General features: G+C 35.7%; 1 protein-coding gene across 1 annotated transcript; it reads left to right on the forward strand.

Annotated features, from left to right (window-relative positions):
* Window positions 1-3,932: 3,932 nt before the first annotated feature.
* Window positions 3,933-58,358, forward strand: LOC149801284 (uncharacterized). Its single transcript, XM_089954290.1, has 3 exons — window positions 3,933-4,397; window positions 25,740-25,847; window positions 55,867-58,358. The coding sequence occupies exons 1-3, from the start codon at window positions 4,304-4,306 to the stop codon at window positions 56,214-56,216; spliced, it is 552 nt and encodes a 183-aa protein (XP_089810416.1). The 5' UTR covers window positions 3,933-4,303; the 3' UTR covers window positions 56,217-58,358.
* The last annotated feature ends 13,731 nt before the right edge of the window (window positions 58,359-72,089 follow it).

A 72,089-nucleotide genomic window follows, 5' to 3' on the forward strand; every position in this document is an offset into this window, starting at 1 on the left:
TTGGGAAAGTAAAAAGAAAAAAAATAATAAAAAAAATAAGTGTGCGACATTTTTTTTATTTTGGAGATAAGTTATATTGTCATGATGCTCTTTGTGACCAATACAACTTCTGCCAAGAAAATTCACAAATTTCACCAAAATACACACACACACACACACACACACACACACTCGAGAGCACGAATATCTTTTCTTAACATCCAGGGTCATAATTTGCCTTTTTCTTTTATTACGATACGTTTAGCTGCACACGTCACATTGTATTATTTACAGTCATGTGATTATTAGAGGCTCATAATTTTTGTTTCAGGAGCTATTGGTTATTTTTGACAGTGACAGCGAAACGGAGAAATGGCTGTAAAATATACCAGATAGACAGTTCTTCTACAGATCTACAAACTTTGAAATCCAGAATTTGTGTTGCCACGCTGAATAAAGAAAATGTATTACAGACGACAATCGGAACCGCTCTAAGGTCAAACAAAAGAAACAGAGCTCCCAGATTGAAATTGGTAATGGTACTTGAAGCAGAATAGGTAAACTTAATAATTATAGAAACTTTGCAGATTTTAATATTGTTTTCTGTGAAGTCGATAACTGAATTGTGAAAATTATGCACTTTAGATACCATTTTTTTCTACACAGGTCTAAGTGATTTCATTTTGTCTCCCTTTGTATGTAAAGTATGTTGAATAAATACAAAGTGTTGCCTGAAGGACGATTTTGTTAGTGTCACGCGGTGTTGTGTGATGTTTCAAAATGATATTATATACAATGTTTGAATGGAGATACATATCAAATCGTACTTTCTTTTACAGTCATGCTGATATATCCATTGATGACTGATACGACCTTGGTTTACAAAATAGTCAAGGTCTTATTTCCTCACATCTTCAGCTATTTGAAACCCCCCTCCCCCCAAATAAAACAATGCAATAACGGCCACAATCACCTCCACTACTATATCCTTGCAAATGTACTACCAAATCCTCCCTTTTCATTCTAATCGTTTAGGTCATCTCTTTCCGTCAGTCTGTATAGGGTCAAGTGGCTCCATTTTAAAAACAATGGGTGTATTCATTTAAATTGTTAAAACGTCTGTGCTAGAGAGTGGGCGGGAAGAGTGTTGGGGGAACTGTACTTACATGTTGTTGGCATAGTTCACACCAAGTACTTGCTTTTGTATTTTGAACAAAGCCTACACCTGTATCAAACATACATCCATCATACAAAAACTGCAACGAAAATGTACATACTTTTATTTACCTATTTTTAATTGGATTCTTCGTAATTACCAAATGTGCGTGTTGTGTTATTAGGATTTTTTAATGTAGCTCTAACAATGTTTCAGTCATATCGCTACGTTGTTTGCATTGCGGCAGTTTATAGAGATGTCTAGCACTGGGACATCAAGCCGCAGACATGTTGCATGATGTCTAACCTAGTCACATTATCCTGACACCAAGCCGACCAGTCCTGACACTAACTTCTTAATGCCGAGCGCCTAGAGAGGCAACTGTTAGTACCATTTTTGTAAGTCTTTGGTATGATTCGGTCGGGGATCGAACCCACGACCTTCCGCTTCCGAGACGGACGTTCTAACCACTAGGCCACCGGAGTGGTCCTAACAAATGTGCCTAAACAACGTTAGTAAACCACGTGACATAATTAATCAGCCATTTCCACAAATTCTGCATTTCGTAAAGCGAATCCTTCTTTCCAGATATGAAAAAGGAAGCACATGGAATCCATGGAATCGGTGTTATTGTATTACAGTTTTACTACAAAAACGTCAAGACTTTTATGTTACGTGTGCAGGCTTGAATAAACAGAGCAAAATAAAAGAGTTAAAACAACAAGCTTTGAAAAAATTAACAAATAATTTATTTCACTGGAAAAACTCTGTAAAATTAAAATAATAAGAACTTACGGTTTTAAGAATCAAATCCAACAATAATCCAAGAATAATACACGACTTAAATTTTAGAAGTCCTAGTAATGTAATGTTCTAATGAATTCAAGTTCGATTCCCGACGAAAATTCCAAGATGGAAGGTGATGACGTATACTGTATCCTTTGTAGTGTTGTGAGGTCTACAGTTCTGTGTTATTCACAAACAGTAAATTCAGTTTTTTTTGTTTTAATGAAATGTTTTTGTCGAAAAATTCTGTATGAGCACTCAAATTTTTACGGTAAAAGTATAGTCCTTTAGATTCCAAATAATTCGAATAAATATTAAAATATAATTCCCCAAACTGGTCACAAACAAACGAACACCTTTACATCAAGTGTTTTAAGCCCAGACTGAGAGGTCTTTCTTTACGCATCACTATTAAAACTAATGCGCAATTTCGGAAAGCCCAGAAATGCGAAATGGAGGTCCTTTACATGTAAAAATTCACGTAGCCCCAATATGACCTTTATAAAAACTTAACATTTTACTCCGAGAATAAAAATTAAAATAATATTTGTTTACTTCTCTCACTGATTTCTAAATAAAGGTCGGGAACTAGGTCAGTATTAGGTGTTTACAACTGAAGAGTCAAGGTAAAACTATTTTTTGGAAAAAAATATTGAGTTCCTAGTAAACAAAGCTAAATTATTTTGACATGTAATGAAATTAAAAATAAAAAGATTTTAAAACTTATCAACAATTAACTTAAATAAAATAAAGTTAAATCAAATATACGTAACAAGACGTTTCGATTGTGATCGAGCAGAGTTGCTCCTACTGGCTACTATGACAGTTGTAAAATGAAGCGTTTTGAGAAATGACATACAAAATAGGGTTCGAAATGTTCACGAACGGTCGGAAAAGGAGAAAAAAATACAAGCCGTCGTCGGAAATATAGATTTAGCAATACTCTGCTGATGATTTTGGAATGAACTGGCATCATGAATTATTTAACAACAACAGTGCTTTGCATCTCCTGAAGATGCGGAGTTAGTATTGAGGAACTGTTTCCCTATTGACCTAAATATGAGTTGCTATTGAGAAACTGTTTCCCTATTGACCTAAATATGAGTTGTTATTGAGAAACTGCCTCCCTATTCACCTAAATATGAGTTGTTATTGAGAAACTGCCTCCCTATTCACCTAAATATGAATTATTATTGAGGAACTGTTTCCCTATTGACCTAAATATGAGTATAAATCACCTACCAAATCACTTAGTGAACCTTAAATGTCATTAAATTTTACAACGTATTTTACCGGCTGTCTAAGAATTTTAGCACAATTGCATGACCATTGTTGATAGCTGCAAAACATTCAAACTACGCTAATATTAAGATTTTTTAATTTTAAAACGTGCATATGATTGTGCATAGCAACATTTTACTTTGGTTTTTCAAGAGAATACAACTGTACCCAACCGCAGTAAACTGTTGCTCTTGTACCCACATGTCACCTTAGTAAGTGCACATTGAGAAAAAAAAAGGCAGGAAATACATTAACCGCAAATTTTCTTTAGAGAATCTATGATTCAATAGGATTTCATTTCTTTCTCAATGTTTTATTCGTATGATTCAAATGGGAAATAAGGCTTGATAAAACCATTTTACGGAAAATCAGCGACACGTATTTAATCTTGTCAGCAAGTGTATAATTCAAGATTTTCTTGTTCATCTAACGTAATGGCAGCTTGTGACAGAAAACCATAGCATGTACTTCTTAAAGTGTTGTTGTCATATTGATACAGCGACTTTAGTTAAAGCGATTTTGAACCCTTTTATTTACACTCGTGTATAGTACTGAAATATTTAACCATACCTTTGATAGCTAAACTCGCCTTATCAGTTCTTTGTATTTGAGGTGAAACAAGAGCGACTCGATTAATCAGAGTGCAAACACAACAATTACTGTTATTTAGTCGATCAGTGAAATTGGCTGGCACAAAAACACTTGACTCAGTTGATCCGGGGATATCGAGGCGGCCAGACCGAAAAGTGGAAAGATAGCAAATAATGTTTGACGCAGGAAGTTATAACTCTACATTTTCAGAACTGCTTTCTTTAAAGGCACTCTAACAATTAGTCAGTAAGCAATTATTCCATATGGATGACTTACGTTGAAGAGTTGACATTGGAAACAATGAACACTGAATGCAGATATTTATTTTTAAATTATTTCTCATGTTCTCGTTGGAGTGTTTTACTGTGACGTCAGAGCTGAGTTTTAATAAACAGTTCTAACGTAAAGATTGTTTGATAGCAAACAAACTGATTGTTTGTTAGATTTACATTTATTCTTCTTTGCTTGAAGAGAGAGTTTGACTAAAGTAAGAACTGTTAATCGGAAAATATGGCTTCGTATTTAGATGTGGAATACAACGCCATGAGACGAAGAATGAGCAGGGTGAGGGTGCAACAAAGCAAAACTTCATTTTCAGATGCAGGTATGATATTTCATTACTAGCTCTATTCAACTTCTGTGTTGGTGTATCGATTATCTTTCAGCATTTGCATCACGAAAATGCAACGCATGTCTGTCATCATCAGATTTGATTTTGTTTTCAAAACTATTACTTAAATGCCTCTAGACTGTCGGAGAAAGCCATACAGTTAAATAGAAACATACTAGTATGTAGGTAGGTAGGTGGGTAGAACGACATACATACATACAGAAGATATACAGATAGACAGACAGTGAGATAGATAGACAGATAGATAGACAGACAGATAGATAGATAGATAGATAGATAGATAGATAGATAGATAGATATAGAGCGATAGATTCTTCTGTCGAAAATATTTGGGACAGTCTTAGGCTGGTAGAAAGTTCGTGCCTAACTAGATATCACAGAAAAAGAAAAAAAAAATAACGTTAGTTTTCGTTTTGTAATTTATTGACATAGGACTATGTGAATTTCCTAAATGAACCATAAATCACAGATTTACCCCAAATTGTGGTAGTACAAACAATAGACGGCATAAATCAAGGCATGGTTTCATATGGTAGGCAACAAGTACGATACGTTAGCAAAAAAACAATGAGTGTTCCTAAGTTATTTATGGTCAACTTACTATATACACCTCATAAGTCTATATTTCTCCTCTTTGAAAGTACAAAGAATAAAAGGCTTTTTGTTTGTCCAGGTATGAGAAATTCAATAGATAATACTGAGCCGTTACGATCAAATGCTTTTGCAGGAAACATCACTACTAGCGTACCGGACTGCCCGTGAATAAAAACACAAAACTCGGGTATTCGAGTTTATAGAGTTAAACACAAATTCTCATGATTTGAATAAGCACTGCTTGCATTATGCCTAATATTCAGAATTAAAGATGGGTAGACTAGAAATAAAGACACATTGCAACGCGTTAACAGGTGGATGTGCGTCATTAAAGTTCATAGTTGCAAGCTACATGCGTTGGCTTACCTTTCCATTTAGAGTACGGTAGCTTTGAGAAACTTTGCTAGAATATTCACCGCTTCTTTCTTATTTATTAAGAGGTTAGATAGATTTGTCAAGCATCCCTGATCGCTCCATTTTAGGTTATGAAATAAGAGAGAGAAAAAATTGAAGACATGCCTTTTGCAGAGGATCTTGATGCTTTTGACACTGATTTTAACAAGCCCTGTAAATCTTATCGTATATCTATTTGAAACAGTCTCTTTGAGAACGTACCACTTCTTGCTTGTTCCAGTTCCTATTCTACATTAATATCGTATACCAAGCATTGAATAACGTGGCATATTTCACTGGGAAATGGAACCTCAATACAAATATTATCAGCTTCCTTTTCGCAGAAGGGAAACTTGTCTTACGACTCTTGACAGGATTTGGTACATTAAATTCTGAACGCGGTGAAAAAGTAATTAAAATGCAAAATCAATTAAAATGCAAAATTAAACATTGGACACACCATGCAAATTCAACTAAAATTATATCACTGATACATTTTTAAATATGTTCATTTGAAAGAATACACGTCTCAAAAGAAAGAGCAATAAATGGTGGAAGGGAAATATTTTAATTACTATTTGGTACGGGTGTTTCATGGTCAATTAAATTCAATAGAAAACACATGCAGTTTCTTAAAAGTTACATGCATAATTTTAAGTTTTAAGTTACTGCATAAAGTAAATGCTTATCGCGAATGGAACGTGGCAACGTTTCTACTGGATTCCCGTTTTGTCTACGTACAGTAGTATGGATACGAAATTAAAACGAAGTAAAGAAATGCGTTACCATGGACGGTCCACATAAACACCCAAATGATTTAGTTCTTTCTGACACAAATAAAATGATAATATTCTATCCAAAAACGAATTTCGGTAAATTTTAAGTTTGTTTGAGTGAGCCAAACAAGTGTCACGGCATGGAAATTGAATCTTTACCGTACTATGGGTGACATTTGAGCTTTAATAAATCCATGAAGAAAATGCTCAAATGATGGTTATCTCCATTTCCATAAATATAACTTGCATGAGAACTTTGGAAATTATACCACTTAAGCCTTTTTTTGGGGGGTGGGGGCGGCTTGGGTACAAATATCGAGTCAAGATAGGGTACGAACGCTAGCGTAAAAGAACCCCATATCCCCAATATTTGAGACTCTACAGTATTTTTTAGATTATTCTCTTGGTCTATACTTGACGCTGATTTATAGTGTTCGGTTTCGCTATACAGGAATTAAATACTGATCAAAGTTAGATCATGCTGAGATATCAAAATGTTTGAACCGACTGCTTTCCCTTGTCTTCTATTAACATCCACGAATTCATTGATGTGATTGTTCAAGCAGTATTTATAACCATTTTATAAATTACTGATTGGCTTAAAGCTCCAGTACCAAAAGTCGTATATGCCATATCGTGTGAATAATACTGAATCTTAAAAGATATTGGTCCTAAACGTCGTTGGATTTTATTAAAACCATATAATATTGACATTTCATCACATTATGAGCCATTTAATTTATCCCCCGAACTGAGATACCCTGCAATTTTCCACATGTTGTACGAATTAATCCGATGTTGATTGCCGACATCAGTGGCTCACCCGATTGCAGTCGATTGCTAGCATACAGAATTTGATTACGTCACCGCCTAAACATAAGAAGCTATCACCAATATCGGATTGTCTTCTGCCTATGTTCGCTCTTAAATGTATATTCCATTGCACCAGCCGATCATCAATATTAATCCAAGTCTAATTTTAATCTAATGCACGCTTTTTCTGTTCAGGTCTAGTTTTAAAAAGCGGGTCTGCATCTCTTCATTATTTCTCGAAACAACTGTGCGCCACGTGCAGATGTTGTTATTATTCGATTAGTCACTAATGAATATGTCGAATATGTCATTTCTTTCCTTCCGAACTTTAGTTGCATTGGAAAATGGTGATATCTATGATAAACGGCGGCATTGGGGCTTTAATGGAATGTAATTCGCTATAGTACTTTGGTTCATTTATCTGACGCTAATATCATATGTAGGAAAAATATTTTAATGAGGCGATTGCAGTATATCTTGGCTATGTCTCCGAGCTATTAAATTATCGGAAACAAGGCTACAGGTGTAAAGCCAATTGCTGACCATTACATTTTGTTCTGATGTAAGTGAGCGCGCTTACTTGAAACTGTCATTAATTTAGTACATTGTTTCCCCTCCCCTTCTCTCTCTCTCTCTATTTGTTTATTTATTTATTTCCAAATTAAATTTAATAATTTAAATTCTGAATATTTTTTTAGCATATAGATTAGTTAGCTAACTTAGTTTATTACCATGTAAATTAGTATACTGTACAGCAGTCAATAAAGCGGGAGAGTGTGTTAGTCCGCGGGTCCATACAAAATGCTGCGTCACAAATACGATGATTGCTCTGTATTCATCATGTTTTCTAAAAACATTCACTTTTCGTTTTAGACAACTTTTTTTTTCTTTACCTCCATTGCTATATAAATTTGATATTTATTCTTCAATAAAGAATTTAATTTCTTTAACCGTATTTCCATGTTCTCGCTTCCAAGACAAGCAGCTGGAGAATAGTATAATGTGAAAATAATTTACGATGATTATCTCATTCGATTATCAATCTTGATAGGTCATTACGGGTAATTTAATTTTGTTAAGTTATCTGTCCTGCCCGTTTGTCTAGATGATGCATGTCGCACGAGTTGCGGGCCTTAGACACTGGATCAATACGTTTATATATAGAATCCATTGATCTTCCTACCTTTATTGTTATTTTATTTCGAATTGGCCTTCATAAGCCTTCTCGCAAACTTAAACCATTTATGTCAATTATCATATCAGCCTGCTGCTCGGCTATTGCCTACCATTGTTTTTCGTATACATATACAAGGTACTCAAGGCCGTACTTTGGATCAGCAAAATGACCGATAACCTGCATGACGTATGTGTATTGACACGTACTGTATCAAGTTACTGTACACACTGTCCACAGGTGTCTATCTCCTCATCTGGTAGTGTATCTATTACACAGACAAGGAAAGTTGAACGAGACATGTTTGCATTAGGAACGTATCCATTCCACGCCTGATTGAGTGGATTATAACGAGGAACGTTACAAAGTCTTCTACATGTGTTCGTATTTATTGCATTATGCCAACTCTCTCTGTCCTCAGATTAAAATTATGCCAACTCTTTCTGTCCTCAGATTAAAATCAGCACGTTCCTCGTTCCCTTTTTTCAGCCGACTGTCAGTGTTTATCATTTGTCCTGATGAAAACGTATATGCATATATAGCTTTGACAAATTATAAAAAATTGAAATTCGAAGTTACGTGTACGGTTAGTAAAATCTTGTATTCTCCAAACTAGAAGCTGGCCGTAGTTTGCATGTCGAGCCGATTTATGAGCTTCAATAATGACGGCAATTATTTAGCTAGATAAAGATGTGTGCACAACGAAACTACATTCCAAATCTAAAGCGGTGGGATAAAATTATTTTAAAATTAATGAAAGTGAATAACTTTAACAATGAGGCTAATCTAATGTGTTGCCAGGCGCCAAAGTAATCGCCATGGTTTAAGGTGGTTGCCATGAGAGGTGCGTCCTTGTTTTACTCTCCTTTTCTCTCGCCACTGTTTGTAGAATTCTGTGTGAAATAATGCTTGTGGGTTCATTTTTGACAGTGCATTATGTTGTGTATTTGTTTTTCAGTGATTGTTCTCAAAGAATTAAGACTATTTTATGGATTAGAATTGTTTATGTTATTGTCCATAATTCAGTAACGGCTGTTGTTACCAATGTCTTCTAAAGCTACAAATAAAATATCGAAATTTAAATAAAAAACTGTTGAAAATGTTTATTTTTATATATATTCTCCTTTACTCCTTTAGCGAAAGTTAGATAAAGTCTCTGTAAAGATTTCGGAGTGATCGACAATGACAGCGAATAGTTTTGAACTTGATACAGATCCAACATGGGAGATAACTAGGATTTTTAGCATTTCAAGTTCATAAGGTCGCGAGTCATTTTAAATTGGAAAGAAAAGCATTATAGCTTCTTTATTTCAACTTTATAAGACCTCTTTTTGAATATGGGGATAAGTGCACACATTATCAAAAAGATTAAATAGAAAAATATTCAACGCTAAAGCAGGTAAAATCGTTTGTGGTGGAACAAATTTACCTCCTATGCTAGACATAAGGAGCAGACAAAAATACGAAAGACTCTCGAAAAGCCTCCACAAACACAGGAACTTAACATTTAAATTTTGTTTACCATGGCGTCACTCGTGGATGCATACCTACCTTGTTTGTGCCAAGTGTCCAGCAGGAAAGTAATAGACAACTTCGTGATAGAACTAACACCCGTAATACATTCGCAAGGACAAATCAATACAAGTTTTTAAAAAAATAAAAGTCATGAAATCTTACTTTAAAATGCCGGAGCAATCACTTCTTAAACTCTTTCAAACCACACTTAAAAGGCATTTATAAACGGTAGAAATCTATTACTATCAAGGTAATGATTAGTACAAATTATGCACACAAGACTTTGACTAGACACGTGGGTTACTCAATGACAATCTTTTCCAAAACTACTTGTCATTTTGCAATAGATGTTAATGTGGTGAACCAGAAACCGCCTAGCATTTTGTCTTAGATTGAACGAAATATATTACTTTCAGAAACAAAACAACATGAACATTTTTTCATAATATAGACTTAACTTTTTTATTAATTGGTATCTATCTGCAACACATTGATGTCGACGAGGAGAGAGAGAGAGAGAGTCAAGATCAGCATTTTCATCTTTTAAGTGTACAATGATATTTTTCTGCTATAAATTCTTATCAGATTCTGTTTGATAGTACTACATGTAATATATCTATAACTAATATAATATCTCATTAGTATTATTCAGACCGCTCCTGTAGCATATTGGTTAGAGCGTTCGCCTCAAATGCGGGACGTGGTGGGTTCGATCCCCGGTTGAGTCGTACCAAACACTTACAAAAATGGTACTAACAGCTGCCTCGCGTGGCGCTCAGCAGTAAGAGGTTGGTGTTAGGACTGGTCGGTCTGGTGTCAGGATAATGTGACTGGGCGGGACATCATGCTACATGTCTGCGGCATGATGCCCCAGTGTTAGATAACACTATAAAATGCCACACTGCGTAACTCGTAGCGATATGACTGAAAAATTGTTGAAGCAACTTTAAAAATCCAAGCCACACACACAGGTATTTATTAAATGTTTGAAATCATTTGCCTTCATTACTCATACCAGTCACGTTATCAAAGTAAATATATTGTTAAGGATTATTGAGCTCGAAATAAGCATTAATTTATTACTAAAAATCCCTTTCCAAAACGGATCTTTTGATTTTTATGTATTTTACCTGATGACCAGGGGCAGCGCGATGAGGAAGAAGCTTTTAGTTGATAGTTTCAAAGAGTTTTACTCCATTTAGTGTAGAGGAGTCGGTTCTTGACAAAATCTTTATTTAGAAAAAGGAAGGAGGGAGGTTAGCATCTGACATAAAAAAATTCTCAAATTGTCAAAATAGAACGCCAATGAAGAACGTTGCCCACGGGCTCCTCGAACCTTCGCGCCGCCGCTGCTGATGACATCTGTTTAAATTGCTGATGACTTCTGAGTAAATCAAATTAATCACTATGCTGAGTTTCCGCTATGCCGTAGTGGAGAACAATTTTATGATATAAGGCAAATTCCAACGTATTTTTGCTGCACAATTATTTTTCACAGGTTTGGAAATTTATTGATTTTTCTTTGATGTTTATGGCACAACAATACAATTTTCTTATTTAGTGTCGGGGTAACTGAGTGTATTGCCCAGGAACACTCCACATTAGCCAGAGTAGGCATGTCTGACAGTAGAATTTGAATCCGTACTCTTTCTGCAGCCGCTGAGCCACCACAGCTCGTGCTTCCATTTTATTGCGTCTTACTATGTGCAGGCGGGCAAATCGAGTCTATTCTGCACCTCTAAACTAGCAGGGTATTTTGTAAGCTGAAATATTTCACTTTGAGTACACTGCATGTTTGTGTCAAAATTTCAAAACTTTGACACGCGTTTCGAAATGTGCACGACGGTTTGAAACTTAGACCCATACAAAATTTACTTGCTTGTATCGGAATGGATAGGGATTTTGTATGTCAGAAGACAAGTGTTTTTTGTATGGTATACCTGAAAGAAATTCAATCTCGGCATGACTTGAGTTCATGTTAATAGGAAACATTATACATTTCTTTGTCTCAAAAGGTTAATACGAAAATTTATTACACGCCAATTTCCCATTCAAGGCGAATATAGGGACGCTTGCTATTGAGATCTATGGCTTCGTGTATTGTTGTAGTTGACAGCAAATACTTCTACATTATCCACTGGTTAAGTTACTTACATTTTCAATGCCGCGTGCAATATCAAGGATCAATTGAAAAGTATAAAATGAAACGAATTTCGTGTAGGGTCCTAATGTAACAATTTGAAAAGAGCATTCAGTGTTGTATCATTCAAAGTAGCACTCCAATTTACATTCCTTATGACTAGCGTTTTAGATCATCTATTCGTTCAAGGATATCAGTCTGGTTAGGGGTTGGCTTTCCGATCACACACTAGTCTCCAACTAATGAATTTACATCGACCTTGAGAATATGTAAAATTTGCTTTATGATAAACGGCACTAATACTAATCTTAATGCTACATGTACAATTAGGTTTAGATTAGATTTAGATGGTGTTGGTCGGATTTCACAGAATTTAAGTCTGGATTTAGGCTTAAGACTGGATTATAGGTTAAGTCTGGATTTAAGTTTAAATCTAGAAATATGTAATCTGAAAGGCTGAAATGACCAATCTGAAGTCCAGATTAAACTCTGAGACTTATATATGAAAATTAAAACCCGTTTTTGTTGTTTTGTTTTTCTTCCAAAGGTGGTACCTATAAGCCTGGAGTATAAACAAATTTGGTTTTTCATATTGCAGAATTCGTTCTAACAAAGTATTTGCTTATTTTAGCAAAGTTAGTTGACATTTGAAAATTGTAATTCGTTTCAGCGGTTCTTTCTAAATTCCGCATATTGATAAGTATGCAATCAATAATTGTATCTAGGTAAGATAAAGATATGATTCATTTCTGGACAATGCTCGAAATTGTCGTAATGTCATAGGATGAAATGCCACAATAATATTGTTCCTGTCAACTACTATGTTGACATACAGCAAAGTTTTAAATACTTCCCATATGTTGTGTCTGTTGCTATCTTATGTTTATTTTCCAGGCAGGACACCTGTATTTTAACTTTTTACCTTTGTACTATTCGATTTGCACCGCAATGGCTTACGATGAATAAGAAAAATGGGGACCTTCTAACGCCTAGTATCTGTTTTTGAACAAAGTTATGTTAAAGAGGAAGATGAATTTTATTATCTGAAATATATTTTCACATTTTCGATGTTCGCTTTTCTATGGTCTCCATCTCTCACCTACGCACAGTTTCATCGTATTTGCTTTTGATGGTGTCTTTGTTAGTAACATTATATAGTAGTAAATACATATTGCATGATTCAGTCAAGCCTACAACAGCGAAAGATAGCAACCATGACCTCTAGGCTACCTCGCTTCCCACCCTGTTTCCACCTGCCTCTGATGTCATGCTGCGATGAAGCACGAAATAATGGTTTGATTTTGTGCTGTCATCTTCCTAAAATATTTTTTCTCAGAAGGTCTCAAAAATATATTCTTGGCAAAGTGGACATTTTTTTTATAACAGATCAAAGAAAGGCAGACTTACGTAAATAACTGTAAGAAGAGAAGAAAAAAACCTCATGGAATTAGTCCGTTTGCTACAAAGAAGAAAAGACACACACACACACACACACACACACAAACAAGAGCTGCGTCTTTGGGACACAATATACACACTGTATCCCTTTGAGTGCCCTAGTATGACAATTACCTTAAATCTGAGACGATCTTCAACTCTTGATATAAAAAGATCCCTTACTCTGTCATTTCTAGATTCAATCTTTTCAGAATGTTTTTTTATTTTTTATTTTTTACCTCTGGACAAATTACCAATATTGCTAACGTTTTGCGATATAAAAGAGAAAGAGTAAATTGTGGGAGGCGAAGTTGAGCTAGTGTTGACCCAAACGTGATGGTACCTTCCACATAATATCACGTTAAGTATGTAATCGAATGATTAGCAAATAGTTCTAGTCGTTTGTGCCATTATAAACTATGTAAAAAAATACCAGTTAATGGAAGTCTTTCACACCAGTTGAACTCACCCCATGATTTGCGATCCTAACAGTGGTTCTTGAACTATCCTGTATAATCACTGGATGTAATCAAATCTTTGATCCATGTAGAGATAAAGAAAATTATAAACCAGTCTGCACCTTTAAACTCTTAACACGTTTTGAGTGGTCATTGACGATAATTGAACAGATACATTAGAAAACGAACTACAAATAAGGGTATATGCAAAGTAGAAAAAGTGGCGAAAGACACGCATGTAAAAAATACAGTTATCCCCTGTTGAAATGCTATCTAGATATTCGATAATATCAATATCACGACTATCCTGAAAAGTAGCGCGTGACACCTTTTTTAACAAGGGTGCTTGAAAACCAGTCAAAGCGCGCATATACTGTCTTTACTCGGTTATAAGAAGAGTCCTTCTGAAAACTGCACAGACCGAGATCTGCCGTCGCATAAAGCCTCGGCAGATCCGGGCCTGTGCAGTTTGTTAGGAGTAATCAGCAGAACAAGAAACATAGACTCTAATATGTAGGCGCATTATGCTACGGTAGAACAGATCTTTGTTGCTTGTAGTTTTGCTCGACCTATACGCGAGTGACCATGGTTCATGCCATATGTTCTTTCTTGTAACTCATTTAGAAAAACACACTAACAATAATATTGGGCTGAAATCTTGAGTTACTAAACGCGTCGACCTCTTAGTTGCTAGACGCTGCGTCTTTCGTTTTTAATGCAGTTTCCGGAATGAGGAGTCTGTTCTGGATAGTGGCGACTTACACCAATTATTCTATACATTATTGCAATGCCGAATCGCTTATTAAGCACACAAAGCAAGTGCTTAGGGCACCAGCCCAACAGGGGCACCAGAAAATAAAATAAAACATTCAAATTAATTGTTGATGATAAAATTGAATTACATATGACCAAATCGATCTGCATGTACAAGTAGGTTGATTTGGAATAATGGCAACATTAGTATTTTCTAACCTTTTTAGCTTTTAATATTGATTTTTTGAGTTTCATATTTTGCAAGGGGGGGGGGGATACCAAAATATTTTTCAATGCTTAGGGCCCTTAAAGGCCTTAATCCGGAACTTCATTAATGGAATGTGAAGAAACGAAATGGGAAGGAGGCGCGCTTATTTCCTTTATTGCCACTTATTGAGTCTTATTTTAAAAATATTTTGAAAGAATTATTCCAGTAAATGTCAATTTACATTATATAAAACGAATGAATTTAATTAGTTTAGATACACATTGTCAATAAAAAGTAATCACCTATCTACATAGCACTTCAAAAATCCATGACAAATAATATGATTACGTAATTACGCATTTTATCTAGGTGTTGCAGGAGGTAGATGGTAAATTCTCATCACTTAACGCAGAAAAGAAGAAAGTATTTAAGAATTAGTTCATAACGTCAGAAAGGAACTACTTTTTGTCTTCCTTTTCAAAGATAAATTTTAAATTTGCCATCTACAATGAATATATATATATATATATATATATATATATATATATATATATATATATATATATATATATATATATATATATATATATATATATATATATATAATCGATAAAATATTAGAGCATGCTAACTTAGTAGTCGTTGAGAAAAACGTTCCATACACTAAACGCAAGGCAACACCAGAAAGGATTTAAAGATTTCTGCCGTATATTTTTTAAATTTGTGATTTTACATCGAATTGATTTCACGAATAAACCATTGTGTAGACATGATTACTTTATAGCAAAATAGCAAAATCACTAATTTCGGGATTTAGCTTTCCAATGTCGAAAATGAATTACTTTTGTAATTAATGCGCTTCTGGTGCATCTCCGCCCAGTTTATTTTGTCAATGACTGAAAGTGTATTATCCAAAGAAAATCACTCTTGAATGAAATCCGACGGAAGATGTATCTGTTTGTTGAAGTTGTTTTCATCTAAACGATTTTTGATTTGTAATGCTTCATCACACCGTTAACACCTGACTAAAGTATTAAAAAATGTAATGACCTCGATAGTGCTTATTAAGTCTTGCATTACTCAGCACGATTATGTACATTGTTTAATGTCATTTTTAATGTCAATTTGTTCGTTCTAAAGTTAGGCAAAATACAATATTTGCAAAAAAGCATAAAAAAACAACTCCGCCACCCCACACACACTTATTTACAATTCAGTTCCTTACGTTATAATCAATTAGCATATACTTGAAAATTTAACTATTTTGGTTCGTTACTCATTTGTAAGCTATACGTAAGGCTAAAATGTCGGCTCCTCCACCCAACGCAATTGTCATAGAACATAAAATGTAACATAATTGGGGTCACATTTACATTGCGAAACACACATGCAGCTCTGACGTTGCAATAGTATTGTGGGTATAAGGTCAACGTGGTCCTATATTTATTAACGTCAGTGAGTACACAGTTATTGATTGATACTCAAATAGTTCTGTCGTACATATTATTATTATTATTCACAAGAAAAGATTGGTAGACTGGTTTACGCGAAACGAAATTAATGAAACATACATTGAATCTTTTGCTCGCCAAAGATAGAATTTGTTCGACTTGTTTGACAAGTTTAATTTTTTAAGTATGCACTAATGTAAAAGTCCTCTGTCTATGCAATGAATTAAACTAGTTTCAACAATATGTTCATACTGTATTTAACACGAATGGTAAATGAAAATAATGTCGAGAATTAAATGTAAAACACTAGATGTTTATGTTTTAGAAGTGATAACTTTCTTTCTTTCTTTTTTCTATGTAACATTAGTAACACGAGGAAGGGTCAAATGAGATTAATTTCTCACCAGCAATCTTGAAAACAAAGGAGAAAGGAAAAAAAACGGAATTGAATTGACTGTAAGATCCGATTAAAGAAATATTATGATCATGTCTCTTTAAGCTGAACTTTTTATTTTGTTTGTTTCCTATAGCACTTCTTTGGCGGTTAATTTTTGTACGTTTTTTTAAAATACGTTCTTCGGTAAAAGACAGGAAGAAATAAAACTCGTTTTTGATTGCACAGTTGAGAAATTCTTCAAATTTAATTAAATTCTAAAATTTTCTCAGACATGAAGCAAGAATATTCACAGTAAGAAATGAAATATGCCATGACTGTGTTTTATCTTTGATGACTCCAAATGTTTAGTAGACATTCATGGTTGCAAAATAAGCAAACACAAGGATGTCCAAAAGTCTAAATTGTAGACAAGAATTGAAATGTTTAGTGAAATGTGGGCCATGAATTTTAAGATTTAACACACGCTCATGACTATATTTAAATTTAAATTAATCACCTTAAGTTGAATGTTTGATTTTCCATTTTAACGAGTCCTCTAAGGAGATCTGATTGAACACCCACCCACATGAATTGTACCATTGATTCTTTGTTTCCTTTTTTGTAATGAGCTAGCTTATAAAACATGCAGGAATTTTTTTTCTTCTTCTGATTCTTCCCAACAACATTGAAAATAAAACCTCGCGCAATCTTCAATAATTCACAAAGTACAAAAATTCGTCAAGTAATTGCCAAAGTCTGGTTTCAAAGTAATTTTACGTAACAAGCGAACATGTACACAACGTTTGATACACTGAAATTCTTTACATGAAGGGGAAAAAAGTAATTAAAAGCCACAGTTTGCAACGCAGTACAATGACTTATGCTTTGTCATTTTTACACATTACAATGCAAGCCAATAAAATATTTTTTTTAAATGCTCAACTTTCTTAAATGGTGACCATAAATACTAGAAAATCATAGAGTGAAATTTGTCATGTAGGTAACTTTGTACGGAACTCAAACTGTCAGTTTGTTTCATACCATCGAAATATAAGATATATGACAAACTATTTTGTAAATAACACATTTATGACTGTTTTTTTCTTGTGGGACAGATTCTCTTATTCCTAAAATACATTCAGTTACCTGTGTTTTGAAACCAAAAATCCGCAAACGGATTATCATCATGTATGAAGTTTTCCAACTGAAGAGGTCATAGAAATAATATCATGTATCTTATATCAATGCTCATTTGTTTTAAAAAAAATTATGAAATGGGTGGAATAATTTCTATATTTTAGGTGCCTGGGTTGAAATTATTCCACGATTTGTATACAATTCAGTTTTAATCAACACCATTGTAAGATAATGTATTCTGTTTATCACATGATGAAATATACTGATTTTACGCAATGAAACCGCAAAGAATATATATATAATTATTTTTAAAATTTAATTTTATAACTTATAGTGATATTTAGTCCGCTTGGGTACTCTTCTTATGAAAATGTAGTGACCATCTTATTTTTAAAACGTATTTCTTTGAAATAATTTGCTCTACAAAATGATTCTTTTTTCCGTTATTGAACATTGAATGTTGCGGATTAATTTATTTCCATTAAAGTTTTTTTAACATTTTGCCCTTTTGCCATATTGTTGTCTGCTACTAGCCTTTTTTTTCTTTTCCCCCATCTGTATTAATCTAATTAACCCCAGTAGTCGGATCATATGGAAGGGCATGAAACAATTAGAAAGAAAAGACCCTATCCAAAACGAGAAATCCATGGTGTGTCAGAACTATCTGTAAAGTGATGCGGCTCGGTCAGAGGCACGACGATTTAAAAAGAAATGGAACTGCAATCAACCCATTATGACACTGTATCAAATAAATATTAATTGCAGTGGATGGGTAGAGTAGAAGATACAAGCATGAATAAAAATTCAAGTAAGCATGTAGAAAATGCAAGTTGCTGAATTTAAATTTCATCTTACCAGACAAACTATTTGACTTATCTGTCTTGTACGTTTAAATTACGATATTGAAAATTGAACATAACATGTTGAAATTTAAATTGTTAATAAATCAAGATAAAATAATAAAGACATATTGTTATTTGTTCACAATGGTAATTTATAACTGTACAAGAGCACGTTTAACGTTTTTCGTTCTAAATTGACTTTTAAAACTTATGAAATGTTTGCTATGCATGGAATTAGTAAAGAGCTCCGCTTTTTCTGGGCATTGATAATTTCCGCAAAATAGCGACGCTATTGAGGTAGTGGCAGAACAACATTAAGATTTCCCTGATCTCAACTGTGATTTGCAATCCATTGTTGTTTCACTAGCCGATCTTGACAATTTTGCTTAAAACCTCTCAAGATATGCAGCATGACGTTACAGTAACATCGGCAGCAGCATCAACCTCAAGAACGACTACAAAATTGACATGCTGAATGTGACATTAGTATAATTGGAACAAAATTTCATAATTATGGCACACAGGAAGCATACACATTTGAGATACATGCTAGCTATTCAACCGTAGAATATAGCGCAATCATTCCATCAATTTAATCTCTTGAAAACTTGATGCAATATCGGACCGTTTTGTTTTATGTAGGATTAAGTGTCTTGTCATTAATTATCAAGGAATGGTTTCTACCCGTGTCTACCACTGGAGTCTCTTTCCACAGAAAAAGACAATTGTGCCATTCCTTCCTGGGTAAGTGGACCTTACGACGGAAGAGATATGATATGATTTTTTATTAGGAGCTTTTTTTTATGAAGCGAAGGCAAATATGGGCAGATCAATGAAACGATATCAGGTCTATTTTTATTCTCATCTGGATCCAATGAAAACGTGTAACTTGTTCAAAAGTAAAATAAGGAACAGCATTGAAAATAGATAATTCACTCGACAATTTACACGTATTTTCATTGAGAAAACGTGTATGCATGTGTATGACAAAGGCAACACAGCTGTATTTGTCATTTCTGATCTAGCATTGTACTTCGTTAAGTACCACTGTGTTCTTTCGCAATAAAAGAGACATTTATAAAATAAACGTAAAAGGGATATTTTGTTTTCATTTTTAGCAAATGCCCAATAAAATTTGCCTTATACTTGATTGAATGAAAATACTTTTGTTGTACATATTTCACAAGTGCTACAAGGTTTCTTCTTTTTCTATGTGATGTGTGTGTATGTGTGTATTTGGATTTTTAACGTAGCTTTAACATGTTAACCCAGTCACATTATCCTGACACCAGGCCGACCAGTCCTAACACTAACCTCTTAATATTGAGCGCCAAGCGAGGCAATTGTTAGTACTATTTTTTTATAAGTTTTTGGTATAACTCGGCCGGGGATCAAACCCACGACCTCCCGCATCCGAGGCGGTTCTATCTGATATAGATTCGCGAGGGAACAGCCATAACAACGGTCTAATCTGCTGAGTGCAAACCGTTTAGTAGATAGGCACTATCCGACAGATTAAAGGAAACTAACCTTCAAGCACGTTGTTGAAAACAGTGAAAAAAATCACTGTATCCGGTTGCCTTTAATGATAAGGAGGGGTCTTTTATCAGTCTATAATCTTCGAATTTGCAATACAGAACCAGTAATTTAAAACTACGTTCTCGTCTTTCGTTTCTTTTAGCCTTCAATGTATTGTTTTGCGGTGTGCACCGGTAATTTATTACACTGACACTTAGCAAAGTTATTATTGTAGTCTAGAAAGGGTGACAGAAGCGGGACTACTTTTTAGAAACTGACGGAAGCGAGAACTACTTTTACAAACTAGCAATACTAATACCTTGCAATAGTAAGATGTCCCTAAAAATGGAGAGCCACGCTGCCATTACGTGGACGCTGGCAAAGCAACATTTATAGGGCACATACTCTCCTGAAATTGGTAACTGGAATTTTAATTTTAAAAATATCATTAAAAGACAGTGATCGAAACTTGATATTAAAGATTATGCACTTTTCAATTTTTATCCACCATGAATGTATGCTTATAGCCGTGTATTATGTAAAACTGTTTGTCCATTTTATGTGCCATAACAGATAACTAATACTGACTTAAATGTACTGTGATGTTTACATAAATATTCTGAAATTTTAACCCTACCTTAGATTTTATGTTGGCCTTTGACATAGTGTGTGATAAGTCATAGTTTGAATTTCAGAATAATTTGTGCAATTATTTCTTTATTCTTCTTATTTTTCATTAAAATTTTTTGTGTAAAGGCATGGTCTTACTGCTGATGCAGAGGTACCTTAAGTAATAAATTTTCAAACTGCATATATATATATATATATATATATATATATATATATATATATATATATATATATATATATATATATATATATATATATATATATATATATATGCAATAAACTGACAACGAACAGTGCTAAACTAGTATCTACCTATCGGAGCACTTTCGACTCTTTAATGAGACTTTTTCAAAGGCAAATACTAAACATAGACAAGACAAACAAATAAAACAGAAAAATGTTTATGTTTGTGAAACTTTATATGATGTTTCTATTGGAATTAAACCTTTTAACTTTATTATGTTTCAACTAGTTTATTTTAGCTTCTTGCTGATACTGGAAAATATTTGTATTGACCTAGAAATTGATGAGCCATAACAACATCCGGTGTCAGGATACTGTGACTGGGTTGGACATCATGCTACAAGTTTGCGGCATGATGCCCCAGTGCTAGACTTCAATATCAACTGTCACACTGCAGACATCGTAGCGATATGACTGAAAAATTGTTAAATATCTACCTTAAAAATCCAAATCACACACACACACACACACACACACACACACACACACACACACACAAATATAGTTTTCCGAATGAATTCACAAAAAATATCAAAATAGTGTTTAGTCCAAACAATAACATGAGCAGTTTGTATTTCCAATAAATACTTTAAAAATATTCCTCTCAAATGAAATCTGAACACAACAATATCACTTCACTGGCGTCGAAAGACCAGCCAGGTTACTGGGAGAAATGAAAGGAAGAAAAACTTAGAAGTTTTATAAAGACAATTTTATGATTTAAGTGTTGCTTTTATGCTTGTTATCTAAGATGCTGTTTTTTTCTTCAAAGAACTTTATTTTCCAGAAATTTGACTATTTTGAATTCTTTAATCTTTCTGTTTGTTTCCCTGCTTCAAAACTATTTCGCTAAGTTGATATTACTCTAATTGTGAAAGCTGGCAATTGCGTCAGCAATGATAACACTTTTATTTCTAAGGACGGAGGACATTTTGTTTCAAAAATGTTAATTTACTTGTAATATTCGCTCATAATTTATTCATTGGTAAGGGTCATAGACATTTCCACTCGTGAAACAACGCTCTATATTTTTTTTAGACTAAATAACAGAATGCAAAATGTTACATTTCAGCCAAAGTTTAATTGTAAAAGGTCACAAAACTCTTTTCTAATATATTGGAAAGACAACAGCCTCTCTGTAATTTTAAATATACGAACTTACAACATATTTAGCTATAATGTGTTATTGTGTGTATATTAGTAAAATCGTATATCGAAAGTATCAAAAAGTTGAAATTAGGTGCAATTTCAAAGAAAATTGAGAATAAAAGGTTATAAATGCAGATTGTTGGCCGAAATTGAAACGGGTGAGGATACAACTTCGAACTTTATTAACTTTGTGGTAGAAGATATTTAATAAAATAATAATTAATTTCATATTCATTATATTTTATGTTGTGATAACTTATAAAAGTCATTTAACAAACATAAAGCAATACAATAAAACTTCCTCTACTGTACATACCATGCTAAGATTTAATCAAATACTGCAGACGGATCGTATAGAGAGTAAATACTTGTCTACGTACTTGGTGAACGCTTTTGATGCCTCCAGTATGTCCAAGAGAGTTGTCCAATAGAACGTGATAATGTATGTAAATATTTTCCGTACGTTTATATCTCAAGGGGTTGCACAAGGTTACGATTAATCACCTCTTCAACTTTGCATCTTGATGAAACACAAGTCGGCGTCATGGTATTGTCACAGCTCTAACACATCGAGTTTATATTGTCTTTAGTCAGAAAGACAAACATAGTCGCGTTGAGGGTGCCTTGTTCCAAAATCTCGGCGATCACTTGAGACCTATTAAGAAATTCAGTTTGGTTGCATAAATGGCAAAGCTCATGTGTGTATCCTATTACTGGAGTTCTACCTTTACATTGCATAGGAACAAGCCAACAAATCACTCATACCACATGTTCGAATGAACTAAGGCTAATGTCAAACTTTTAAGTTACTCCATTATCCATAACAAAATAATTTATCTTCTTAAATGTACCTTTTTTTCCAATTTCCAAGAAACGTGTATCATTTTGATGACTGCAGCATATCTAAATTGTAGGGATCGTGCGAACCGTATATAATTGCTTATAAGTTTTGACCAACTGCACAACAATACGGACCCAGATCTGCCGTCATAAAACGCGATGGAAGATCGAGGTACATGTTGCTTGATATACTGATTTATCGAAGTCATCTGCAAAGGCCCTGAACTGCCGACGCATTATGCGACATCAGAGATTGGTCTGTGCACATCGTCCCTCGACTCGACGTATAAGCGATTAATCACGGTGGTTTTGAGTGTTGCCAACACAGAGTCAAGGTTAAAACCGTTTCTCTTTTTCTGGTTCAACCCCCCCCCCCTCGCCCCCCCCCAAAAAAAAAATGTTTTCAGGGTAATTATAAAAATGGGCATAAAACAGACTACACTTTTTAAAAGTAGCCTTTCTTAGAGAATTCTTTACATGGCATAATTTCTTGGAGACGAAAAACATAAAATAAAAACGAAAAAATGAGCGATGGCCGTGAGTAACGAAACAAATATGTCAATTTTACAAAGAAGTAACAATATCAAATTAGTAGCTTTTATGAATTTATTAAATGCAAGATTGTTGACATTATTATTACACAAAGAAATAATCGATTATCTTTTTATCGATTTGTTTTATATACATTTTCTTCAATTAAATTCTTTGATTTGTCGAGGTCATGGTACGAATTTGTTGTTTTTGGGATGAAGAAATGCGATAGCAGCTTTGATGTTTAGGGTCCACACTTCCATACATGGCGTGCCAGAAGCATAAAGACGCGATACACCACATAAATTAGTCCTCTTTTAGTTCGAGTTGCAGACATCACGACTTGTTTATGACGAATAAGCATTCTCTGCAACAAAACATTCAATTCAAACTGATGCATATACATGGGGTATGGGGAAGTCACTAAAGTTTGCCAACGAATTTGGGATAAACGTCTGTTTCCTGTAACATTTCAGTCCACACCTTAATGCTATGGTATGTGTACGTAGAAGACAACGAAATCAACCAAATATACGCGGACTATGTTAAAATATGTACCGATAGATCAAAAACAAACAACCCACCAAGAACAGCAGCAGCAATAGTTATCCCTGAATTCAATAAACAAACGGGATCCAGATTACCTGACTATTGCTCCATTTACACCACTGAATTCTGGGCTATACTTGAATCACTACAATGGATCAAAGACAACCAAATACCTAAGTCAGTCATTATAAGCGATTCCATAATTGTTTTCAAATCGATCCAAAATCGCAATACACACTCGAGGGAACAATTCCTCGACAGAGCATGCCAATTAATCGACGATATCACCACAGCACATCAATTAGTCGAGCTCATGTGGATACCGTCGCACATTGGAATTTCTGGCAACGAAACAGCAGACAAAGTTGCACAAACCAAACTGGGAGATCAAAACTCTATCAAGCTCACCTACAGCTCTACAGAAGCACTAAGCTTAGCACAAACATATATAGACCAAAAATGGCAAGCTTTTTGGAACTCCTCCACAAAAGGTAAAAAGCACCATGAAACCAAAAAAACCGTACATAGGAACATACAGCTACCTAAGGGTACCTATTTAGAACAGAAAACCATAAACAGGATAATAACTGGAAAAAACTAAACTTGCAAGCAGTTTTGGAAGGTTTATAGGACCCAAACCAGCAACCATTAACTGCTTTAACTGCCACAGCACCGAAGATCTACACCACAAATTCAATCGTTGCCAAAAATATCAACCCGCTATGAAAATATTTATCAAAAACCAAAAAGAGATTGGATCACAACACACACACCTAGAGTTTCTTATGGACTCAAACAATCAGCATATAAAAATATAAATAAATTCATAGACTCAGCAGGACTTAGGAACAAAATATAATTATTATCCCCACAAAACCAAAAGACCCAGTAACTAGCTAAATAAATTTAGAAGCCCCCACATAAAAACCCATAACATATCATTCAATTTTATAAAAATATTAATAAATTATTCACTTACGAAGCACTTATCAAAAACTAAGGAAACCGCAAAATCGGATGTCCTGGATGTCCTTAACGAACCGAGTAATCAGCTAGGACTCCGGTCCTAGATGTCCTTAACGAACCGTGTAATCGGCTAGGACTTCGGTCTCTTGCTAAATAAAGTATAAATAACATTCAATCTCTGATTAATAAATGAATAACTTAAAGAGGCAATATGTAACAAATTTTAAATAACATAACGTAAGAAGCACACCCTAAACACATCGACTAGTAATACCATAATAACCTTGAAAATCTCTCTTCATACATGATTTCTACTAACAACCTCTATAAACAGCATAGAACACCCCCCCCCACACACACACACATTTTTAGAACATTTTGAAGAAAAAAAAAACGCAAGAAACACCAGGCAAATGCAACAAGAAACCAGCGATGTGAAGCAACCAGGACCGTTTCCGAGCTCTCCTTCCCACTAATGACAGCCAACCATTCAACTGTAAGGGACCTTTATGGACCCACAGATTGAGGCCAAACTATCAGGGTTCCTTGAACCCATAAAAACCTGGTGGAGGTGGCACCATTCCCTTCCCCAGGAACAACTAGCAGGCTGCGGTGCAAACAGAAAAAAGTGGCACATGCACAATTGTGCGCACGCCACTATAGTTAAACTCAACAACAACAACAACGTAGAAGACGTCACCGAAGGTGAATGATTAGGAAGTACGGAATTTACTTCTTGGAGATATTTTTATAGCAACTAAAATTGTTGCATTAATACATTATTATATAAGTCTTATAGCTGATATTCTTCTACTTTTCCAGATGGGGAAGACGAACCTGACGAATACTACAAAGATTTGATCAAATACTGGAAGAAACACGGAATTCCTCTCAAGAAGGATATTCTTGTTCATAAGGAGGAAGTAAAAGGTATACCAAACATACTGTCAAACTCTATTGGAGACTGCACAGGGTAACATATACAAGTGGTCTTTATGGAAAAGTAGTAAATATGTATTGAGTTTTGTAAATATATTTAAATTGTCTTTCATTAACAGATGATCCTTATGTGCATGAAGTCTCTAAAACAGGTTTGACTGCTCTGGTAACACTGGAAATATTTTTGCATTGTGACCTGTTAGCTTTCTTAGATGTGGGTAAGAAAACATATTTTATGGCACAAACCATTTCTTGACAGTTCCATTTGATATATATTATTGTATTTAAAAATAATTTGTTTATTTCAAAAACTGCTTCAACAGCGTGTGTGTGTGTGTGTGAGAGAGAGAGAGAGAGAGAGAGAGAGAGAGAGAGAGAGAGAGAGAGAGAGAGATTTGAATTTAGATTTTATGCATTTTTCAACTGTTCCGATTTCTTACAAACGTTCGGTCTACCAAAACCGTATATTATTGAAAATCTGGATAATGACGTATGAGTTATCATAACAAAGACTACTGAAGAATGAGAAATCGGAGTGGAGGACACATAAATTCCTGTAGATGACGTGCCTGTTTGCTAAATGCTGGTTCTGAAAGGCTGTAGTATAATTATAAGTACAATATGAACTTAAATCCCAGAGGTTATTTCACGTAACCCAGCAGTGCTGAAAAGAGATGGGTCTCTAAAACGACACGTCATTTGGTCCTTTGGTAGATAAATATCTCGTAAGATGCTCACAGTAAGATTGAAACGGCGCATATCAGAGTAACAGCAGCAGGGAAGTTCTACAGACCAGGTGGCACAGACCAAATTAACCCTCCCACACAAACTTTCTCCGTACAACCCTCAGATTTCAAAAATAAACCCTCCTGCGCAAATTAATCAGCGAAATTTCGACCCAGGATGCAATTTCAGACATAAAAAAAAACAACAAAATTTAGGGGGGGGGGTAGGAAAATTTATGTGTGCAATGCAAGGAAAGGACTGCAATTTTATGAATAAATTTGATCAAGACCGATTCGATACCTACTACGTGGATCATGAAGATTAATCGTGATAAATCCGTGCGGTGTTGCCTGAGCGTTACTGAAGAAATTTTTAAACTTATTTATGTCCATATCGCCGTTGCACCAAGTCTGATGAATGTTTCTCAGCGTGTGAGTATCAACACCATTAAATACCGATAAAATATTACAATTATCTCTAATAACCTTCGGAATTTGCGTATATCGCTGCGTCACGTAAATCACATCGGTGTTCTTGTGTCGGCCACGCGAGAATATCCTAGCTGGGTTAGTTTGTTTATCCAGCATCACATCATCGAAAACAACAAGATTATTAACATCGCCGTCTAAATTTTCTACTGATGGAGCTTCATTGATATCCGTTATAAATTCTATCGTGCCATCTTCAGTATTATCACTAAATTCCTTAAGTACCTGATAACATCGCTGATCATCAACAGATGGCGCAACCAAATACAGTTTGTCCCATTTTAGCCATCTCATTACCAAATTCAACAACAACTGCGTCTTTCCAGATCCTGATGGTCCAATGATTATCATTCTGATCGAATTTGGTAATGCCGCGATATGTTTCACTTGCTCGCGTTTCTTTGTGGCTGAAAAATCAATTACATTCATGTTATTAGAATATTATGGATTCATATTGTGTTAAGTGTCGCACTCGAACTGCTACGCTAAATCCAATCGAAGTCGTTACACGCAACAATAGGAATGCAATCAAGGGCGAATGCGCAGTTTGCAAGACAATCAAATTTAGATTTGTAAAAAAAAAAATAGAAGAACCGGAGGAGACATCACAACCTCCTTAACAAATCTACCTGGAGCTCCTTGGGCGAAATATCCCGGAGAGAAGCATCTGCCAGGATATAATTACTGCGGACCCGGTACGAGGCTAGATATGAGACTCAACAATAATGATCAACCAAATCCCGGCGAAGATCCAGTAAACGCCATCGATAACGCATGCTACTACCACGATCTTGCGTATCGTAGCGGGGATTTGCAACAAAGACATCTCGCTGATATTAGGTTAATTCATGCAATAGACGCAGTTCCTGATAAAAATTTTAGAGAGAAATTGGCAACTTGGTTGATAAAAGGCGCGATGAAAGGTAAATTAGTTCTCGGTGCTGGTAAATTATAATGGAGCAGATATATTATTCTCCGCGAGGTTTTTGGCGAGGAAAATCAGCAATTGCCAAACTTGCCAAGGCAGCAAAAGTAAAGCAATCTGTCGCTGAATCGTGGCTATCGAGACAAGCGGTCTGGCAAATATATCTTCCTCCGCCTAAGAAAATATCATATGCGAGTTTCTCTGTCAGCGTCCCTAATGAAGTCCATCAGGCTGATCTTATGTTTCTTCCTTACGATACCGTCGACGGAGTCACATATAAATACGTGTTGACGGTTGTTGATATCGCTAGCAGATACAAGGAAGCGGAACCGTTATCGAATAAAACAGCAACAGAGATTGCTAAGGCGTTTAGCGAAATTTATTCACGATCTCCATTAACATGGCCGAAGCTTCTCCAGGTTGATCCAGGTCGAGAATTTCTTGGCGCGGTTACTTCACTGATGAAAAAGAATAATGTTAAAATCCGTCGCGGTATTGTAGGTGTTCATCACAATCAAGCTATCGTTGAGAGATTCAATAAAACTCTTGCAGAACGATTATTCGGATATCAATACGCGAGAGAATTTATCCAAGATAAACGATCTCACGATTGGGTAACAAGATTACCTCACGTGATTAACGCACTAAATAACGAAGTAACACGAACAATATCAATGAAGCCCGCAACTGCAATTACAAAACCAAATATACCACTAAAGCGAAGTTCCACAATTCCGCCTGTGCTAGGTAGTGTTATTGTAAGATATTTATACAAGGAAGGAGAAGTTGAGGGAGGAAGAAAAAGAGCAACTGATCCAACTTGGAGTGTTACGACACATAAAATATCAGCCGTAACAAGATCATCAGGAAGACCAGCAATTTATTTCTTAGATTCACTAGCACCACAACGAGGATTTACCAAGGAAGAATTACAAATAATACCGAAGGATACTCAACTACCGCCAGCATCGTTAATGTGAAATTTAATTCTACCTAACTGAGATAATTTTCTTACTCGAGACACGGCTAGATAAACTAAATTTGACCAAGAAATTCTATCATCGACGATCCAAACCTGGCCATGTACAGTCAATCCCTGCGATGAATGTATCGTTGCTGCGTATCCGAGTTTCCATGGAGATCTTTCCGCGTTTATCGCATCATTGATAAGATTAATATCAACGAAAATAATATCGTTCAAAACTAATATCTTTTCTTCTCCGCAGGGTAAAGTAACACTGATATTTTGTTTCCTGGTATCAATGGGCCTGTAACACAACGGTACCTGCAATGCTGGAAATTTTTCACAATGAAGTTTGAATAACATTTCCTGAATAACATCGCGAACAATTTTCCTGCTAGCAACAATCAGATGATCTGGACGCCACAAATTTAGAAAAATATCCATCGGAGTCTCGTCGATTATTTTTCTCATTACATCGCATTGAAACTTATTCGGTTGTAATCGAATTATTTTCTTAAACTCGGTCAGTAAAATATCATCAGATCTATAATCAGCGTCGATTTCCTCGTAATAGTCAACGAAGTTTCTGAGCCATTCATGAGGAGATTCACCATCAATAGGATCGGGTTGACCGTGATCTCCGCACATTACCACAGCGGTGTTTTTTCCTTCCAGCCAACCCAGGAATGATTTTAACACAACTAAATTTACCGTGCAAATTTCATCAAATATTATAATCTTGTTGATATATTTGTTTCCCATACGAGCCGAATCCCACAATCCACCGCTGTATTTGAAATAACTGTGATACGTGCCAGAATTAACGCCGCGTTGTCTTATTTCTCTCGCTAATCTGTGAGTTGGAGTCAGCACGACCATATCAGAGTTTGAAAATAAATTTATCGCTCGTGTTGTTTTACCACTACCACCAGGACCGTTCATGTATACAAATTTATTTCGTGAAATCGGATCAAATGCGGATGCAGCCGTTGATACTTCATCGCATTTATCTTTATGAAATTTATCGCAATCTTCAACATCCGCATCCTCACAATAATCTAGAATATCTTCGTTTTTTATTCTCCAAGTTCCCCAAGAACCATCAGTGATTAAATTTTCTAGCCTGCACTGATATTTCTTATCTATATAAAATGAATCCGTCGCAACCCTTACCGCGATATCAGAAAATTTATTTATCATTGACAACAAATTTATACTGACGTAAGCGAGCATTGACGACCTTAAATGCGTATACTGCGCTGACTCTCCGTCAAGATAACTAATCACGGTACCTAACTTCGTTCCATCAATGATAATATTTTCTCTGCTGCAGAATATTCCACGCGACACCGTATCGGCAATAATAAAATCCATCTCGGCATCATTGATAAACAACCTAGCATGTCGGTGTTTATGATCAACTGATCCTCCTTGAGTAAATTTACCAATTATTTTTCTTCCGATATCCTTCGCATTTTCACAATCCGTTGGCAACCACACCTCGGTCTGCTTTCTATACGATATAATCGCTTCACTCACCGTCAATGATATTAACATCGACGAATCCAGCATATATCTCAACAATACCGTAGGGACCCATCTTCGCTGAGATAAATGCCGACCAAACCAAATATAACAAATTTTATGTAAATTTTCAGCAAACTCGAATGAAGTTACGTGAGCGAATCCTGTCATGACAAAATCAGGTAACGGTCCGTTAATTGCAACTCTCGTCATCTCGCTGGTGGGATGACCAAATTTAGCAAAGTAATCTGCACAATCACCATATCCGAGAAAACTTCCAGGATAGCATGCGCTCATATCAACAGAGATCATATCTTCGAAATAATACTTGGTATTCCATAATCCTCCATGGCCGTATTCGATACAACTAAGTTGAATATCATTGAGAAATTCATTCCTTGTAGGTTTCCACGAATTTCTCTCTCTGGCAGCGTGAGCAGCAACAGATGGAACAGTAAAGCAGTTCGTTAATAGCTGATCAGGATTTGTCGAATATTTCTCCGCGATATTTTTCATCGATTCGTGTAATATTTCATCTCGGTAAATATCTCCTCGCGGCAGGATAAACTGATCATATTTTTCTTCACTCGAGAATAACCAAACCGATATTGGATCAGACGCGGCTAATATTTTGATATACCTAAACATTGCATCGGAATTATCTTTTGCAGATTCCACGGGATAAAATTTAACAACGCGATCTTGCGGGAATATCATTACCGACTGTGCCCATGCATGTGAATTATGATCAACAATTTCGATTGGTGTTCCTCGAGAACTATACGGCGACGAATATAATATTTCTCCCGATAATGTTTTTACCGTGATAGGAAATTTAAGTTTCTTGCTCAACGCAGCAACATCGTCAATCGATGCACCATCAACAACCGTATTCGCCCATGAATTAATTTTATCCAATCTCAATTGAGTCAAGCCAGATCCACGACGAGCGTTTTTCATATGCTCGATAACTCGCTCAGCTACACAGTTTATTTTCGGCGATTCTTTCATCGCAGGTAGATTTTTCATGTCAGGATTATTATTCAGCCGATAAATTCCATAGACAACAGCGCTAGAAGGATACGCCCTAGCATAATAAGGACCGTCTATCCCCAATAACAATCCCGGTTTCGAATTCTTATCAAGAATGACATTTTTCTTACCGCCACGTACTGGATCTCGTTTATCGCGAATTATCCAAGTGTCGTCAGGCATTTGTGCGATAAATTTTATACCGAAGATAAATCGTTCTTCCTTGTGTTCAGATTTTATATGCTCGATTATCTTTTTTGCTCGCTCCAAATTCATCGTAGTATCAACGGAGTTAGTTTTCCATGTCGACCAAACATGAATCGCTCCATCATCGAAGAATTCTTTCTTTGCACGATCGACCTCTGGAATAATATATTCTGCCTCGTCAAGATCAAATAAATCCATTATTATATTTTAGACAAATGTTTAAATTATATAATGCAATGTAAATGGATAACAGTCGGATCAACAAAATCATGCGATAAATCCTGCAGAGGTGAATATTGTGGAGCTCATATATACGCAATTCGACAAGGCAGCAAAGGACCACAACGGTGTTTAGTTTGCCAAGTTGGCACTCGAGGAAAAACTCGATTGTGTTTGTCCTGTGGAGGAAAAAAATATCGTGAGTTACGAAGATATTATGAAAGAAGATCTTCCTCAGTGATAAAATGCGAAGAAGATTATATTAATCGATTCAAAGCAAATTTCGATTTAAACAAAGAGAATATCATATATGGAAATGAAATCAGCGATTCCCACAATGAAAATCATGAACGAGTATAGATCGCATCCAACCATCGAGGGATACGAGGCATCTACCGATGGTACAGTCAGAAATGCTAGAACGAAACATCGTGTTGGTAGTATTTGTAATTCGGGATATCTCAAATTTACAGTCCATAAAAGAATGGAAAGAACAGAATGTTATTACAATCACAGATTCATATACGAATGCTACAAGGGACCGATAGAAATTGGACTTGTTATCGACCACATTGACGGTAATAAACTTAACAACAAGTTATCTAACCTTCGAGTTGTAACTCTGAGTCAAAATTCGAGGTTTGGTAATAACCGTGGATTTCCCAAGTATTCGAGGGCTGTTAAATCAGTGAATCAAACAACAGGTGAGGAACTCGCCTTCGAGTCGATGTCCGCAGCTGCAAAATATTTCGTTATTGACTCACATTCGGTACAACGAGTTGCAGAAGGAAAATATAATGCAACGTTTTCTTATGATGCTGACTCGTGGATCGAATTTTCCTACACTCGAATAATATTTGATTCGGAAAGCGACGAAGAATAATTAAATATTACAAAATTAATATAATGAATGAGGAAACCATAAACGACATCATTGGAGCGATTGATGATCTGAAGAAAAAAATAAATCTTCCATCGGATCTAGATACAAATAAAATTCGATCTGAATTTGAAACAATTGTTCAAGGAAAACTTGAATATAAATATACGCTACCGTCAGAATATAAATTAATAAAGAAGATCCAAATCGCGATGTATCAATCACTTGCTACAGTCAGCGATGATCGCATCGAGGATTTTGTTAAATTATCGATGTTGGTAGAAAACGCTAGATTGATTTTATCAGACGCGTATGAATCACGAAAAATTACAAGTTCGCGTGTCAGGCAGTTGAAAAGACTTGTAGACGAAAGTAAAGTTAGGGAATCTTCCGATTCCTAATTCCGCAAACAAAAAAAAAACAAAAATAAAAAAAATATATTAATTTTGAAAATTTCCCTGGATTTTATTTATTTTTTTCGCCCATTTTTCTCTGGGATATAGATTTACGATTTCACTAGCAAATTGATACTTACAGTTTCTCCGCGTATATCAAGTAAATTTCCTTTCTGATCCGTAAGTTTGAAATTTATTCTCGTCAATAACCGATTATGACATCGCAGGTAAAACGGATTAACGGGCTCCTTTATTATCAAATAACCAGGAGAGGCGCTAGGTGAAAACGAATACAAAATAAATCCCTGATGGGCTTGATTTGACACTGACGCATCAACATTATAACTACCTTCAACAACATCCGCGTGAAGATAAATCGCGATAACTTCCGTTATATTAACGATACCTGGCGAGATATGCCGTCCACCCCCAGTCGGATCGTTATTGTGTTTGAGAATCAATTCCGATTGTATTTTTTTAGTCCACGCCGCATGTAATTTCGGAAATAAATCATCGATGGTATCAGTGACGGATTTTCTCATTTCATCAGCATCATAATTGGGGAATTTGAAATTTGGCAGTGTTTCCTCGGTTAATTCAAATACTCTCATGAATTTTTGTTTTTCTCCTGAGTTTTTGATCAACTCGAATTTGCTAATAGGGAGAACATAATCGGCAATTGATAAATCGTCGACCTTCGCCTGAATAAACATATCATGATAATATTCAATATCATTCGCGAGTTGATTTAAAATCTTCACGTGTTTGATAATTTCGCTACATGAACCTGATTTATTTAGGATACATTCATGAAATAATCCCCGCAATAAATTTAATTGTGATTCGTGTTCTTGAATAAACTCGTCTAGTGTTCTTCTTACCAAGATACCGTCTATGGGGGCTATTATCCTGTTAATGTGGGTAGCGTCGAAGATTTTCACATCTGGGGGGATTTTAGGAAGAGGCAGCCATGAGAGAATTCTTTCGTTAATAAAAGTGAAAGCGAACATTACTAGGTTAAATTTGTGGTTATTCATGAGATTGATGGCGCTGTGGATCAAGGGTTTGTGTTTGTTATCTCCGTACCATCCTTCGTCGGTTGTAAAATCCGATTTTTTTGGTTCCGGTAGTTCTGGAAGGGTTTCATCATACCAACCTGGAATAATAACATCCGATTTTTTTGGTTCTACCAGAGGTGCGACCTCGGGCCAACCTAATATATTTCTAATCGATGATTGGTAAATATCTACCACGTACGGTGATTTCACTTCTATCATTGATGACAACGTTGGATCATGTGAAGATATCTTTATTCCCGGAGTAGCATCGCCGGTTATATTTGATATTCTAGTGATAAACTCATTATTCAGCTGATCAATTTCATAACTACCCGTTGGTATACCAACAACGATCCAATCAGGTGTTCCATCGGGTTTATTTTTATTTGCAAAAACAAGTGAATTATTTGACATCGAATTGCCGAATGATTTCGATCTAACATTGGGCCAGCTGTTGTAGACGCGCAATTGTGTTAGTGCAATTTCATTAACACTGATTGGTGTTGAAAAATTAATACTAAATTCTGGTTTCGTTGAACTTAGCGATATTAGCGTCGTTGTCGGTGGTGTCGTGTTTGTCACGATCTGGGCTAACTCGGACATTATTAATATTCATTTGTTCAATCTCGGAGTAGATACTGATAATCGAAGAAAATTCTAGATCGGATATAATACCGTCATTAAGACTCTCAGAAAGTAGCGATGATAATTTCGAGTATGCGTCATTGATCTTAGTTAGTTTACTTTTGTACGAAGATAGTTTCTCACTTGTGCACGAAGATATTTTTTTTGCGATAATATTTAAAACACCGGCAATTGTTGTTGTTGACGAGATTATTATTGTTGCTACAATTGGCGCGATTGTTGTCACTACGGATAAAATTATTCCTGCACCAGCGACCACAGCAGATACTGCGTAAACAGCAACATCAATGGTAACTAACCTTCGTTGATATTTCTTTATTTTTATCTGATAATCGTCGAGGAGTTTTTTTAGCGAATCCTGCCATGATCGCGCCTGATTGTAGCGATAATCCGATGCGGTCATTTATTAGTTATTTATCTAGCCAATTGTAATTGGAAGATTGATAATTGGTTTTCCAATTTTATCTGGTTGAGGTCTCTCTCTACCTCGGCAACTGCGTCTTATTCAGATGGATCAAGATTAAACAATTCCGATAAATATTCGAAAATTGCAATATAATTCACCGGTCCCATGGTGGTTCTGTCTGGCGGTTCTAGCGTGAATGTTGTATCGCTATATTCGTTTAACAAAATAATAATAAATCCAGGATATAATTGAAATCTACTATTTTTTTCCGGTTGTACATTAAATTTTATATCGGAGATAACATGTAATCGGTATACGCCAGCAATTGGCGCGCTAAACATAAATGTGTTACTCTGAGGTATCCATCGATGATAAGTTACTTTAAACGTAAATGTTAGATCGCATAGAGAAATTCTGTCTAACAAAATATCCGGTATGTAAAGTTTCGACAATCTTGAGATTTCCAATGGTCTTATTTTTGCGTTGATTTCGTTGGCTTTTGTTGTCACGTCGAGAAGTTTGGTGTTGATTTTTTGAATTTCTCCATCGTACATCGATGTATCGACTTTTTCACTCATCTGTGTATATGTCAAGGTGTTTTTACTGTCAATAGTGTTAACAAGCTCAATTACTTTCTTCACATCATCGTTGATGGATCTTATTTTCTCATTTATTTGTTCTTGCATCGTTTTAACTCCCTTGGTAAATTCAGGAACAACAACATCGCTGAGTTTATTAATTTCCTCGCTGATTTTTTTGTTGAGATTGTCGATTGATGGTTTCTGACCCATCGAGGTATTTACTTTGTTAATTTCGGCAAGAATATTAGTAATTTCCTCGTTGATTTTTTTTATTTTCTCGCTGAGATCGTCGATTGATGTTTTATCGATTTTCTGACCCATCGCGGTATTTATTTTGGTAATATCGGCGAGAATTTCAGTGATATCCTCGTTGATTTTTCTTATTCTCTCGCTGAGATCGTCATGCGATGCTTGATCGGCTTTTTTCTTTGCTAGTTCGTTTGCGGCGGAGGAAGTATCGCTGGATGTTTTTATGTTCTCGTCAAATTTTTTGCTAAATTTAGCTAAGGCATCGTCAAGTTTTTTAAGGTCGTTATTTATCTTGTTAAGTCTTTTTGTCATTCTGTCCTGAAGATCGTCGTGTAATGCTTTATCGGCCTTCAGAAGCAACGTTGCTGATAACTCTTTGTCGGATTTTTCCACATCCGCGATATTGGCCTTCAGGGGTAACTTCGCTATAATATCGGCGATATCAGCAATAGATTTTAATACCATCTCCGATTGGCGAGTAAACTGACTAATGTGATCGCGGTATTCGTCTCGCTTGATTATATCAGTTATTTTGACGTTGCTGGTTTGTAATCTTCCTTCGGTATTTTGAAAAACAGCAACTTCGCCAGGATCCACCTCTGACAGCGATAAAAGATTGTTAATATCATCCCTCGTGGCAAATTTTGATGTATCGATGTCGCCCGTTCCTTTTTTTTCTTTCCTAAAAAGAGATCTACCGTAAATGTCAACCATGATATTTATCTACGGTATATTCAAATAAAATTTTGCGATAAGGATTGGATGATTTTGAAATTGCATCAAGGACATTAATTGACTCCGGGCCGCATATTGGTGGATCTGCTAATGTTTGTGTTGGAAGCGTTGAATACCAAACCGGAAGTTTTAGTTTTGACACATACTTGATAAATTCGTTTGGTGGTGCTAATCCGTATGAGTCGAAGTAAACAACTTCGCGAGGATTAATCGCGTAAGCAACCCAGTGAGTGCCAGGACCAGAATTTTTATCGAGATTTATTATTCCTGTCTCGGTGGGATTTGGTTTATCCGGCAGTTGATCTCGCATAAATACACCTCTGAAAAATTTTATTTTCTTTTTTTTTGCTTCACTGATTAAATCTAAATTTGAGGCTGGTAGGCTCGACTTAGACCGGATCCGTACGGGGGTCGTCTTAGATAAAGGCCCGATCCTTGCCTTTGATTTAACAATCCTATGAGGTGAGGAAGAAGAAATCCTCCCTTTTTTTTACGATATCTTCCTCCGACAATTTTTTTTGCTGCCATGCCACTTAGTCCTGATAGCGCGCCTAATCCTACTGCTTTTCCAATCATGGGGAGAGCTCCAGCTATCAATCCCGGAATAGCGGCCAATAGAGGGAAAATACCACCTATTTTGATCATATCTCTGATGGCGCCTATTGAGAGATTAAGGCGAATACCAGTATTTGCTGATCTGGATCTGGTAAAATGTCCATGTTGATTTTTAGTTAACGATAGTTTGTTAGGTCCACCGTGAAGCTGATTATTTTTCAAGGTTAAACTTAAACCTCGTCGCGCTGTTGTTGCCGATTGAAGTTTTTTTATCTGACCCGGGGTCAGAGTTACGCTGACGTGATCGTATGGCATATTAATAATCACTTAATCTAAATTTAGAATTTATCACATGTTTTCTACGGGCGCATCAATGACTCTCATTCTACCACTGATGCCTTCTAAAATCATTGTTCTATCGCTGAGAATAACTGCAATTGCTCTTGCATTTCCTCCTGTGTTAATTCTTGCTTTGAAATGAATATCGACAACCGACTGCTTTACCAAATCAAGATGTTCCAGGGAAAAGTAATAGATAGGATAGAAAGTATTAAAATCCAGCTGTGATATTTGCAATCCCGTATCAATATTTTGATCGCGGCCCATAAAACTTAGTAATCGATGATATGCGCGTGCAGTGGAATAATTTTCAAAATCGATGGCTATTTCTTCGGATGGCTCCTGTTGGCCATTTATTCTCAATGATACGTTTGTTGCCTCGAATTGATCGAATATCATGTGACTATGTAATTGATCGTATTTATTCATGTTTTGGAGAGCAACAAAGATGTGTCTAGGTGCGGAAGAGCCCTGCTGTGAAGCAATTCGCCAAGTAAATATTCCGTTAATATTAACATCGAGGGAGTCGGTCATCGTTGTCAACCAAGACATAATGGATTTTCCTCCTTGATTCATAAATGACAATAATTTTTCTTCTATGATCATCGATGGAACTATCGCTGGCATCCATAAGGTAATTCTTTCAAGGACAACTTTGCCGATATCAAGGGGATCTACACTTGCATCTCGCCAGATGGCTCTATCATCATTGGCATCTCGAACAAAAACTATCGTATGCTTCGCTCCGTAAATAACTTTTCTAAAATGTCTGCAAAATCCAAAAATATGAGATAATGGAATTGCACAGGAAAATTTTCGATCGTCATCTTTTAACATTTTAGTTCGTGTGGCAAATCCAAGGTTGTAATTGGGATCAATGTCAATTATCATATCTTCAACATTAGCATTGAGAACAGCGGGATTTTGGCGATCAGTTGGTTGTCTCTTGATAAATTGTTTATTACCAGGATGATCATAGTTATCCTTCGCGAACATCATGCTAGGACCGGCCGATCTGGTAAAATCATCAGAGTATCTTGCTAATCCTATGATCGTCGTTGCTATATCAACGTTATTTGTGATTGATTCGATCTCCTTTCCGTCGATCATGTAAGTGAAGCTCTTGAATAGTGCCATAATTCCATTATTAACAAACCCAACTTCAAAATCTGCTCCAAAATTGGTATCGTTTGTCCTAACAAGCCTTCCAACAAATTCGATATACGCCTCAGATGGAAGAAAATATCTTGTTGTATCGTGGACTTGTATTTCCTTTCGATTTCTTGAATCTGGCTCAACTGCATCGTACGAGAAATACTGGAAATCTCGCACTGATGTATCCCTACCTACTGGCTCGTCCATGTCAAATACTTCATTTGACACTTGTGCGAACATTTATTATTAATAATATCGTCTAAAACGAAGACCATCACCTGAAACAAAACTTGTATTTGCTAGATTTGTCCTAGCAACATTCTGCGCTAGATTTGTATTAGCAACTTCCTGCACTAGATTTGTTATAGCAGCTTCCTGTGCTAGATCATTTATTTTTTTATTTGCCGCATCATTTATGACTTTACTAACTTCGAGTGGCATTTCTCTGGTAATAGGTAATTTGACGGGTTGCTTTTTACGCACTAAACTTAATATTTTATTTTTTATGGCATTGAAGCCTTTACTGGCCAAATTACCGATACCAGAAACAGCAGTTTCACCAATCTTTCCTATTGCTTTTAATCCTAATTGTTTGATCGCGGGACCAATTTTAGGTGCTATTCGCGTGACAAGACTTCCAATGATATCACCGAATCCATTACCGTGAATATATTTGTATACTGGCAATCGAGAGTTTACTATGCGGACCTGATTAGGTCTGCGTTGATGTTTATGAACAATCATGTTATTTCAATTGTATTGATTTAATCGATGAGTTCATCGACAAACTCTTTATAAATGTGAGAATCGATGATACCACCGCGAAATAATCGCTGACAAATATCTGATGCTTCGTTGACTATCTCACGGGAGTTATTTCCGGCTCGCTTTCCTCCGATTAATACTTCAAGGCGAGATACATCGTTGACAACACTGTCGGGACAAACTGAATATCCACTTCCTGTTTTTTTTGTTTCTGGAGATTCCAATGGCGTTACGTAAAATACTTCATCTGACGGCGATGAAGATTTCTTCTCCTCTGCTGATCCTGGTGATGTCCCTGACGACGACCCTGGTGAATATGTTTCTGGTGAAATTTGGGGAGTCCCACCCGGGTGTCTTTCTAGTTTTTTACGTTTAGGGTCGTAAAGTAATTGTTTCTTAATGGGTTCCCTGTAGTTTGACGCTGTTGGTTCTGAAGGTGGGTCCATATACCAGGGGCGTTCTGTGGAAGGATACACCTTTTCACGTATTTCAGGTAATTGAATGGTATGGCGAATATCAAGGGGGGATAGTTCAGAGCTATATTGTTTGGATGGCGAAAACCCAAGTGGTTGTTCTGAAGGGGGATGAAAGAAAGGAACGGGGAAATTGGGGATTAATACATCACTCGCCAATGTAGATGATCGACGAATTTTATACTTCTCATCTATTCTTTTTTTTCTTTCGATACCAACATCCTTCATAAATTTACTAAAATTTTTATCTCCATAATCTACTGGTTTTCCCAAATGACCAAAATATATTACCGCCAGCCATTCAGCATCTTCCTTGAGTATATCAAAAAATTCTGGCCTCAAAAAGAATCTTTTATTTTCCACAGAATCATCAGCAAACATTTCAACTGCTGAATCATAGTTTCTGATTAAATGAAACAGTTCAGTCTTCAAATAGTTATCAGCGGAAAATTTAGGATCGAATTCGTGCAACATGTGCAACACTGATTTGGGTTTATCACTCTCTTTTTTCTTTTTTGGTATTCTCTCTCTTTTTAGTCTAGCTACTAATAATTCATCTGGTTGAATTATTGGTTCCTCCGGTTGAATATCTTCCTGTGGTATTACTTTTCTCCCTCGTGTTTTAGTTTTTTCTTTTTTTTCCTGTTGTTTTCTTTCTCTCTCTTGCTGTTTTCTTTCTTCTTTTTCCTGTTTTTTTCTGTCTTTCTCCTGTTGTTTTCTGTCTTTCTCCCTTTGTACAATATCTCTTTGTGTATCTCTTGCTGTTTCTAAAAACCTTCTGTAACGCGGATCCGTTGTCTTCCTTATTGATGTTGTTTGTGTGTAAATTTTATATACCATATCATACCAACTATCGCGAGTTGCATATCTTTTTTTTCCTACTGCAGTCAAATATTCAGTTCGACCACTAAAATATTCCTCCGCAAATTGGCCAACCTCATCTATGTTATACAATGTCGAGAGAGGCTGCGATATTATTTCCCATCCCTCATCGGTGAAATTTTCTCTTAAATTATCGATATTAAACTTCCCTTTTATCATTGCGATTTTTCTTCCTCCCGGTTTTCCATCTCCAGGTTTTCCTCCATCAGTAATTGCAAGTTGTTGCGCCGCTGCTGCTATTGCTAATCGCTCGGGTAATGTTCGTGATTGATCCTCAATACCTTTCAACGCGCGAAAAAGTCCACGTTTTCTGGCTTCCTCATCTTCCTTATCTTTTTCGTCACCATATATAGTTTGTTCGATTGTTTTAGTAACTGGCTTCAACCATTTTGCCGAAGTTTCTGAAATTCCATGTTGCATATCTTCGTAACCACGAATATTTCTCTTAAATAATCGTTTTGTAGGAATAAGCTTCTTTAATGCCGCTAATTGCTCTCGCGCTAATCTAGCAGAATGAGGTTCTCCAACTGTGCTAGTTTTCGGACTCATCTTATTTTCAATGATATTGTTTTATTGTGAAATAAAATTAACATCCGCAACTTTTCCTTGCATTGCACACATAAATTTTCCTACCCCCCCCCTAAATTTTGTTGTTTTTTTTATGTCTGAAATTGCATCCTGGGTCGAAATTTCGCTGATTAATTTGCGCAGGAGGGTTTATTTTTGAAATCTGAGGGTTGTACGGAGAAAGTTTGTGTGGGAGGGTTAATTTGGTCTGTGCCACCTGGTCTGTAGAACTTCCCTGCTGCTGAGTAACAATTGACACTATTTCATTCCGTACTTTCAAAACAGGATAACGTGCCTAGATACATCGGAATTTATGTCAAATTTCTCAAATTATCTACAATACTAATATTTAATTAGGGAGATAAGGTCGGTGGAACACGTATAGTGAAAATATCCATTTCTGTGCTATAATTTTTAATCTAGCAAATCTTGTAATCTTAGTAAATCCATATCAGTTTCTTCTTGTATGGCGACGCGTCTAATGTTCTGTTGTAAATAATGATCAACGCGATCTGTTTCAGAGTAGAATCGCTATAATATGTTCGCGAGAAAAAAAAAATCTGATTCTGTTCAAATATTAACTAATGAGTAACTTTTTTATGTAATGACTTGACTGAGTGAGGATTCAGATTCGCCATAAGAATTCCCATGTGTCAAGTTGAATTTCCACCCGTGATTATTGTGCTTATGACTGCAATGAATAACCCATATCAATATCATCACTGATGAAATCTTTACCAGCGTAAGGGGCGTTCTGTGTTGGAAATTGCATGGGCTTGGTTTCGAGACCCACAAACTAAGATAATGAAACAGGTTAGAAGGTTATATGTCCTTATGCAGCGAGTAACGGCACCTATCGCCTAGCTCTAATGTACAAGCGCTCTTTCATCGACTGGTCATTGACTCATCTCGAAAATCACGGAAAAGGGTCCTAGTAAAAGGCTCAAGGTGTGCAGAAAATTCACGCTAAGCTAAATGCACAAACCAGTTGGATTTCTAATTAGAAATACGATGTATATACATAAAATAAAAATTAAATAGATGCGTATAGACCAAAACAGATAGGATGCATTTATCCTTGGATCCAAGTTTTGCTTGGATGGATACATGATTATATTAAAGATACAGAATGACACAAATATGATCAAACATATCAGAGAACTATAATGCGTTTCCAAGCAGTCTGATACGCATTATACACTTGTAAAGACGGTGGACTCTAAATAAATATGTATGTACGTATTTAATTTCTACCTTGGTTATAATGCTTCAAACAGGATTAACAAAATGACATTAACTGTTCTGAGGTATTGCAGACAAAAATATTAAAAGTTTTTGGACTGATATTGTTTCCTTAGAGACGAGAGTTTAAAGCATAACGCACAACGTGACTGCGAATATCATGCGCCAGATTAGGGTCTACCCTGTTTGTCGGCAGATCAAGGTCTTCGTTACTCAGCAGTAAATGATACATAACTTCAGTTAATCATTTTTCGACAATCTTATACACAGCTGTACACAGCTGAATTATCGATACGTTTAATATTAGTTATCGAATCTAAACAGGTATATTATTCAAATAATTTTGCCTAGTCAAAGACTTTTACAGCCACAAAAAAGCACTAGTCTTCTCGGCCAAATTTAAAGCATGCTAACTACTAGGAGTTTCATGTAGTATATATACTTAATGTACTTGAGCAAAGTTGTCTTACATACATACATACATACATACATACATACATACATACATGTAAATAAATGAATGCCTAAACATAAATAAATAAATAAATAAATAAATAAATAAATAAATAAATAAATAAATAAATAAAAACATAAATAAACAAATACAAATAAACAAATAAAAATACATAAGTAATAAAAACAACTGCAAAACAGGAGAACAGACGTCAATTATTTTTTTTTCTCACTAGTTTGCATCATTAATGTTAAGATTATGAAATAAAGTTTGTATGAAGACCGATATACAATATATAAAATAGCCCATATGAAGCACCAGTAAGACGAATTACGTGGTACAAAAGACTAGGTTAAAATTATTAAATAAGTTATTTTTCATGAAAGTTATAAAGTAAAAATAACTATGTCCCGATCCATAGAATTGACGAAATGCTCATTTTTAACGAAGCTAAATGATATCCTTCATTTATCTGCATCTTCTAAGCTCTCGCTTAATAGTCAGCCCGTGAAAGATCATTAACTTCGTGAACAAGACGTTATTGTCTATTCAGTTTTGTTCTGCGCATCAATGAAAAATTTGTATAATGGGAAAACAGGTATTTAAGAAGTTTGAAAATAAGGCAGTAATTAAGCACATTTTATACATCTACTAATCTTATCACTGTTAATCTTATTAATGATCATCAAACACTAGTTATTTTTGATGATAGTTGGATTAATGCGAAGCTGGCTTATTCAACAAATACATGATATACCATTAAGTCATTTTGAGAGCAAACATCATTAAAAGAACATACCTGAAAAGTAAAATTAAATGAGATATTGAAACAAATAAGACAATTGGGGTGTGGTCTTTTTCCACCAGAAGCAAGTAACTTTAAGAAACGAAGAGGAAAGTTGTGTAAATAAAGATTTTATATAAGAAAATAAACCCCCCTCCACCTCGAAATAAAACTCACTGATGATGTAGATATTGTTATGTATATTTGATTTAATTTATATTTAATTTAATTTAATTGTTCATTTGTCAGTTTTAATTTCTTTTATTGGTTATATATTATTGTAATGTTACTTTATTTACTGGATTTGACATTTTCCAGAAATTCAGTTTGGCCTGACTATTTTTTGTAAACACTAATAATATAAACTTTGTATCTAGTGCTTACCTAGTTCCTGACCTTGATTCAGAAATCAGTGAGAGTTGAAGTAAACAACTTTATAATAAAACTTGTTTATTCTTTCTCAGAGTAAAAATTGACAAAAATTCAGGAACTATAAAAACGGAGCTGGTCAAACAAACTTTTTTAATAGCTGGTGCTTAGCCAAGAACGTTGATCAAATTATGAAAGTCTTAGACAACTTGTATTACTTGAAGAGTTCAAGAACTGTGTCCATACTGACATAATAACTTATCTTGAATAGCATTAGGTCGAAACATTTAAAAATGCTGCTCCTGCTGCTGACGAGTATTCCTTAGCTCATAAAGTTTCTTTTGTAAATAAGACTTCCCCTCAACCAGTCTTCTGGCAGAAAAGGAATTCAGCCTAATACAAGACCTTCTAAATCTCAATCTGGAAATCTTTTAAAAATCAAGCTTCTGATAAGTTTCATCTAATATACTTGCCTCTTCCTACGTGTACATATGGCCAGAAGAAAGGACACGTTACTTCTGATTTGCTACAAATTGAAAGATAGGCATTAGAATCAAGACAGATCTGTTCTAAATGCTCTTATTTCTAAGAGGTCAAGGTCATGGTCATGTATTCAAAGCAATACATTTGTTGGGTCTAATAAACCACAGTCTGATTTTATTATGGAGAATTATGGACCATTCATGTCGAAGGGTTCTATATCGCTCTTGGGTGATTTGGCCAATCCCATCCATATTAAAATTTAAGGAAGACATGAGCTTCTCAGTGTCTTTTATTGTCAGGTACTTTGCCTTGTTCTGATAAGTCTTCTTCTAATGAAAGTGTCATTATTCAGGGAGTAGAGTGTGGCTTTGTTAATGTGGCTCTCCACTGTGTAAATTTGTCTTCAGACTTAGTTTCAGGACCCGTGACAGTCGGAATAATGTATGTTTTGCCCGTTGAGGACATTCATTTATTACTAGGCAACGACCAAGCTGGAGAGCAGGTTGTGGTTAATCCACTTGTAACTGACACATCTTGTTTGGATCAAAAAGTTGATCCTATTGTAAATGAATTCCCTGATATATACCCAGCTTGTGCAGTTACTAAAGCTATACCAAAGAAAGTTCCTCATAATGAAGTTGATCAGGAAATATTCTTTAAGCTGATAAATGTATTGGTCAGGCTTTTGATGAGGTCAATTTCACTCCTAGTTATGATCAATCAGAAGGTTTTGATCACAGTGAACTTCTTTTAACTACTCATTCTCTTTATTTTAATCAGGGTGACAAACGACAATCACTTTTCATCGAACAGGTAAAAGATCCTTAGATCTAATGTTTGTTTCAAAGAGCCATTAGTGAAACTTAAGCCACTGAAGTTCCTGTCTGTTATTTCATTAAAGCTGGAATTCTTATGAGAAAATGGATACCTCCCGAGGTACCTGCCTGTGACGAGTGGTTAGTGAACTATCAAATTGCAGTTCCAAAATCTTACAGACAGGAAATACTTAGTCTGGCCCATGAAACTCCGTTGGCTAGTCATTTAGGGATTAATAAGACTTATCACAAGATCTGGGCTCACTTCTATTGGCCAAAAATCAAAAGTGATGTTTGTAAATATTGCAGATCTTGTCATACTTGTCAAATGGTAGGAACACATTATCAGAAGATAACTAAGGCTCATCTGCAACCTATTCCTGCATTTGATATACCATTTAGCAGAACTATGGTAGACTGAGTTGGATCCTTTCCTAAGACCAAGTCAGGTAATTAATACTTTTTGACGATAATGTGTGCGCCAACAAATGTTCCAGAGGTAATTCCTTTGAAGAATATTAAATTTAAAACAATAGTAAAGGCTTTGATAAAGTATTTTTTCTCTCAATTTGGGCTTCCAAAATCTGTCCAATCGGATCAAAGATCAAATTTTAGGTCTGAAACTTTTCAGCTGATTATACTAGAATTAGGTATCCAACAATTCAAATATTCTGCATATTACCCTAAGAACCAATGGGCTTTAGAATGATTTCATCCGACTTTGAAAAATATGATTTGATCAGATTGTTTTGATACGGGTAAAGATTGAGATGAAGGCATTAATTTACTATTATTAGCCGTCAGGGAATCAGTCTGTTTGAACTGGTGTTTGGATGCACTGTGCGTGGGCCATGGAAGCAGTGGAAAGAGAAACTTCTTTCTAATGAAGACACTGAAATTAATCTTCTCGATTATGTTTCCAATGTTAAGTATAAGTTGTCAAAGGCTTGTGATGTTGCAGGAGCGAATCTGCACTCTACATAGTCAAAAAAGAAATTAAGGTGTGATAAAAACTGAAAGGAAAGGAGTTTTTAGCCTGGTGATAGAGTTCTGGCTCTCTTGCCCATACCACAAAATCCTCTTCAGGCCAAGTAGTATGGTAACTACACAGACGAAAAGAAAGTAAATGATTTAAATTACATTATAAATACTCCTGGGAGGCGAAAACAAAATCAACTTTGCCACATAAACACGTTAAAGGAGTATATTAAGAGAGATAGCTACGTTAATAATGAAATTAGTTTAGTTGTGCCTGTCTCACTCAGTGAAGATTTAAGTGAAGGAATACCATCGAACCTTTTTAATTTTGGACCAAAAGATCTTCAGAATTCAAACATTATGAATGATCTGAACCAGAAACTTTCATATTTGCAACAACAAGAAAGGAATGATAGTAAACAGTTACTATTTGAATATGAGCACTTATTTCCAGATGTTCCTACCAGAACAAACAAACTTTTCCATGACGTTGAAATGGTAAATTCAAAACCTGCGAAACAACACCCGAATAGGATGAACCCTGTCAAACAGGAATACTTGAGAAAAAAAGAAATTCAGTATTTGCTGGAGAATGATTTCATTGAATCCAGTAAAGGTGACTGGAGTTCACCATGTATAATTGTTCTGAAACCAGATACAACTTTCCGTATGTGCACTGATAATAGGAAGGTGAACAGTGGGACTAAAACAGATTCATTTCCATTACCAAAAATCGATGACTGCATTGATAAAATCGGAAATGTCAAGCATGTCACCAAATTTGGCCTTCTGAAATAATTTTGGCAAATTCCACTGACGGAAAGAGCAAAGAAAATTTCGGCATTTGTGTCTCCAGATGGACGTTATCAATATAAAGTAATGCCGTTTGGGATGAAAGGTTCGCCAAGTACTTTTCAACGTCTAATGGATATGACCACTTCCGGTCTAGATAATTGTGATGCTTACATCGATGATGTCATTATCTACAACGACACCTAGAACGAACATTTAGCGACAATTCGGAAACTCTTTGACAGACTTACTGCTTACTGATGCAAGTTTGACAATTAATTTATCCAGAAGTGAGTTCTGCCCTGCTAGTGTAACATTTCTAGGGCATATCGTGGGACATGGACAAGTTAAACCTACATATGCTAAGGTCAAGGCTATATCTGAATTCCCTGTGCATGTTATTGAAGTGCAACTGATGCGAGTTTTAGGTATGGCTGGATAATGTCGGAAATTTAGTTCCACGTTTTCCATAATTACTGAACCCCTGACTAATTTATTGAGCAAGAAAAACACGTTTCTTTGGACTGAAAAATGTCAGGAGGCTTTTAATAAGTTAAAAGCCATACTTCAAAAACGCGTCAGTTTTTGCAGAGCCAATTTTTAACCAATCATTTAAAATGTCTGTTGATGCAAGTGATGTTGGGGTTGGTGCAGTGTTGGATCAAAAAGACGAAAATGGTTTTGATTATGCAGTGTGCTATTTTTCTAAGAAATTAAATAAGCACCAGAGAAATTATTCGACCATCGAGAACTAATGTTTGTCTTTGATATTGGCATCACAATATTTTGAAGTTTACATTAGTTCAGCTCCTTCTTCAGTTATTGTGTTTAGTGATCACAACCCCCTTTCTGTCATCGGCAAGATGAAAAATAAAAGTCAAAGACTACTGAGGTGGAGTTTGTTGTTATAGGAATATAATATTATCATCAGGCACATCAAAGGAAAATATAATTTAATAGCAGACGCACTTTCCCGTGCATATAATGGTATTATTTATGTATACTTTGTATAATTCATAAGAGTTCTTTTATGTTCTTTTTTAAAATCTCGTATATAATTAAGCTATGGTAAAAAGAATGCTTTGTTATATTAATCTGTCTTTTTCTTTATGGGAGAAGTGTTGCATATATTTGATTTAATTTATATTTGATGTAATTTAATTGTTTATTTTTTAGTTTTAATTTTCTTTACTCCATTACTTGCTATTATAATGTAACTTTATTCACGTGATTTGACATTTTTTAGAAATTCAGTTTGACCTGTAAACACTAATAATAGAAACTTTGTATCTAATTCTGATCTAGTTCCTGACCTTGACTCAGAAATCGGTGAGAGTTGAAGTAAACAACTTTTGCTTAAAGTTCTTTTCCAGAGTAAAATTTATTGGTTTTAGTCAAGGCCATACTGGGAATATGTGATTTTATGCATGTAAAAAGCTTCTATCTTGTTCTAGAAACATGATCATGTGACCCTCATACGGGAACCTGTTTTGCGTCATAAATTAGTTTATAACTGTTTTCTATAGATAATTTGGACGGTTGGGCTTTAAACAATTGACACTTAAAGGAGTTTTGTTGCGACCAGTTTGAGTTGAATTTTTTTTCTCTCTCACATTATTTGGATTCTAAGAGGTTATTTTTTCCCTGGAAATACTTGTGCTCTAAATTAATTCTTGAACAAGGACAGTTATTGAAATTTACAAAGAATTCAAACACTGGAATGTTATTTTCTTTGATTCAACAAATAACTGCTGACACATCATTATGACGCTGACCACACCATGCGTTTTGGATTTCATCTTCATTCGAACTCAGTTTCATTAGGACATTTTATTACTAGGACTTCTATTTTTTAATTCTTGGATTATTCTTGGATTAGTTTTGGAATTGATTCGTAAAACCGTAAGTTCTTTTTCTCATTTTACCTTGTTTTTCTATAGAAATAATTTGATTGTTAAATTTTACAAAGCTTGTTGTCTTCATTCTTTTCTTGTTGCATTCTGTAAGAGCCTAAACGTAACAATATATAACCAGCTTTATCTGTACAAATGTAAAATCGCTGATTTACATACACATTCGTTATGTTTAAACGAGACAGTTTTTCACTAAAAAAGAGCATTGTTATTATCAATCATAACTCGCCACACAAAATGAACCCTTTAATTTAATTGCACTAAATAAATATACACTTCTGGGTTTGTGGTCGGATTAGGGAAAACCTTAACCGGCAATTATGATAAGGTAAAACATTGTTTATCAAATAATAGTGAAGGATAGCAAAACATAAAGTGAATTAGGTCATATTTCGTACGCCATTGATGGAGTTATTGGTCCTCAAGTCTAATATGTTAGGGGAAAAATAAACACTTGGTACTTTAAGCCAAAAACATAAATAACAACATAGGCATATGGATAGCCTACCAGGAAAGTATGCGTACTTAAATAGTACAGCGTACAACACTACCTGCATACGTGTATACAAAACGGGCAATCAGATAGTTATACTGGAAAAAGAGGCGTTACATCATTCATTTGGACACCTACCAGCATTCACAGCAGCATATACCTACCAACATACATATACAATATTATACATGTATCAATGTAAATACATACAAAAATGCAAAATACCTACCTACTTACCTTCATACCTACCTACCTACCTACATACATACATGCATGCATGCATACATACATACATACATCATTACATACATACATACATACATACATACATACATACATACATACATACATACATACATACATATAGACACACAGACAGACAAACAGGCAGACAGACATGCAAGCTTGCATGATAATTAATACATATATCAAGGCATAATAAATGGTGCACACGATTACAATGGAACAAAACGGGCGTGATACATACGCATATATATTCGACATAAATTCATACATATATAGTTAAATATTTCTACAAATTATATGTACAATTACAACGAAATTAACTTAGAAACTTTTCAATCAATCTCCTTGTCAACATTACGGATACCGTCAATATATCTCCTTGTCAACCTTATATATACTGTCAATCTATCTCCTTATCAACCTTATAGATATTGTCAATCTATCTCCTTGTCAACCGTACAGATACTGTCAATCTATCTCCTTGTCAACCTTATATATACTGTCAATCTATCTCCTTGTCAACCGTACAGATACTGTCAATCTATCTCCTAGTCATCGTCATATATACCGTCTATAGGTTTCCTTGTCAACCTCATTTATACCGTCCATCTATCTCTTTGTGAACCTTATAGATACTGTCAATCTATCTCCTCGTCGACCTTCCAGATGCTGTCAATCTGTTTCCTTGTCAACTTTACTGAAATTGTCAATCTTTCTCCATCTGAACCTTATATATGTTGTTAAACTATCTCTTTGTCAACCTTACAGATACTGACAATCTATCTCCCTGTCAACCGTACAGATACCGTCAATCTATCACCTTGTCAACCTCATATATACTGTTAATTTCTCTCCATGCCAATCTTGTAGATACTGTCAGTCTCTCTCCTTGTCAAATCTTGTAGATACTGTCAGTCTCTCTCCTTGTCAAATCTTGTAGATGCTGTCAGTCTCTCTCCTTGTCAGATCTTATATGTGCCTGCTTGTCATACATATAATTTTCAACAATCCCTATAACAGATAATGAAAGCACGCAAGTGTTTCAAAACGTGCTGGAAAAAAAAGAATGTGACAGGCTCTAGGTTAGTTGGTTATGTTTAATGAAGGCGGATGTTAGACATAAGCCGTAAGAGATGAATTCACATTCAGTGGTATTTGGTCAGTGTTGCTTTGACACTCGTACTTCAAACGTTAGCCAAGATGTGTGTGTGTGTGTGTGTGTGATTTGGATTTTTAACGCAGCTTTAACAATTTTTCAGCCTTATCTCTACGATGTATTACAATGTGGCAGTTTATACTGATGTCTAGCACTGACTCTGACACGTAGCTCGATGTCCCACCCAGTCATATTATCCTGATACCAGGCCGAACAGTCCTATCACTAACTTCTTAATACTGAGCGCCAAGCGAGGCAGCAGTACCATTTTTGTAAGTCTTCGGTATGACTCGACCGGTCATCGATCCCACGATCTCCCGCATCCGAGGCGGATGCTCTAACCGCTAGGCCACCGGTGCGGTCTAAATAAATCGAATGAAATATTATAATAGAGTTGAACATATATTACATGTAGTACTATATGAGTGATAAAAATATTCGTTAGCGTACAAATTCATGTCTCTTTGTCCATAAATGGTTTGCATACAAACTCATGTCTCTTTGTCCATAACTGGCGAGCGTACAAATTCATGTCTCTTAAGCCATAAATGGCTTGCGCACCAATTAATGTCTCTTTGTTCATAAATGGCTTCAGATAATATGGATTAAATGTTTTATTAGATTTAAAATGGTAATAGTTTTTTATAAGATAAGAAATACTGGACAATGCCGTCCCTATGCAGATTGAAACGAAATACTTGACTATGCCGTCCGCATACAGACTGAAATGAAATACTGGACAATGCCGTCGCTATAGAGATTGAAAGGAAATACTGGACAATGCCATCGGTATATGGATTGAAACGAAATACTGGACAATGCCGTCCGTATACAGACTGAACTGAAATACTGGACAATGTCGTCCCTCTACTGATTGAAATGAAATACTGGACAATGCCGTCGGTATAGAGATTGGAATAAAATACTGGACAATGCCGTCCGTATAGAGACTGAAATGAAATACTGGGCAATGCCGTCTCTATACAGATTGAAATGAAATACTGGACAATGTCCTCGGTATACGAATCGAAACGAAATACTGAGCAATGTCGTCCGCATGCAGACTGAAATGAAATACTGGACAATGTCGTCCCTATACAGATTGAAAGAAAATAGAGGACAATGCCCTAGCTATACGGATTGAAATGAAATTCTGGACAATGCAGTCCTTATTCAGACTGAAATGAAATACTGGACAATGCCGTCCGTATACAGACTGAAATTAAATACTTGACAATGCCATCCCTGTACAGATTGAAATGAAATATTGGACAATGCCGTCGGTATCTAGATTGAAATGAAGTACTGGACAATGCCGTCTCTATACAGATTGAGATGAAATACGGACAATGTCCTCTGTGTACAGATTGAAATGAATTACGGAACAATGCCCTCTGTGTACAGATTGAAATGAAATAGAGGGTAATGCTCTCCGTATGCAGACTGAAATGAAATACGCAATAATTCACTCAATCTACATACTGAGATGAAAAACCGGACAATATACTCTGTATACAGATTGAAATGAAATATCGGACAGTATATGTATACAGACTGAAATGATATACCGGACAATTTACTCTGTATACAGATTGAAATGAATGAAATACGGGACAAATATCGACAAAAAAGCATGAAAAAATTCGGAAAACAAAATGAAATGAGAAGAAGAAAAAAAAAACACAGAAAAATGAAATGAGGAACTTGTAACCACTTATTCCACCTCATCACTTCCCTAAGTCGCCACCCTTTTCTGATGCTTCAAGCCAAGCTACTCGAGTAAAGCTTCATTTTTCCTTTCTGACAAAGTTAATAAATGAGGGCTTGAGTGCTGTATTTGTAAATTAGGTACAGTATCACCATCTTTTTCCCCTTTTGTTGTTACCCCCGCCCCCCCAAAAAATACAAAAAAAAATAACAAAAAAAATGTGAAAGTTTCAGCCTTATTGGTAAGAATAGCTTTATGGCCAAATTTTATTTGGCGATATGTTCTTGTCTTTTCATGCCACATAAGTGTGTCCATTGTTATAAGGTGAATACCTCATTAGTTTCAAACGTTATAACCCTAGGGCTAAGTTCATTGCAATTTAAAGATGGACCGAACAAGTACGTTCTCACTTGAAAGCTGTAGCTGAAGAATTTGGCTTTCATATCGGCAGATAGACTACTTACCTTTGCCAAATATTTATGATTTATTGGTGACATAGCCAAATCGTGCTATTTCAAATGGAAATGCAGAAATCAGCGAAGAAAGATCCAGGTGTTGCGTTTTCACTTTTACATAATACAATAAGAATACAACTCAAACAATTCAGTTGGTTACAAAACCCATGTCAAGCATAGGTCATTCGCTCTATTTGATATTTTTAAAAAGAATTTATGTCACAATAACATATTTTGGACTCCTTCTTTAGTAAATGTATTCATATTTTTGGAATATAAAAAATGACCTTTGAAAATGAAAGAAAAAATACTAAATAAGTTTGTTTAATAAAAGAAAATGAAATGAAGAAATAACTCGTACATACAAGTATTGCCATTTTTAAATCTTATCGAGTAACGTAACAACATTCGACTTTAATATTATAATCAACACAATTCAAGATCTGCAATTCAACGTCGCCATTCTACGTCACTAGCACGCAGAATACGTCAAGCTTGTGGAAGCGGCTATTTCTTTCAGTCGATCGAATCACATGATCGAAGTGCTTGAGAAAATCACCTCAGCTCAAGCAAGAAAACCGGATGAAGTAAACAGTTTTGAATTCAGTGTAATCTGATGCGCTGCATCCTTATATAGACAGCTTGCTTGTAGTAAAATTACGGGAAAACTGATTGGAATCGAGCTCCGCCATCTTGAAGGGAAAAATAATCATTGAAGGAAACCTTTTGCCTCAAATTTTGCTTTAAGAAATGTTTAGTGAAAACGATGTATGCAACAGAGACAACTATATTTCTCAGATGACTTTCTTAATTGAGCGTTTCTGGCTATTTCAAACACTTCGACCAGTTGATTCAATATGCTGAGACTGAAGGCTGATATATAAACGACCGAAGTGATCCAAATGCCCTTGAGGTAAAATGGTAAGATTTTAATAGACCCTAACAAATTAGGCCCAAAATATTCATCTGCAAAGAACGCAGAACCAGTTCTATACTGTTCGATCTAACTGCGATTTTTAGCGTACAGCGTAGATCAGCATCTGCCAACGGGTTATACAATCTGCGTCTAACGTAGATCAGCACCGGGCAACACCCTGTACCATCTTGGACTAGCGGAGATCAGCACCTGCCAACACCTTATGCGATCTTGGACTAGCGCAGATCAGCACCTGCAACACCTAATACAATCTTAGGCTAGCGCAGATCAGTATCTTACAAAGTACAAAGTAAAGCATTATGCGAACTGGGTCTAACAGCGCAGATCTTGGTAGATGTACGCTGTACACGGTTGTTTGCGTATTATACACAAATAAATACGGCATTCTGTAGAAGAAAATCACTATTGAAGGGTGAATAAATACCATTACAAAAACTGAATAGTGTATGCATTACAACATAGAAACGTACTTTAGTCATATCACCACACTGCCAATTTGCAAGAATTGTATCGGGCATTGGCGTACGTTCCCTCTGACCTCTACGGCACATTCCAGTACGGAGAATACGTAATTACACAGAACTTTGACTTTTATCTCAGGCTTATCACTCTTCTTTCACATTAAAATAGAGGTGTTATATTCAAGGGTAGCAAATTCTATAGCCTAAATACTGTGACGTTCCACTCACTGCTTGGAATTCATTTGAAACTTTGAGATATCCCGATGTGCATGTAATTGTACTGTCGACCTGCATGTCTTACCAATTTATAAATTCATCTACCACATTAAAAAAAAAACTCACAGAAAGCATGAAGTGAATTTACGAATATACAATTAACGGCCACTGACATAAAGTAAAGCATTAGCCAACCAATGAATTTGTTATGTATTCAATTTTGCTTATTTTGTTTACATTTGAATATTTTTAAAGACCTGATCGCATTTGTTTTTGCTAGTTTTGATTTATATTTTTCCATGCCCATGTGGTTCGTATTATAGATAAAAAGACACGAATTCAATAGCAAATAGCTATTATTATTGAACAATACATTCATTATAGAAAACAAATGTTCATATTAGTAAATTATTAAAACAATGTTTTTCTCTTTTCTAAGTTTAAAATGGAATATATATGTTATCATTTGTGCTATTATATAATGGCTTGGATGAATAAATATGTAAATATATATATGATATTAAAATGGAATCTGCGTGTTTTATTTTGATACAAGCAACGGTATGTTTTAATATATTTATCATAGTTTGCCAATTACAAACATGAATGCTAATACACTTAAGGGAACAATTCTGTATTTATGCCATAAAGATAAATATTTTTAGCATATAATCACCTAGTCAAGATTTTACTAAAAGTATTTCACCTGAAAAGTGTTACTATTATTATCATTTTCAGCCCAGGAAGCGGCAAAAAGAAAAGGTAGGCGAAAGTCCCGTGAATTGGAAGACCTCGGCCTAAATACAATGACCGGAAGGCTGAAGCCTGTGAAGAAAAATAATGTCATTCGGACGATTTCTAATCCTAGTTTAGGAAAGATAGATGAAGATGGTAGATCCACACTCACAAGGAGTGGGTCAAATAAGGTCAAGAAAAGCACAACTTCACTCCCATCGGATAGGGAACCACGAAAGGCATTGTTGCGAGGAGGATCCGTTCCTCAAGTGAAGAGTAAAAATCGAAATCCATCTTCATCACCGTCGACAGAGAAGAAAAACTTAAGTCGGTCCATATCCACGAGCTCGTGATCACCGTCTTTGAAAACTACATTTGCTGCTTTCGATGCCTTCAATTTACGATCACGGGTCTGATTGTAACTGAAGCAAATAGTAAAAAAGATGCATGTAAATATAATTAATTTGCATCTGTGGCATTCAAATCTTTCGACAGTGAAATGAGAATTTTACTTACAAAGATATTTGATTCAGTGTTGAATCAGGTAAAGATTCTGATATATTAATGGATACATGATGTTTGCATGCAAGCGTCTAGATAACTATTTCATTACAGGATACCTAATGTTTGCATGCAAGCGTCTAGATAACTATATCATTACAGGATACCTAATGTTTGCATGCAAGCGTCTAGATAAATATTTCATTACAGGATGCCTGATGTTCTTACGCAAGCGTCAACTATTCCATCACATGATATATGTGATTTAACTGCATAAGTATAGTCAAAGTCACATTCATTTATTACCGTGTTTCGTGGTGTAGTGTTTACAAAATAATCATGAACATATTTGCATAATTCTAAATGTACATATGACAAATTGTGTCTAGTAACGAGGGTTAAGGAGCAGTTTTTATTTTTGGTGCATGTTAGTTTGCAGTGCAAAGAATGTTTCTGTTTCATTTTCTTGGTGATAATTATATTATTCTTCTAAAAGAAATCCGCATTAGTATTTCACTGGTAATTTCAAACTAATCTAGTTGCCCCGCCCCCGCCCCCTCCCCCGGCCTCTCGTTACCCGGTTGGAGAAAAAAGAATCTATCCTGCACCGTGCTGTTGTCCACATCCAGTTTTCCTTGTAATAATTGTAGAACGAAGCTTTCCTAAAATCTTGAAGAATACGTCTATGTAATGCTGATATTGTGTGTGCTTTGCGTAAATATCTGCAGTTCACTTTTCGGATAGAGACACACTTCCTCCACCGGTGTCTGCTTAAGAATTATGTTTAATGATTTCTACGAAGTTTGCAGTCTAATTATGGTTTGGATGATTGCTGAAAATATGTCTAGATACTTTTGACAATGTCATCGTTTTGATTACCATAGCATATCGATAAAAAACCCAAAAGCCGTGTGACCCGGACTATGGACATCTCCATAGAACAATCGAACATCGCCGTCATCTTACTATGTTAGTAGAATGACTTTCCCATGCTCCTCGCATTATCTTTTCAAGCTAGCAATGATTATGGCCAAAACGTTTATATAAACTGTGTAAAACTACATTAGCTGAAAACTCTTTTTAATGTAATATTTCAGAATCATCTATGAAAAAAATTAAAAAGTAATAGCTCAATTAGCAAAGAATCAATTACAATTTGACCATTTGGAGTGCAACATATCAATAGGCCGATATATTTATCCTTACCGATACTATCGTTTACATTCAAAGGTTCCGTCATTTTACATAGATTTAACAACCTTCCATCATGCAAACTGAATGAAGTATTCTGTGATGGCTTTTAAAGCTCAAAGTTATGGCAAAGTACGACTCGCGTTGGGTGATTTGACTGTTAATTTTGCAATTTAAGCAATACAAACTCTGAGAATCTCATCTTGATATAGAAACCAACGGTACATAATTCACAGTAGAGTTAATGGTTCCCAGTCATGTAATAAAATTCTCTAGACAATGACTTTCTTATTCTAAATATCAAATTCAATACAATAATTACACTATTTGCCGCTAAACTAAATGAGAAACAGAATGCATGTTATGTATCAGTTTAGTGGCTTAAGATGTGAAGAAGTGACGAACGAGATGTGTTAAACTTATCACTAATATTTTAATGTTTTTCTTGGCTTCCTTCAATTCCAAGTTTTATATTCATACCACAAGTGCACTGCCATAGTGTAGTGAATATTATAATCGTTTATGCGTCATTTTGAATGAGTTTCTTTGCTTACCTTGAACTGGTGTGTGTATGATTATATAATAGGGTACATAGTGGTTGAATGTATCACGAGAATGTACAATCAGTGGTACGTTGCAGTGACCTAATAAAACTGACAAAACCCATGCTCATGTATATAAGTAAATATAGTTTTGGTCACTTAAAAATTTAATTTGTTTTCGTGAAATTACTTTTTATTTCGTCCCAGTTTTACATATTGACTGTTACATATCAAGGACTGTTCATTAAATATATTTCTCTACTTGATAGCGTTTTCTTTTCAGCGAAATGCTTCAAACAGTTTTCCAAGTTTTTCAGGAACCCTACATGTTCACCCCATCAAATGTCATTATAACCAAGGTTGAGGCTTGGGTATAATTTAGTTAGAAACAAATACGCCCTTCTGTATTAATCCCATGTCTATTGCTAAATGATTTAAAACGAATATCATAGCAAAAGAAACATTGTATTGTTTTGCTTATGATGCTATCCATCATAGTGAGATAAATCTGAATAGTTCTCTCTCTCTCTCTCTCTCTCTCTCTCTCTCTCTCTCTCATATCCAATCTTATAAATTTTAACAACACTATTTCAATTAAACGAGATGGGGGTGTAGTGATGTCTTTTCTTTCTTATGTCTGTTTAATTTGAGCATGTGTTTTTCTATCCGACGAACAGAACTTACCTATAAAGTGGCACGGTAAAGCCACTTTCTGATGATGTTATGTTAAACATGCATACATACATACAATACATACATACATACATACATACATACATACGGACCGACGTTCCGGCAGACGGTCGGACGAACATAAATACATATGTGCACACTTTCAGGCTGAAATACAGCAATACTGCAGTCCAAGCGGTAAAGTCCTAGCCACTGCGAGGAAAGATGTTTAATTTTCAAGAAACAAAATATGTAGTAGTAATTGTGGTAGTAGTAGTAGTAGTAGTAGTAGTAGTAGTTGGATGTGGGGTTAGTACGAGGAAGACGAGGATGACGCGGACTAGAATTGTTATTTCTGTTAGGAAAGTTGTTACTTTTACTGCTACTTCTCTTTAAAACTGAGCTCAGCTTATCTTATAGGTCTTTTTACAGCTGACACGACATCCCTTGTCTTCGTATTGTAATCCGATTTCAACATAAAGACAGGGAAGTAACTCCAAATAAGTTAAAACTACAAGGGAGACAATTGCAGAGTAAGGTTCAGAACGATTACAATAAATCAGGACTGCAAAAATATGGTATCACGGTACCAATTGTTTTTCCAATTTTTTGTGACATGCATGCTAAGGTAGGAATGAGAGTATATTTATTTCACAAAAACAGTAGCACTGAGGTTTATGGAAAAACAATTGGTACCGTGATACCACATACGGCCGACATACGGCCCTTGTGCCACATCCTTATTAAATGCACGCGTATTTATGTTTTAATTATACACACACAACTTAGATCCAATCAAAGTCTGTTCTGTAATCGTTCGTGCTATCCACCACTGCATTAGATGTGGAAAAGTCTGTCAACATCACGTTTGCTGACACTCTGGACTATGATCAAAATAAAAAATAAGATTTATATACGATCCGTTCTTCAATTTAGATGAAACACACTTTTCTACTCGATATACAACGTATGTGTAGGGATTTGCTTAAAACCTCCAAACAAATTCGATTGAAATGTCCCAGTAATGCTCAGCTAATCTCCCGATATCGTAAAGAGTTATATGTTATGTTCAGGCGCGATACATTGATTTTGTAAATGAGAAACCAACCAGTAGTAACTGACCATGCATGAGTTTCCAAAACAGCTAAATATCTTCTACGGCATACTGATACATTAAATACAATTTATTACAAAAAGAAATAAAAATGGATGCAGTAATTATTTTCTTGATTTATTTCCTGCCTGATAAACAGGTTATGTTGAGAGAGATGTCGTTTTAAAATAAACTTAAAATATAATGAACATACCTTGTGTTAGAAAAGAGGGTGGTACAAGTATGATTTTCATTTAAAGTCTACAGAAAGACGTGTCTTTTCCACTAACATAACATCTTAAACGTACCCTAACAACATCCAAAAACAACAATCTCGTGTCTCCAGTTGTGTGTACGTGTGTGTGTGTGTGTGTGTCTGTGAGAGAGAGAGAGAGAGATTCCTACAAAATGGAAAACAACCGTAAAATCTTTCTGCCCTTGAGATTTGCTTAGCTGAATTATTTCCCTTCCTTACACCGCAATGACGAGTTGGATGCTTTGGGTAAACTTCCTTTTTCAACGCCTATATACTTTTAGTTAAATAGCTTTCCCAATCAAATTGTATAACATATTGACTCGAAGACATCTTAATCTTCACTTATGGATCATTTCTATATGAAAAATATTCTCAACGTTCACACACACAAACGCAATCCTATTTTTTTATTTGTAGGAGGGCAAGCAATAAGGTAGAAATGAACTTGTGGTAATGTTGCAGTCTTTAAGTAGACACTTGCTTGTTGGAGATTGTTACCCTTTAAAAAATTCATCCTATTTTTTACCTAATATTTATAACTTGTTGGTTAGGCAGGGTACAATGTTATGTAGCTTTCTTTACCTTTGACATAATCCTTGGATCTACATACGAAAACGCTGAAGTATACATCAGTAGGGGTAAGAAGTGAGAAAAAGAAAAGAAAACATTTTAATTCTCACGCAAAAATATCACGAATCTTTCATGAGGATAGACTGACTTTTCTGTCTAGAAACGACAAAATCGTGCATGAGTAAAGTAAAGAAAAGATGAATGAACCTTAAAAAAACACACAATACCATGACTTAAGCTGATTGGTTTGGTCACATTCTTCTGGATCAACGACTGTTGATGCGCAATAAAATTTTTGCATGCTTGTACCTGTAACATTGTTACGTAAATACATGCAAAGGTATGGTGCTGATCAACACAGTGTATGAAAGAAAGACCTACTTTATTTAAACATATTGACAAGGTTGCTTTGTACCTCTGCCGTCGTTGTTTCCTTGCTTTGACTGGCTGGTTTCGATTTCATAAAAATTCAAGGCTAGACGATTTCCGTGGGTTCCCCTACGACACTAGGTGTACATATGAAACGTCAGCAATGTATGTATGTATGTATGTATGTATGTATGTATGTATGTATGTACGCACGTACTCACGTAGGTACTAATGTATGTATAGGACGCTTTTCAAGTCTATGGATCCCATGGACTTGATGAGCTCAAGAAATTCTATAACCAAGCGAAATTCAATTCAACGGGCAATAACCTGCTAAGAAAACAACAAATCGGACGGGAAATGAATATTACAAGAAACATTGGAAGGATAATGTGGCTAATTTTCAAAAGACCGAATACCCTTTGTTTGCTGTTGACAGGGAAATAAATGCAAACAGTTAGTACGTTGGATATGAATGGTAGTTTGAAGAACAATGTAAAGTAAAACCTGACCTTGTTCCACTTCTTGTAACATTCTCTCAAAGACTAACAAGCATACATGAAATATTAGAGGCACGTCAAAACTGTCCATCAGTCATGCGACAAGAACAAATTTGCCAAAATCCACCATTGGGCATATTTCAAGCAAGATAACAGCCCGAGGGACATTTGGCCCAAAAGAAACACAATCTAAGATTTCACCCTAAAAAAGAAAATCTATGTATAGCCTGTGGGAAGGATTGTGCGGTATTTAAATATTTGATGTAACTATTTTACGAGACAAGCAAGCGAGAAAGCAAAACTTGAGGCCAGCTAGATTGTAATTCAGTAAAACCAATTTAGAAGATTTACTGCAACAATGAAGACAACTTTGGTTCTTTGAACATTCTAGCTTTTGAAGCTGATCGCCCTTTACCACGGCATTCCATTCTTTATGTCATTTTTGAGAGATAACTATGGAATGTATGGTAAAAATCGTATCGATTGGTAACATAGTCATTCAGTATCTAAAAGCCAAACGCTCTTTCTCAATCGGGATTTAATTCTCAATGTAAGCTGTATTGAGGCAATTAGCGAATGTGATATGTAGGACATGCTTATATAATGATGTCTGAGAGCTAAAGTGACCTTGCGTTATTATTGATTACATTCAGAATCCATTACTGAAGACAATTTGGCCAACAAGTACGGGAACTTAGAAAGACATCGTTGACATGAAAATAACACACAGAGAGGAAAGCTCGTAACCCTGGATCCCACATTATATATTTGGAAAAACGATTATATAAAAGAAATGTATATATCACGGCACCAGTATAATCGAGTGGGCTAAAGTCATAATTCGCTTGAAGCTGGAATCGACAGTATCTAAAGTAGCATCAGTAATCGCTTAGTTCTAATGCACCAGCGGCCGAATCCACTCGGCTTTGTAATCGTCCTACAAACAATGATTGAACAAAATTGAGGTGTACAAAATCTCACTCGGTAGGCAAGTGGAAAAAATATTCAGATACATGTAGTACCCCCACTGTATTTCAATTTGAAAACGAATTTATATTCATGAAATTATAATTAAAAACTGGTACCGTTATACCAAACACAATGAAAAACGTTGACTCGTGTTTCCCACATTTGCTATGGTTTGTTACCTGATCATATGAAAGAAATGTATATGCAAAGTTACCAGCTTAATCTGTTCCTTTATACTGTTGTAACTTTGACTGATTGAAACCTATTCTGACTGGTCATCACCTATTTTGACTTACTAACACATATTCTGACTGACCACTACTAATCTGGCTGATCAACACATTTTCTTACTGGCCGTCACATATTCTAACTGACCAACACCTATCTTGACTGAACATACGCTGACTGACAAACAGAACTGACCCGCTATTGACTAATCTACATCTTTTCTGGCAGACTGACCTATACCTATTCAGACTGACTAACCTATTTTGACTGATCAACACCAATTCTGACAGGGCAGCTCCTATCCCAGCAGACCAATACCTGTTATAACTGTCTAACAGAACTGAACACCACAATGTGGTCTTAAATTAAGCAGTAGAAAAAGCGAAAACCAACAAGTTTAGTTTAATTTTTAAAAAAATTAATTCTAGAAAATAGAAAGTGAAAATGTATAAAGGACTTCGGTATTGTGAATTGACTACCAAATAGTCCTAAACGTTCTCTCACAAGTCCAAAAGCAGTGATCCGAATGAATTCCATCAGTGTTCCGAATGAATTATAGTATGGAATATGATGACGTGCTAGTTACCTTGAATAGTGTTTTGATGTGTTAACCTTCTTAAAGTATCACAATGATATAATCCAGAATGTCTTGAAATGAATTCACAATAATCCTAAGATAGGGATTTTGTGCTAAAGTCAATTAGCACTTTGTAGATCCAGTGAATAAATAAGACAAAAGAGTCCTCTCAAATTAAATCTAAATAACTGAAGTTAAATATGGGAATCAATAATTATAATGTAAACGACCTTAATATAAAGATATAAGACGAATTAAGAGGACGATGAATGAGTGACAAAATAAATTTCCAGAACATTCTGAATTGCAAAAAGGATCAGGTCCTTCATTTAAACTTTTGAGAATCAATCTGACAAAGATCAGGTAGATCATGAATGTCCGAGAAGAAAACCAATGTCCTGAACTGTCGATTCTATAGGGCAGAAATGTCCGCTGTTAATGCCTTGGTCAGCTGTGAAATCAAAAGTCCCACAAACGATACCTCCTCGTTGGTTTCCGGAGTCTTCGTCGAACTAAAATGAATTTGTCTTTTCTTCAATTCCACTTGAAATTGTTAATTGAGAATTTCAGTGCCTTTGTCATTTTGCGTTCGCAGACGATGTAGATGACATTTTTTCAGGACAATTTCCAGAGCTAGCACTAACTAGGAACACGTTTGGTATGGCGGAGTTAAATCCCAAGCGTTGTTTTAAAAGACATCAACCGCACAAAACAAATACTTGTAACCTTGTAGATTCACCAGATCTGCTATCCATTGATGATTCATCATGCTACCCGGGACCCCGTGTGGCCGAGTGGTCTAAAGCGCTCAACGTTCCGGATCACTGCCATCTCACCTCTGTTTGCGTGGGTTCGAGTCCAAGGCTCGACTAGCGTGGGTACGTGGGAAAGCCTGCCAGTAGCTTCTCGGGGGTTGGTGGTTCTTCCCTGGGTTTACCAGGGTTCTTCCTCCACCAGTTATACTGGCCGCCATGTACAGCCTATCTTGTGCTGAAAAATGGCGTTAAACCCTAGAACAACAACAACAACAACAACAACATCATGCTACCCTCTCCCGAGGTCATGGAGAGTTGCGTCGAATGAGTCTGTGTATCTTGTACGTCATTAGTTCTTGCTGTCAGTCGTCCCTTGACACTTTTGAAGCTGGATTTAACAGCACTGTACAATTTTTGAATTCCTTGGTGGTCAGAAGAGTATGCGGGACAATAGTAAATGCTAGCCAGGAGTGCGCCCATTTTAATAAGTCAACCAATTTTGGATGTATGTCTCCTGAGTTGCTGTATCCCAAACACTTATAAAAATGGTACTAGCAGCTACTTCGCTTGGCATTCAGCATTGAGAGGTTAGTGTTGTAACTCGTCGCCTGGAGTCAGGATAATATAATTAGGTGGGACATCATGTTACATTTATGCGGCATGATTCCCCAGCGCTAGACATCGCTATGGACAGTCACACTGCAAATATGTCATGACCGCGGTCTACTATAGATTGACTTGACTATGGCTGTCTCTGTCACTATATATGGATGACACACATAATATGGCTATATTATTCTGTGTTATCTGAGATTGCAAGAATGAACATTTGTTTGTAAATGTGTTTGTACGTGCATGGGTTATTATCTTACCATAAGATTATCTCCCTTTTACTGGTTTAAATGATACAATACACGTTTCTTTGTTAGCTTATGTACCTTTACTTGCTAATTTTAAGAAAAAGAACTATTACTCCCTAGTCAATACAATAGCACAAGACACCATATAATGAAATTAGAACTTGTGATTTTCTATTATAACAACTTCTCTCTCTATTTCTGTCTCTCTGGGGGCCCCGAGTGGCCGAGTGGTCTAAAGCGCTCTTCGTTACAGATCACTGCCATCTCACCTCTGTCTGCGGCGGTTCGAGTCTAAGATTCAGCCAATGTGGGCATGTGAGAAAGCTTGCCAGTAGCTTCTCGTGGGTCGGTGGTTCTTTCCGGGATTTTCCGGGTTCTTCCTCCACCATTAATACTGGCCGCCATGTATAGCCTATCGTGCTGAAAAATGGCGTTAAACCCAACAACAACAACAACAACTGTCTCTCTGTCTTTATCTCTGTATTTTGGAACAAATGACCTCTATGGATTTTGCCGCAAAGTGCAGTGTTCTTCAGTCAGAATAGGCGATGGTTAGTTAGTCCAAATAGGTGCTGGTCAGTCATATGTTTGTGTCAGTATCGCTTAGCCAAATTAGGTAGTGTTAAGTCAGAATAGGTGTTGGTATGTCCGAATTGGTAATGGTTCTGAGAAAATAGGTGTGGTTCAATCAAGTAGATATTGCTTAATCAAAACTGGAGCTCGTCTGTAATAGCGTATGAGTGGGTCTGTATAAGAATACGTGCTAGTCCTTATTACCATTATTCTTTCTTCACTCCACACGTACACATGCCAGTGTGTGTGTGTGTGTGTGTGTGTGGAGGGGGGGTGTTGATCCCGAAAGGTGATATTGGTCAGCAAGATTGTATGCTAAATATCAGCACCCATCCCCTCTATAGCCTACCGTTTGTTTGAAAGTGTGGTTACTGGATTGTAAGAGTGTCTGATGTGTGGTAATGTTATTAGTGTTTGATTACAAATGTAGTCTTTGGGGGCCCCGAGTGGCTGAGTGGTCTAAAGCGCTCTTCGTTACAGATCACTGCCATCTCACCTCTGTCTGCGGCGGTTCGAGTCTAAGATTCAGTCAATGTGGGCATGTGAGAAAGCTTGCCAGTAGCTTCTCGTGGGTCGGTGGTTCTTTCCGGGATTTTCCGGGTTCTTCCTCCACCATTAATACTGGCCGCCATGTATAGCCTATCGTGCTGAAAAATGGCGTTAAACCCAACAACAACAAATGTAGTCTTCATTTTTCTAGTCATAGTCATCCATTCATGATAAATTCCTATATAGTCTGTTAAATTTTTACAAACGCTATAGTGACCCATAAGGTCCCTTGGAACCCAATGTTGTCATCGGTAATGTTTATTTCCCATTTTTCACTAAAATTAATTCTCTTCTTCTGTCACTTCCCATCCCACTGTATTCGTGATGTTATTTTACGTTTTCCAACATTCCTATTTCATCCAGAGAGGAATACCCACCCCAATCTGAACACCTCAGCAATTAACTACTCAAAAGGGTTGGCAAAATGACGATCTTAGATGATTTATATAAATTATAGAGCAAACATGAAACATTCAATGAGATTTTCGCTTTTACAGATTGTTTAAAAAAGCCGAAATAACGATTTTAGTCTTTCTGAAAGTGAAGAATAAAATTTCTGAAAAGGAGAATATTAGTCAGCGCTAATGCAGTGGAGGACAGTATGTTAGTTACTGGTGTATACCGTCAGTTGGTATTCAGCTAATATACAGAAATGTTTACATATTCAGTACTAGTAATGTAGTAGACTGGACATAGCTCTGCACTATTACGTTTTGTAAATGTAGCTGCATTTTTTTTTTCCTTTCTTACTTTCATCCTGTCTTTTATCTGTATTTAATAGATTGCTTATCAACCTACTATAAACAAAACCATAAAGAGGGACGGAGGTAAGCGCGTACGCATAAAAGCGCCATCTCTTTGGAGGTCCAATAATTAAGCAACTTGCCAGTTTTAACCTTCAAAAATGGATACGAGTATTAAAAACATTTTTCTTTGAACAAAGACATAAATAACATGTTTACAATCATTAGCTGTCAAACTTATCGATCAACTGTTTCTGACGTCAAGAAATCATTCATAGCAAACGAAGGTGCGTTAATGCGTTATATGCAAACAAAAATGCGTAAACCATCTGTTAAGTTACATGACATATCAGAGAAAAGAAGTGAGCTACACAATGACGGTGTCTCTTTACTTTTGAACGAAAACTCACGTTCTCTATTCCATTGTCGCTGCTCTGTTTGTTAGAACTTATTTAAATCTTAAGTGTTAGGAGCACGCGACATACACTGATTTAAAAAAAAAGCTATTCCTTCTATCGTGAAAAAAAGTCTCTGTGAGGAATGGCCTTGCACGAATAGAGGCAACAAATAATTAGTACCCTCTATAATGCTCGACAAACTGAGAAGAGTTTGTAACTCAAGATTCCGTTGCACTATGCTTAAACACCTGAGTGTTGTCTTTAACCGCTGTAACTAATTAGTTTACAGAACGGAAAGAATCCAGATCTTCCGGCGCATTAAGATTTGAGTACACTGCGCTGGCATATCAGAGTATAATATGCCTGCAGATATGATGATCTGGGTATAATACTCTGACAGATCTAGCTATAACCAGACAACAGACCTGCGTATAAGTCTATAATGTTGTTTGTATGTGGTATGATACGGAACATTTGGTGCCATTTAAAGGTAGATGTTTGAAAAAAGTATAAATAAATTGCATATATATTTCAGGAAGGTACAATAAGATAAAATTTTAAACGTAGAATGCAATTAAGATGTTTCACATTAGTCAAAATTTGTACAGGCGCAAAGTCCAAGATTTTCTTGGATGGTTCTTACTGATACATCATCTTCAAGCAGTTAACATCAAAATGCTTCTGCCTCGCAGGATGGAGGGACCGCTCCGGTGGCCTAGTGGGTAGAGCATCCGCCTCGGATGCCCAGCTGAGTCATACCAAAGACTTCCAAAAATGGCACTAACATGTGCTCGCTAGGCGCTCAGCATTAAGAGGTTAGTGTTAGGACTGGTCGGCCTGGTGTCAGGACAATGTGACTGGGTTTGACATCATGCTATATGTCTACGGCATGATGCCCCAGTGCTAGACATCACTATAATGTGCCATACTGCAGAAATCGTAGTGGTATGACTGAAAAATTGTTAAAGCTACGTTAACAATCCTAATCACACACACACACACACACACACACACACACACACACACACACACGCACGATTCGCATGATGGAAATCGACACATTCGACAAGAATGTGTTTCACTGTAAGCGGACACTAGCAAGGTAAACAATCCGGTCGAGGTTCACCCTTCAAGTAGGTGTCCTCGACACAATTCGACCGTATCTCTCCGATTTGTCCAATACGAATTAAGCCATCCTCCAACAGTGGATTAGATTTTCTTAAGTTTTTTTTTGTGTTCTTGCCAAGTATGACGAGCATGTTGATTTATATTACATCTGAAATCAGCATATGGAGTCTTTCTTTCAACCGTACAGACTACTTTTCTCACCTTATAGGAGAACATTCAGTTTTTGCAATATATTGGATATTAGCGTTTTGCAATGCTTTCAATGTGGAAAGGAAATCCTAGGAGATTAGTAAAATTATTTTCTTAGAGGATTTAACGCTTTTTGAATCTTCGCAAATGTCTTTAATTTCTGCAGTAAAATTGAAGCTTTATCGAGTAAGCGGCTCGAGATAATGCCATGTGGTGTTGCCATGGCAGCTCCAATGCTGTCGCCACCTTTTAAACCATCTGTATATAGGAATAGGTGGGTATAATAACAGGCTCTCTTTCATTCAGTTTATTCGGGTAAATAAGAGGATTTTCTGCGGACAATTTGATTTTGCAAAGTAAAATATTTTGAGAGTTTTTGATTACCACGTTGATGATTTGGGAATACAGCAATGTTCAATTTGATGACATTGATCTTGTAATTTTTAAGTTAGGGCGAACTCGCGTGCAAAACAAAGTGGTAAAAAAGCTTGATTTCTGAACGTATGTTTTAGGGTTATCTGGGTATAAACACTGCATCATATGCGGGATTATATAATAATAATAATAATAATAATAATAATAATGAGGACTTTGTATAGCGCATAATCTTTAGAAGCTCTAAGGGCTTTACAAAATTAGACAACACCTATAGGATTAAAAAAAAACCATATATAATGATATGATTACCAAAAAAAAAAAAAACATGAAGTGAGAAAACATAAAAAACATGCTGAGAATATTTAAGGTAGGAAACATTATTAGGTCTTTAAGTTTGTTCTAGCAGTCGAAATAAGTGAGTTTTGTGAGCACTCTTGAGTGGGATCACTGTGTCTTTGTGTCTAAGTTCAGTGGGCAATTCATTCCACGTTGTTGGGCCCTGGTATGCAAAATAACGCTGTCCATATGACTTTGTTTTAATAGTGGAAATAATGAGTATACGATTGTCAGAAGAGGAGCGTAAGTATCTTGCTGGTGTGTACACATGGGTGAGGTCGGATAGATATCTTGGACTAGAGTCCGTCAGTGAAACGTAGCACAGAGAACAAATTTTGTGTTTTATTCTGGATCGAATGGATAGCCATTGTAGGGTACATAGCAATGGGGAGGTGTGCTCTGATCATGGTACTCTAAGTATGATCCGAGCAGCTGGGTATAACGAGAGAGATCTGGGTAAAATGGACCGGCAGATCTGTGTATATTGTCACAGCAGATCGTTAATGGAAGAAAAATGGATTTTCATGTTAAATGTTTTGCATGTCGTTCCATTTCTGTCTCTGTCAGTTGTTCATTTCAGTTGTTCATGCAAGTAGATATTTTTACGCACCAAGTTGTTCATGCTCTGCAATTAAATTTTTACGTACCGACCTGTTAATGCCATGCAAGTAATTTTTTTTACGTACCAACTTGTTAATGCCATGCAAGTAGATTATTTACGCGCAAAGCTGCAGCATATCATGTGCCTTCATTATCCTGTTAATTATCTCTTTTATTTATTTATATTGTATGTGTGCTTAAGTCATATCTTTTAAATTTTGTAAGACATCTATAGTATACTGTATATTTGGAAAATTCTTTTGAAATTATAGGACTAGATATATTTACAGGAAGTGTGTATCTATTCGCTCGGTGTAACGAATATATTTATTTATCCCTCATTTCTACGCGTGAATATGTATGTATGTATGTATGTAATGTTGTATGCATGTATGTATGTATGTATGTATGTATGTATGTATGTATGTATGTATGTATGTATGTATGTATGTATGTATTGTATATTTGATTTAATTATATCTGATTTAATATATATTTCAATTTAATTCCTTGTCAGAGTTTTAAATATGAATATGATTACCTCTGGTCTAGACAATTTTGACCATTAATTTATATATAAGTGAGTTCTGCCGTACATGTGTAACTCTTCTAGAACACATCGTGGACATGGACAAGTTAAACCCAGAGATGCTAAGGTCAAGGCTATCTCTGAATTTCCCGTGCCTGTTAATAAAAAGTAACTGATGTGATTTTTGGGTATGGCCCGATACTACAGAAAATTTTGTTCCAAAGGTTCTATAATTGCCGAACCCCTCATAAATTTATTGAGTTAGAAAAACAAGTTCCTTTGGACTGAAAAATGTCAGAAGGCTTTTGACAAGATGAAAACCATTCATATGCCGGTTCCTACAGGTCCGAATTTCAGCCATTCATTTAAACTGTCTGTTGATGCAAGTGATGTTGGGGTTGGAGCAGTTTTGATTCAAGAAGATGAAAATGGTATTGATCATCCAGTGTGCTATTATTCTAAGAAAATAAATAAACACTAAAGAAATTATTCAACCATCGAAAAGGAATGTTTGGCTTTGATATTGGCATTACAACATTTTGAAGTTTACCAAAGTACAGCTCCTTCTTCGATTATTGTGTTTAGTGACCACGACCCTCTTATTTTCATCGGCAAGACGAAAAATAAAAACGAAAGACAGCTAAAGTGGATTTTGTTGTTACAGGAATATAATCTTGACATCAGACACACCAAGAGCAAAGATAATTTAATAGCAGACGCACTTTCCCGTGTATAACAATATTTTATTTCGTGTATATTGTGTAATTTAAATGCGTTATTTTTAACCCCATGTATAATTAGGCTGTGGTAAAAGAAAGCTTTATGTATAAATCTTTCTTTTTCTTTATGGGGGAAGTATTATGTATATTTGATTTAATTATATCTGATTTAATATATATTTATTTCAATTTAATTGGTTGTAAGTTTTTTAAAAAAATTATATTTTCATTATATGATATTGTAATGTAAATTTGTTCACTATAGATTATACTTTTCTTAGAAAATAGTTTGACCTGGACTGTTAGTTTATAAATACCAGGTGTTGATCTAAATCCTGGCCTTTTTTCAAAATTTGTAGCATCCACGTAAACAAGTTCTATTTTATTTTAAAATGATTGGTTGTTGTCCAGGTCAGGATGGGACTTCGGGTTTAAGATGTAAACAATGTTGTTTTTATTTTTTTTATTTCTTAGAGTAAAATGATTGGTTTTAGTCAGGGCCCCAATGTGTTAACATGATCTTTAAAAAGCGCCTAGTTTCTATAAGCTTCGAGAAGATGATCACGTGACCCCTTTTTTACTTTTTAGGATACGATATAACCTCTGTTTTGGAGAGTTATTCTCAGTAGAAGCTGGGCTGTTAAACTGGAAGTTGTATGTTGTGGTGTTTGGAGTTATTTCAAATTACTTGGATTCAAAAGGATTAATTCTGTTATTTTTCTAGAAAATACATGTGCTCATGTGAGATTCGTAATCAATGACAGTTCTTATAAGAAATGTATTTGAATTTCCAAAACTATAGTGATAAGTCTTGTTTCTACAAAGAGCTGTAGACTTCAACACTACATATTTCAGCATACGTCATCGTCTTCCATCTTGGATTCTTTGTCGGGATTCGAACTTGAAATCAGTAGGACATTTTGTTATTAGGACTACTACAATTTTATTCGTAGATTATTCTTGAATTTTTTTTATTTGATTCTATAAAACCGCAAGCTCAT

The sequence above is a fragment of the Sinohyriopsis cumingii genome, chromosome 4, assembly GCF_028554795.1.
Source record: "Sinohyriopsis cumingii isolate HCF-2022 chromosome 4, ASM2855479v2, whole genome shotgun sequence".
Lineage (NCBI taxonomy): Eukaryota > Metazoa > Mollusca > Bivalvia > Unionida > Unionidae > Sinohyriopsis > Sinohyriopsis cumingii.

Excerpts from the sequence above, each read along its gene's own strand:
- LOC149801284 (XM_089954290.1), top strand. The coding sequence starts at position 4,304 with ATGGCTTCGTATTTAGATGTGGAATACAACGCCATGAGACGAAGAATG. Across the intron at positions 4,398-25,739 it reads AACTTCATTTTCAGATGCAG|ATGGGGAAGACGAACCTGAC; the intron begins GTATGATATTTC and ends CTACTTTTCCAG. Across the intron at positions 25,848-55,866 it reads TCATAAGGAGGAAGTAAAAG|CCCAGGAAGCGGCAAAAAGA; the intron begins GTATACCAAACA and ends TATCATTTTCAG.